This window comes from Ovis aries, chromosome 15, assembly GCF_016772045.2.
Source record: "Ovis aries strain OAR_USU_Benz2616 breed Rambouillet chromosome 15, ARS-UI_Ramb_v3.0, whole genome shotgun sequence".
Taxonomy (NCBI): Eukaryota; Metazoa; Chordata; class Mammalia; order Artiodactyla; family Bovidae; genus Ovis; species Ovis aries.
In genome coordinates this window covers 78,274,560-78,335,524 of record NC_056068.1, presented here as the reverse complement: position 1 = coordinate 78,335,524, position 60,965 = coordinate 78,274,560, and the positions used below count along the sequence as shown (strand labels likewise).

Sequence of the window (60,965 nt, the reverse complement as noted above, 5' to 3'; positions counted from 1 at the left end):
TAGTTTATCTGAGCTTAGTGTCCTCTGAATTTGGGAATAGTAATATCCACCTCATTTAGGTTAAATGGTATATTTTTAATGCAGCACCTATGACATATTTTTACTGGAATAATAAACTTAAATAAAAAATTATATGCAATGGTGGTGATTAATTTGCAATTTTATCATGACTATTGAAACTGTTCCAATTTTGCTGCAATAAAGCACTTTAGTGTTTTCATTGTTGTTTTGATCGTTGGCTCTGTATCAGTGATTGAGTACTTTCATGCCATGTGGGTCTCCATGGAACTGTAAAGATCATTCTGCTGTTTTCTTCCTTTCTTTAAATTATTCCTACAACTGTTCACTAGAGTCTAGGCCAGATATCCCGGAGGATAGGTAGGCACACAGGCAATCATTTTTAAATCTCTCAGAAGATTTAAGAGAAATGATCTGAATAACTCACATGCTGCTAATACTTTCTCAGGAAACATCACAAACAGCACAAAGCATAAATTCTCCCTACTCAAAGAAAAGTCAGAGAAATTTGAGAGGAGGAAATCCAATTCTTCATTAACATGAGTGGACAGAAATTGTTGATTTTGATTATCACCTTGACATTGGTAATTTCCCTTGTTTCTTAGACTCTGACTATGAATACTTTTATGGACATTGACAGGTGTTCTTTAACCACAAAAACTCCATTATTATTATTTTCTGTTGTTGTTAACTTGTTTCCCTGGAATACTGTGGTAGTGTCAGGGCAGCACCTATGAAGTGACTAGATGTCATACATCTATTTTATTTATGAGACCTGAAAGTCAGATGTGGATACTGTAAGTGCAGAGGGAGTTATATATATCTGAAAAAATCATGAGCAATCTAATCTATTAAAATCCAGTAAGATTAGAATTTCCAGATAAAATATAAGATGTTCAGTTGCATTTAAATTTCAGATCAATGACAAATACTTTTTAGTACCTGCCTCATATAACATTTGAATTTTCTATAAATATATCCAATGCGATATTTGAAAAAGACTTTAAGATATGTATTACCCATGAAACATTTTATAAACTGAAAATGATCTTAATATAAGGATATGTATATTCTTCTATATGAGAATCAATTCTCACACATGAACTTGGAGAGTTTTTAGTTGTTTGTTTTCCCTAACGGTTGCTTACTTTTTTTTTTTTTCAGGAATGACTTTACTAACTGAGTAAACTAGTAAATGAATAGAATACTGTTTTAAGAGTTAAGGAGAAAGCCATGAACCCCAAGTAGTTCCTAACGCTTATCACCAGGTTTGAAGATTGAAATATCAGTTATATCTTTGCATACTTTTTTTATCCTGTGTGCTCTAATGGTTAGCCCTAAATAGAAGCATATAAATGTTGCATCAGAATGGTCAAAAATAACCAAAGATATCCTTTGCAAAATAAGAAGAACGGGCGGAGTATTACTATCTCTTTAAGATTCTTATAGCAATTCTTTTTGATAAGTACCCAGAAGTTGTAAATTGGACCATATGAGGAATTGCTAATCAACAGATATCAAATTTCAGTAATGGAAGATGAATAAGTTCTAGAGAGGAGCAGCATTGTGCCTATAATTAAGAATGCTAGTCTATTCAACCTTAAATCTTTTAATGGAACAGATCTTATGTTATATATTCTTAAGGAGAAAAGTAAAATTAAAAATGAATGGGTAGGGTAAAATAATCTGGAAATTTAGAAGAAAATAATAAAAGACACTGAAAACGAAGATGCAGTCAATAAACACTAGACTAATCCTTAACAGAACTGAAGACTTAAAAATGGTGAGATTGGTAGCAGATGTCTGAATTCCTTTGCTAATTCAGTGTGTCTCACATTCTACAAGAAAACCCATGATGGCAGGCCAGGCAACACTTGGTTCTTCTCTGTGAAAGAGGAAAGGGCCTGAAAGCCGAATGGGGCACAATAGAGAAACAGCAGACAGTGTCATCTAAGGAAAAGCAATGGAGCTGGCTCCACAAGCCCAGCATCACGTTCCATCCTTAAACCCATTTTTGGATCAGACTAGTTTCTTGATTTAACAAGACAGAAACTCTGTAGTATCCTAATAAGGAAGTAAAATCTAGGAAGAAATGTTTATATTCTAGGTTGCTCTTAGTTCAACTGGTATTTTTGAATATCAGCAGGTACACAGAGGACAAGAGAAAAAAATATAGGGCTGAGTGTATGCTGAGTGAGGTGATGTAAGTAGAAAGGCTGTACAGAGCTGAATGTCAAATGCATTGAATATGAGGCTGAAGCTTATTCTTCAATTATTCTAAAAATAATCTCAGATTACAAATTTGACTACTCAAAAAGTATTAAAGACTGTTATTTGTCTATCAGCCAAACTGAGAGAATCATGACATGGAGGTCAAAATGATACAGTCGTCAATGACAGTATTAATTGAAGCTTGACCTAAGGAAGTAGGAGTGCATAGAATGGCAAAATATTATTGGCACTGGCAAATAATAGAATGTGGAACTTTGAAAGAGAAATTTAGAGGATGGGTACAATATTTGTGATTTAAAATGCTCCCTTTAAAATTTTTGTTTGCCATTTAAAAAGTGTATGTAGCCAGCAACACACTAAATTTCAGCAGAAATACAGGAGCTGGTATAATTTGGAAGCATGATTCCAGGAAATCTCACCCTAGGCATTGCCTGTGCCAACTAATGGCAATCCTAGGAAATACAACTTTTAAAAACTGTAACCATTTCTCCTTTCTTGCTCAAACAGATGACTCTCCAAACTCTACCATGGCTCATGAAAATTTCACCCGAGTTATTGAATTTATTCTCATAGGAGTCTCAGAACGCCCAGACCTCCAGATCCCTCTCTTCTTTGTCTTCCTGGTCATCTATGGACTGACCGTGACAGGGAACCTAAGCATCATCACCCTCACCAGCGTGGACTCTCAGCTTCAGACCCCCATGTATTTCTTCCTCCGGCACTTGGCTATCATCAATCTTGGCAATTCAACTGTCATTGCTCCTAAAATGCTGGTCAATTTCTTAGTAAAGAAACACACCACCTCCTTCTATGAATGTGCCACCCAACTAGGCATGTTCTTGGTTTTCATTGTAGCTGAAATTTTCATTTTAGCTGTGATGGCCTATGACCGCTATGTGGCCATTTGTAACCCCCTGCTCTACATGGCGGTGGTGTCTCGGAGGACCTGCTTTCTGCTAGTTTCCCTCACGTACCTCTATAGCCTTTCCACAGCTATTGTGGCTTCATCTTCTGTATTCTCTATGTCTTATTGCTCTTCCAATGTAATCAATCATTTTTACTGTGATATTGTCCCTCTGATAGCACTGTCTTGCTCTGATACTTCCTTTCCAGAAACAGTAGTATTTGTGTCTGCATCTACAAATTTGGTGTTTTCCATAATTACCGTTGTAGCATCTTATTTCAACATTGTTCTGTCCATTCTAAGGATACGTTCATCAGAAGGAAGAAAAAGAGCCTTCTCCACATGTACCTCACATATGACAGCAGTGTCAGTCTTCTACGGAACTCTGCTTTTCATGTATTTGCAGCCTCAGACTAACCATTCTATGGGTGTTGATAAAATGGCTTCAGTGTTTTATACGCTGGTGATTCCCATGCTGAATCCTATGATCTACAGCCTGAGGAACAAGGACGTGAAGGCTGCCTTGAAGAGATTTCTGACAAATTCATGCGGTTCTTTTAAACTGATGTAATTTTTAACTCTAAGGTAAATGAGGAGATGGTTAAGAAAGGCGCATTGTGTGAAGGAGACTCTGAACAGCATTAGAAGCTAACGGAATGGGTGTTTTCCCCATTTTATTTATTTTGAGGCAAGGCTCTAGTCTGCATTATACAAATAGAAATCTTAAAAATAACCGTTGTTTTTTTTTCTGATCTAAAGAAAAAAAGTTAGAATTTGAGACAATAGTCTCAGAAATTTAGGCAATGAATTGCAGAAAGGAAACAGTGTATGAAAATGAGATCCCCATTCTTTGTAAAAGCTGTCCAGTTCACTTATCCTGAGCCAAGTTCATTTATCCTACTGAGCCACGTAGGTTACTGGAGGATTTCACTTGTCCCGGACACCCCCCCCAAAAAAAAAAAAACACACTCCAAAAAATGAACTAATATTTATGAAATCGCCCATGAGGCAGAGTTTGTAGTTTGCCACAAACCTTGTTAATTTCCTATTCTAATTAAAAAAGAAGAAACAAATCAACCCTCTTAAGAAGAAGATAGCAATATTCACATGTCTTCACAGCACAATATAACCATGTTCAAGACAGATTCTAAGTTCCTGACAGAGTAATATAGTCAATAGAAGAAAATTAAAGTAATCCTTGAAGTAACAGCAGAGAGTGGCTCTCAGTTCTCTTGCTCCCTTCTCAGCCTTCAGATCTTCAGAGCATTAGTCTGCACCTTCGTTTGAGACTTTGTCAACTTCACGGCCTCTTCTACCCACTTCATCTCCTGCATTCCAATCTGTTTTGTACTTGTGGAATTTTTCTGGTGGGAGATAACTTTTTGCTCTTCCTAGTGATTGCCTGGAAAATCCCATGGACAGAGGAGCCTGGTAGGCTGCAGTCCATGGGATCACTAAGAGTCGGACACGACTGAGCGACTTCACTTTTACTTTTCACTTTCATACATTGGAGAAGGAAATGGCAACCCACTCCAGTGTTCTTGCCTGGAGAATCCCAGGGAAGGGGCAGCCTGGTGGGCTGCCGTCTATGGGGTCACACAGAGTCAGACACGACTGAAGTGTCTTAGCAGCAGCAGCAGCAGTGATAGCAAAAATCTCTTTGGTAATACAGTAAGATATTGGGTCATAGAACAAAACAGAAATATCAAAATATAAAAGATCAGGGAGAAAATATACAAAAATTGTTTTATCTAGCACATGTAAAAATTCAAAAAATCAAGAAAGATTAAATTTCAGTGGGCAAAATTTAGACGTAAGATGTAGATTTGAACACAGACTGGTTCCAAATAGGGAAAGCAGTACATCAAGGCTGTACATTGTCACCCTGCTTATTTAACTTATATGCAGAGTACATCATGAGAAATGCTGGGCTGGAAGAAGCACAAGCTGTAATCAAGTTTGCCAGGAGAAATATCAATAACCTCAGATATGCAGATGACACCACCCTTATGGCAGAAAGTGAAGAAGAGCTAAAGAGCCTCTTGATGAAAGTGAAAGAGGAGAGCGAAAGAGTTGACTTAAAACTCAACATTCAGAAAACTAAGGTCATGGCATCCGGTCCCATCATTTCATGGCAAATAGATGGGAAAGAATGGAAACAGAGACAGACTATTTTTTGGGCTCCAAAATCACTGCAAATGGTGACTGCAGCTATAAAATTAAAATACGCTTGCTCCTTGGATTGAACCCAGGTCTCCCACATTGCAGGCAGATTCTTTACTGTCTGAGCCACCAGGGAATAGAATTATTTTATCCCAATGTTCATTTATATATAAGTGTGTGTATTAATTTTTACATCAAATATTGGTAAGAATATGGTGAAAATGAAATTCTCATGCACAGCTTTTGCTAATGTAAAATGCTACAGTAAGTTTTTTATCTTGCAGTTTCTTATAAAGTTAAATATACAGTGACCTATGTCCTAGTTATTCTAAGATCCCTAACTAGGAGAAAGTAATGTATATATACTCATACATACACTTATATAGGACTCTTTATGCTGGACATTTTAATAGAACAAACACAATATCCATCAATATTTGAAGAGTTGTGGTACTCAAATGCAGTGGGATATCATATAGTTATAAAATCACACATGGATAAATTTCAAAATCACTATGCTGAGTGAAAGATACCAGACTGAGATTGTTGTGTGATTCACTTACATGAAATTTAAAAGCAGGATAATAAGTTCAGGGATAGAAAACAGAGTAGTAGTTGCTAGAGTTGTGAGAGTGTTTGTAGAGTTAAATGAGGGAAATTTCCATTATTCCTGGAGAGGTGAGGGGTGGAGGGGTTATAAAGCATTAGAGAAGTTTCTGTGGTGCTGAAAATATTCTATATCTTGATTTAGGTATTAGGAACAAATGACACATTTTCCAAAACTTACCCATCTATGCAATTTAGAATCATCTTTAGCTGTTTATGATTTTTCCTCAATTCTAATACATAAGGATGAGGGTATAGGTAAAATGTTATGAGAGGGCATGTACGGTCTTATATTAAAGTTTACCTTCCATGGGGTTGTACTGAACACTATCCAAGTTCAGGAAGCACTATAGTTTAAACACACACTGCATTTCAATGATTGTTATAGATTTGTCATATTAAAGGTCAGGGTATGTATACCACTCACTTAAAGATGAGGCTTTAATTTCATCATGGCTTTGGTCAAATTACATAATTTATCTGAGCTTGGTTTTCCTCTGTTTATTGTTATATATTTTCACACCAGTGCCAACTACCTATTTTTTTACTGGAATTATAAATTTAAAAAATTCTATACAATGATGATGATTCATTTACAATTACATCATGAGGTTTGGAGCTGTTTCAGTTTTGCTGAGTTAAAGCCCATACAGTAGCATTTTCACTGCTACTACAATCATTGAGTCTGTGTAAATGAATGAACACATAAAACAGGCTGTAAGTCTCAACGGAGCTGTACAGATCATTTATGCTGTTTCTTCCTTTCCTTAAATTGCCCCTTACACTTTTTCACTAGGGGATATGCAGAATATCTTGGATAATTAGCAGAAACAATTTTTCAATCTCTCAGATGATTTAAACAAAAATGTCTTAATAAATACCATACTACTTCCTCAAGGAACATCAGAAAGATAGAAGAAAAGCGTAAATTCTCGTTACTCAGGAAAAAGTCAGAGGAACTTGAGAGCAGAAAACTGCAATTATTCTTTAAATGTGAATAGATAAACATTGCTGTTGATTTTCATGATCTCCTAATGTTGGTAATTCACCTTGATTCATAGATTCTGACTAAAGACACTTTTATGGTCGCTGACAGATCATTCTTTATGTCACAGAAATTTCATTATTTCTTTTTTTAACTGGTTTCTCTGGAATAGTATGGTATTAAGGTGTTAAAATCCCATGAATTGACAACATGTTCTATGTCTGTTTCAACTTGTGAAAGTTGAAAGCTGCATTTGGATATTATAGTTGCAGAAAGAGTGCACAGATCATCACCAATCTAACTATTAGAATCCAGTAAGGCTAGAATTTGCAAATAAAATACAAGATATTCAGCTGCATTTAAATTTCAGATCAGTAACAAATACTTTTTAGTATCTGCCTCATGCAACATTTGGCATTTTTGTTAATGTAACCAATTTAATATTTTAAAAAGGATATTTAAAAATGTTGTGTCACCCATTAAATATTTTATAATTTGAAAATAATTTAATTTAAAGATATGCATATTCTTATATATAACATCAACTCCCATGCACAAACTTGGAGATTTTTTTATTCATTTGTTTTCTCTCAGTTTAGCTCCATTCAGTTCAGTCGCTCAGTAGTGTCTGACTCTTGTTTTCTCTACCAGTTGCTAACTTGCTAACTACATGGTCCATTTTTGTCTTGTTCTATTTCTTTTTTAAAGAAACACTTTACAAATTGAGCAAGTAGACTGGTAAATATTGGATGATTTTTTAAGAGTTTTGGAGAAAGACTTTAAGCCCAAATAATTCCTAACTGCCGTCAGCAGTTCTGAAGATTCAGAACGCAGTCATGCCTGCATGCATTCTGTATCTTGTCTGCTGTCATGAACACATGCATGCTCAGTTGTGTCTGACTCTTTGGGACCCTGTGAACTGTAGCCCCCTATGGGATTTTCCAGGCCAGAATACTGGAGTGGATTGTTATTTCTTCATCCAGGGTATCTTTCTGACCCTACAGGAATAGAAACTGCATCTATAAACAGACATATCCTTTCCAAAAAAATAAAAACACCAACTTGGCAGGGTATCAAATCAGTCTAGTCGCTCAGTCATGTCTGACTATGTGCGACCCCATGAACTGCAGCACGCCAGGGCTCCCTGTCCATACCAAATCCCGAAGTCCACCCAAACCTATGTCCATTGAGTCAGTGATGCCATCCAACCATCTCATCCTCTGTCGTCCCCTTTGCCTCCTGCCCTCAATCCCTCCCATCATCAGGGTCTTTTCAAATGAGTCAGCTCTTTGCAGCAGGTGGCAAAAGTATTGGAGTTTCAGCTTCAACATCAGTCCTTCCAATGAACACCCAGGACTGATCTCCTTTAGGATGGACTGATTGGAAGTCCTTGCAGTTCAAGGGACTCTCAAGAGTCTTCTCCAACACCACAATTCAAAAGCATCAATTCTTCTGCACTCAGCTTTCTTCAGAGTCCAATTCTCACATCCATACATGACTACTGGAAAACCCATAACCTTGACTAGATGGACCTTTGTTGACAAAGTAATGTCTCTGCTCTTTAATATACTGTCTAGGTTGGTTATAACTTTCCTTCCATGGAGTAAGTGTCTTTTAATTTCATGGCTGCAGTCACCATCTGCAGTGATTTTGGAGCCCCCCAAATAAAGGCTGAAACTGTTTCCACTGTTCCTCATCCATTTGCCATGAAGTAATGGGACCGGATGACATGATCTTAGTTTTTCGGATGTTAAGCTTTAAGCCAACTTTTTCACTCTCCTCTTTCACTTTCATCAAGAGGCTTTTAGTTCCTCTTCACTTTCTGCCATAAGGGTGGTGTTATCTGCATATCTGAGGTTATTGATATTTCTCCTGGCAATCTTGATTCCACCTTGTGTTTCTTCCAGTCCAGCGTTTCTCATGATGTACTCTGCATATAAGTTAAATAAGCAAGGTGACAATATACAGCCTTGACGTACTCCTTTTCCTATTTGGAATCAGTCTGTTGTTCCATGTCCAGTTCTAACTGTTGATTCCTGACCTGCATACAGATTTCTCAAGAGGCAGGTTAGGTGGTCTGGTATTCCCATCTCTTTCAGAATTTTCCACAGTTTATTGTGACCCACACAGTCAAAGGTTTTGGCTTGGTCAATGAAGCAGAAGTAGATGTTTTGCTGGAACTCTCTTGCTTTGTCGATCATCCAGCAGATGTTGGAAATTTGATCTCTGGTTCCTCTGCCTTTTCTAAAACCAGCTTTAGCATCTGGAAGTTTACAGTTCACGTATTGCTAAAGCCTGGCTTGGAGAATTTTAAGCATCACTTTACCAGCGTGTGAGATGAGTGCAATTGTATGATAGTTTGAGCATTCTTTGGCATTGCCTTTCTTTGAGATTAGAATGAAAACTGACCTTTTCCAGTCCTGTGGTCACTGCTGAGTTTTCCAAATATGCTAGCATATTGATTGCAGCTCTTTCATAGCATCATCTTTTAGGATTTGAAATAGCTCAACTGGAATTCCATCACCTCCACTACCTTTGTTCATAGTGATGTTTCCTAAGGCCCACTTGACTTCACATCCAGGATGTCTGGCTCTAGGGGAATGATCACACCATCGTGATTATCTGGGTTGTGAAGATCTGTTTCGTACAGTTCTTCTGTGTATTCTTGCCACCTCTTCTTAATATCTTCTGCTTCTGTTAGGTCCATACCATTTCTGTCCTTTATTGAGCCCATTTTTGCATGAAATGTTCCCTTGGAATCTCTAGTGTTCTTGAAGAGATTTCTAGTCTTTCCCATTCTATTGTTTTCCTCTATGTCTTTGCATTGATCACTGAAAAAAAGCTTTGTTATCTCTTCTTGCTAGTCTTTGGAATTCTGCATTCAAATTGGTATATCTCTCCTTTTCTCCTTTGCTTTTCACTTCCCTTCTTTTCAGAGCTATTTGTAAGGTCTCCCCATACAGCCATTTTGCTTTTTTAAATTTCTTTTTCTTTGGGATGGTCTTGATTCCTGTCTCCTGTACAATGTCACGAACCTCCATCCATAGTTCATCAGGTACTGTCTATCAGATCTAGTCCCTTAAAGCTATTTCTCACTTCCACTGTATAGTCATAAGGGATTTCATTAGGCCGTATCTGAATGGTCTAGTGGTTTTCTCCACTTTCTTCAATTTCAGTCTGAATTTGGAATTAAGGAGTTTTCATGATCTGAGCTACAGTCAGCTCCTGGTCTTGTTTTTGCCTACTGTATAGAGCTTCTCCATCTTTGGCTGCAAAGAATATAATCAATATGATTTCAGTGTTGGCCATCTGGTGATGTCCATGTGTAGAGTCTTCTTTTGTGTTGTTGGAAGATGGTGTTTGCTATGACCAGTGTGTTCTCTTGGCAAAATTCTATTAGCCTTTGCCCTGCTTCATTCTGTACTCCAAGGCCAAATTTGCCTGTTACACCAGGTGTTTCTTTTTTTTTTCTTCTTCTTTTTTTTTCTTTTTATTATTTTTTTTAATTTTAAAATCTTTAATTCTTACATGCATTCCCAAACATGAACCCCCCTCCCACCTCCCTCCCCATAACATCTTTCTGGGTCATCCCCATGCACCAGCCCCAAGCATGCTGCATCCTGCGTCAGACATAGACTGGCGATTCAATTCACATGATAGTATACATGTTAGAATGGCATTCTCCCAAATCATCCCACCCTCTCCCTCTCCCTCTGAGTCCAAAAGTCCGTTATACACATCTGTGTCTCTTTCCCTGTCTTGCATACAGGGTCGTCATTGCCATCTTCCTAAATTCCATATATATGTGTTAGTATACTGTATTGGTGTTTTTCTTTCTGGCTTACTTCACTCTGTATAATCGGCTCCAGTTTCATCCATCTCATCAGAACTGATTCAAATGAATTCTTTTTAATGGCTGAGTAATACTCCATTGTGTATATGTACCACAGCTTTCTTATCCATTCATCTGCTGATGGACATCTAGGTTGTTTCCATGTCCTGGCTATTATAAACAGTGCTGCAATGAACATTGGGGTACATGTGTCTCTTTCAATTCTGGTTTCCTCGGTGTGTATGCCCAGAAGTGGGATTGCTGGGTCATAAGGTAGTTCTATTTGCAATTTTTTAAGGAATCTCCATACTGTTCTCCATAGTGGCTGTACTAGTTTGCATTCCCACCAACAGTGTAGGAGGGTTCCCTTTTCTCCACACCCTCTCCAGCATTTATTGCTTGCAGATTTTTGGATGGCAGCCATTCTGGCTGGTGTGAAGTGGTACCTCATTGTGGTTTTGATTTGCATTTCTCTAATAATGAGTGATGTTGAGCATCTTTTCATGTGTTTGTTAGCCATCCGTATGTCTTCTTTGGAGAAATGTCTATTTAGTTCTTTGGCCCATTTTTTGATTGGGTCGTTTATTTTTCTGGAGTTGAGCTGCAGAAGTTGCTTGTATATTTTTGAGATTAGTTGTTTGTCAGTTGCTTCATTTGCTATTATTTTCTCCCATTCAGAAGGCTGTCTTTTCACCTTGCTTATATTTTCCTTTGTTGTGCAGAAGCTTTTAATTTTAATTAGATCCCATTTGTTTATTTTTGCTTTTATTTCCAGAATTCTGGGAGGTGGATCATAGAGGATCCTGCTGTGATTTATGTCTGAGAGTGTTTTGCCTATGTTCTCCTCTAGGAGTTTTATGGTTTCTGATCTTACATTTAGATCTTTAATCCATTTTGAGTTTATTTTTGTGTGCGGTGTTAGAAAGAGATCTAGTTTCATTCTTTTACAAGTGGTTGACCAGTTTTCCCAGCACCACTTGTGAAAGAGATTGTCTTTACTCCATTGTATATTCTTGCCTCCTTTGTCAAAGATAAGGTGTCCATATGTGTGTGGATTTATCTCTGGGCTTTCTATTTTGTTCCATTGATCTATATGTCTGTCTTTGTGCCAGTACCATACTGTCTTGATGACTGTGGCTTTGTAGTAGAGCCTGAAGTCAGGCAAGTTGATTCCTCCAGTTCCATTCTTCTTTCTCAAGATTGCTTTGGCTATTCGAGGTTTTTTGTATTTCCATACAAATCTTGAAATGATTTGTTCTAGTTCTGTGAAAATGTGGCTGGTAGCTTGATAGGGATTGCATTGAATTTGTAAATTACTTTGGGTAGTATACTCATTTTCACTATATTGATTCTTCCAATCCATGAACATGGTATATTTCTCCATCTATTAGTGTCCTCTTTGATTTCTTTCATCAGTGTTTTATAGTTTTCTATATATAGGTCTTTAGTTTCTTTAGGTAGATATATTCCTAAGTATTTTATTCTTTTCGTTGCAATGGTGAATGGAATTGTTTCCTTAATTTCTTTTTCTTCTTTCTCATTATTCGTGTATAGGAATGCAAGGGATTTCTGTGTGTTGATTTTATATCCTGCAACTTTACTATATTCATTGATGATCTCTAGTAATTTTCTGGTGGAGTCTTTAGGGTTTTCCATGTAGAGGATCATGTCATCTGCAAACAGTGAGAGTTTTACTTCTTCTTTTCCAATTTGGATTCCTGTTTCTTGACTTCCTACTTTTGCATTCCAGTCCCCTATAATGAAAAGGACATCTTTTTGGGGTATTAGTTCTAGAAGGTCTTGTAGGTCTTCACAGAACTGTTCAACTTCAGCTTCAGCATTACTGTTCAGAGCATAGACTTGGATCACTGTGATATTGAATGGTTTGCCTTGGAAACAAACAGAGATCATTCTGTCGTTTTGAGACTGCATCCAAGTACTGCATTTCAGACTTTTGTTGACTATGATGGCTACTCCATTTCTTCAAGGGATTCCTACCCACAGTAGTAGATATATTGGTCATCTGAGTTAAATTCACCCATTCCAGTCCATCTTAGTTTGCTAATTCCTAGAATGTCAATGTTCACTCTTGCCATCTCCTGTTTGACCACTTCCAATTTGCCTTGATTCATGGATCTACCATTCCAGGCTCCTATGCAATATTGCTCTTTACAGCATCTAACCTTGCTTCTATCACCAGTCCCATCCACAACTGGATGGTGTTTTTGCTTTGGCTCCATCCCTTCATTCTTTCTGGAGTTATTTCTCCACTGATCTCCAGTAGCATATTGGGCACCTACGAACCTGAGGAGTTCATCTTTCAGTGTCCTATAATTTTGCCTTTTCATACTGTTCATGGGGTTCTCACGGCAAGAATAGTAAAGTTATTTGCCATTCCCTTCTCCAGTGGACCACATTCTGTCAGTCTTCTCCACCATTACCTTTCTGTCTTGGGTGGAAAATATTTTCAATAAATGCCCAGAAGTAGTATGTTGGGCCATACAGGGAGTTGCTAATCAACAGGTATAAAAAAAAGTCCATTAAGGAAGGTGAATAAAATCTAGAGATCTACTCTATACATTTAACTATAATTTACCATACTGTAGTGTTCACTCAAATTATATAATGGGGCAGATCTCATATTATGTATTTTATTACATAAAATCAAAATTTAAAAAGTAGACAAGGTCCATGGAATTTCATAAGCAAAAATACTAGAGTAGGTTGCCATTTCCTACTCCAAGGGATCTCCTCAATCCAGACATCAAACTCAAGTCTCCCACATGTGTAGGCAGATTCTTTACCACTGTGCTACCTGGGAAGCCCGAATCAACTATACTTCAATAAATTTTTTTTTCTTGAGAAAAAAAAGAGACATGAGAGACACAGAATCAACATCCTGTCATGCATTGTTACAGGACAAAAGAAAAACTAGAATCTCAAAAGACAGGGTTGTCCTCAGTGGAAAAGGATGCAGGTAGATTGAGAAACCTATTGGGAAGTTATGCTACAATTAAAAAAAAAAACTGGAAGCAGATGAAAAAATCTTGAAATAGATGAAAAACTATCATAGGATCATTAGGGCTCATTTCCTAAATATCCGCAAGTCTAACTTACCAAACATGCTGCAGACTTACATAGTAGCTTGCCCAAAGTAATATTTAAATGTCTCATAAACACTTAAAGTGTAATAAGTTCATAATATCACTTTCATCACTCCATCTTAAATCATAACCCCAAATATTTGAAAACCATATCTGACCCAGTCACCAAAAAAAACAAAAACAAAAACAAAAAACCCCACAAAAGAATTTTTTATTCCTAATCTCAATGTCATTCCCTCATCTCTTTCTCATAGAGCCCACACAAGGAATTATGTTGCTGATGCTTTCTTGTTTCTTCTCTCAGCTGTTAACATACCATTTTCTCTCTATTTCCATTTCTCTACTTTGGCTCATTATCTTCCACCAGGAATCCTATAGCAACTGCTTAACTCACTTTTAAATTTTTATTCATGATTTCTGCTGCTGCTACTGAGTTGCTTCAGTCATGTCCAACTCTGTGTGACCCCATAGACGGCAGCCCACCAGGCTCCCCCGTCCCTGGGATTCTCCAGGCAAGAACACTGGAGTGGATTGCCATTTCCTTCTCCAATGCAGGAAAGTGAAAAGTGAAAGTCAAGTCACTCAGTCGTGTCCGATTCTGTGCAACCCCATGGACTGCAGCCCACCAGGCTCCTCTGTCCATGGCATTCTCCAGGCAAGAACACTGGAGTGGGTTGCCATTGCCTTCTACCTCTTTTCAATTATGTAATTATTATCTTCATAACAGCAAGAGTTATATTTCTAAAGTTTAAAACTGGCCATGTTCCCTATCTACCTTCAAACTTATCAATGCTTTAGAATTCACTTAAAATAAAATCCAGCTATTTACTGTGACCTATATCATATGATTCTACTGTCCCCATTTCCTCATTATTATTTAGTCACACTGGCTCCATTAAGTTTTGCTATAAAAACAGACAGGAAAAAGAAAAGTTATTTTCTACCCCAAAACAGCATCTTCAGGAAATCGGAATCCTGGAACGTTCTTCCGGTGAGTCATTCAAAAGTTGGTTCTGCCTCACTGTTCAGTTTTAGTTCAAATGTCATGTCTCAAAAATGTCTTCTCTTAACATCTTGTGTGAAATAGTTCTGCCAGGTTATCCTAATGTATACTTTGTTACTTGTTATTGTTAAAATTAATATGCTCTACAGTTATCTTGTGATTATATTTTGTTACCAGCCCTTTCTCTCTTCCCTATTATTGGAATAGAATGTCCATGAGGTAAGGAACAAGTAATTCAACTGAAGCTTGGCTATTTCCCGACAAAAGTAGAAAATCAACAAATACCTGGTAATTAAGTAAGAAAATGACTCAAGGAACCAAAGAGAATGTTTGGTGTCAGAAACAAACTAGTATAAAACATTCAACAATATTAGAAGTAATTTTGGTCTTAGAGCTCTGATTCTTTTTCATTGTCACGTCTTTTCTTTTTCTTACTGTAGAATTTTTGTTTTAATTTTGTTTAGAAGAGAAATGTCAACAGTTCTGGTCTTTTAAAAGTCACATATTCATGATATATAGATTTAAAAAACACTTTATTGAATTATGATTGACATGCAAAAACTCTACATGTTTAATGTATGCAACTTGATGAGATTGGAGATATGTGTGTATCAGTGAAATAATCACCGCAATCTATACCATAAGCAGATTCACCGTCTACAAAAGTTTCTTCCTGCTCACTTTATTAATTATTATTAAAATATTACATATATATATGTTAATTGTTGCTAAAGGGTAAATCTTATGTTAATTGATCATGTAGCTTGGACCCTCTACAACTTCTCTCCAAGTCTTCGGATTAGAGACTATGAAGAGACTTCTTTTGTGTCAGATGCCCCCAACTAGATATCAATTGTTATTGAGAAAAAGCTCAACTTGGTGAGGTCAAATATCACCTTTCAAATATCTCTAGCAGAATATTCAGTTATATTATGATCTCATGTAGATCCTTTAGCAAATATATGTAATAAATTACCATAGAAGTTCTATAAAAGGATGTTTAATATTATTGCATTGATGAAAAAATATTAAAAATTTGATAAAATATCAGTAAAATGATGAACTAAAATTGAGGTCAGAAGTATTTCACAATTCAAAAAATAACATTATAAAATTGTATAAATAAAAAATAATGGTTAAAAATAAAAGCACATTGAAATAATATGAGGAATCACATCAACCTGTGGGCAAGAAGGAAAAGAGTTATGAAAGGGAGGAAAACACTTTCAAAGAGAAAAAATTTTTTAAAGCTGAAAAGAGAATGCTGCTGCTGCTGCTAAGTTGCTTCAGTCGTGTCCAACTCTGTGCGACCCCATAGACGGCAGCCTACCAGGTTCCCCTGTCCCTGGGATTCTCCTGGCAAGAACACTGGAGTGGGTTGCCACTTCCTTCTCCAATGCTTGAAAGTGAAAAGTGAAAGCGAAGTTGCTCAGTTGCGTCCAACTTGTAGTGACCCCATGGACTGCAACCCACCAGGCTCTTCCATCCATGGGATTTTTCAGGCAAGAGCACCGGAGTGGGATGCCATTGAAAAGAGAATAGTTGATGTAAAAAAAATATATCTGAGAACATGTCTCCATATATATTTTTTCTGGTAATAAAGTGAAAAATGAGCAAAGAGGTTAACAGAAATAGATGGGTCAAATTTGCAAGTTCAATATACACCGAATAAAAGCTATAGAAATACAGTATAAATGAAAAGGGGTAGAGCATTGGCTAAACTATATAAAGATAAAGCAAGAAATCTCAGATTAAGAAATTAAGAATAGATGCCAAATTATTTGTATGCTTAGTCGCTCAGTCATGTCTGACTCTGTGACCCCCATCAGGACTGTTGCCCACCAGGGTCTTCTGTCCATGGAATTTTCCAGGAAAGACTATTGGAACAGGTTTCCATTTCCTATTCCCAGGGATCTTCCCAACTCAGGGATAGAACCTCTGTCTCTTGCGTATCCTGCATTGGCAGGCAGATTTTTTACCATTAAGCCACTTGGGAAATCTTAACTTATTAGGTAACTTGCAATTACTCATGTCTTCCTCACACTCTGTGCAAGAGGCATCAGATTGGAATCTCTGCTCTACTTTTTAAGCTATTAAAACATTCATAATTTAATAAGATTATGAGAAAATAAATTTTCAAAATATACGTTACACTGGATAATCTGTTCAGTTTTCCATACCTGTTTCATCTCTTCAGTAAATGATTGCAAAGTTGGTTTACTAGACCTAGAACTTTGAGTTTAATAACTGAGACCAATAGGAAATCTCATCAATGGATTGCTTTTGACATCTAATAACAGTCCTGGAAAATAATTCCATAAAGTTTGTGACTACTTCTTTTTTTCTTCAAACAGATGACTTTCCAAACTGTTACATGGCTAATGGAAATTTCACTCAGGTCACTGAGTTTATTCTCACATGAGTCTCAGAATGTCCAGACCCCCAGATCCCTCTCTTCTTTGTCTTCCTGGTCATTTATGGACTGACCGTGACAGGGAACCTAAGCATCATCACCCTCACCAGCGTGGACTCTCACCTTCAGACCGCCATGTATTTCTTCCTCCAGCACTTGGCTATCATCAGTCTTGGCAATTCAACTGTCATTGCCCCTAAAATGCTGGTCAATTTCTTAGTAAAGAAACACACCACCTCCTACTATGAATGTGCCACCCAACTGGGAGGGTTCTTGGTTTTCATTGTAGCTGAGATGCTCATGTTAGCCATGATGGCCTATGACCGCTGTGTGGCCATTTGTCACCCCCTGCTCTACATGGCGGTGGTGTCTCGGCGGACCTGCTTTCGGCTAGTTTCCCTCACATACCTCTATAGCTTTTGCACATCAATCGTGACTTCATCGTCTGTATTCTCTATGACTTGTTGCTCTTCCAATGTAATGAATCACTTTTACTGTGATACCATCCCTCTGTTAGCATTGTCTTGCTCTGATACTTCAGTTCCAGAAGCAGTAATACATATATCTGCATCTACAAATTTGATGTTTTCCTTAATTACTGTTGTAGCATCTTATTTCAACATTTTTCTGTCCATTCTAAAGATACGTTCATCAGAAGGACAGAAAAGAGCCTTCTCCACATGTGCCTCACATATGACAGCAGTGTCAGTCTTCTATGGAATGCTACTTTTTATGTATTTGCAGCCTCAAAGTAACCATTCTATGGGTGCTGATAAAATGGCTTCAGTGTTCTATACACTGGTGATACCCAGGCTGAACCCCATGATCTACAGCCTGAGGCACAAGGACGTGAAAGCTGCATTGAAGAAATTTATTAGAAATCCATGCTGTTTTTTAAAATCAATATATTCATACATGACTACTGGAAAAACCGTAGCCTTGACTACACAGATCTTTGTCAGCAAAGCAATGTCTCTGCTTTTTAATACACTGTCTAGGTTTGCTGTGGTTTTTCTTTCAAGGAGCAAGCATCTTTATTTTTTTTTTTTAAGTTACTTTTTTTTATTTTTTAAATTTTAAAATCTTTAATTCTTACATGCATTCCCAAACATGAACCCCCCTCCCACCTCCCTCCCCATAACATCTTTCTGGTCATCCCCATGCACCAGCCCCAAGCATGCTGCATCCTGCGTCAGACATAGACTGGCGATTCAATTCACATGATAGTATACATGTTAGAATGGCATTCTCCCAAATCATCCCACCTCTCCTCTCCCTCTGAGTCCAAAAAGTCCGTTATACACATCTGTGTCTCTTTCCCTGTCTTGCATACAGGGTCGTCATTGCCATCTTCCTAAATTCCATATATATGTGTTAGTATACTGTATTGGTGTTTTTCTTTCTGGCTTACTTCACTCTGTATAATCGGCTCCAGTTTCATCCATCTCATCAGAACTGATTCAAATGAATTCTTTTTAACGGCTGAGTAATACTCCATTGTGTATATGTACCACAGCTTTCTTATCCATTCATCTGCTGATGGACATCTAGGTTGTTTCCATGTCCTGGCTATTATAAACAGTGCTGCGATGAACATTGGGGTACATGTGAGTGTTGGACCATAAAGAACACTGAACACCAAAGAATCCATGCTTTCAAACTGTGGTGCTGGAGAAAACTCTTGAGAGTCCCTTGGACTGCAAAGAGATCAAACCAGTCAATCCTAAAGAAAATCAACCCTGAATATTCACTGGAAGGACTGACGCTGAAGCTGAAGCTCCAATACTTTGGCCACCTGATGCGAAGAGCTGACTCATTGGAAAAGACCCTGATGCTGGGAAAGATTGAGGGCAGGAGGAGAAGGGAGTAACAGAGGACGAGATGCTTGGATGGCATCATCAACTCAATAGGCATGAGTTTGAGCAAACTCCAGGAGATCGTGAAGTATAGGAAAGGTTGGCGTGTTGTAGTTCATGGGGTCACAAAGAGTCGGACATGACTGAGCAACTGAACAACAATAATAACATTTTTATATCAATGGAATCATATAGTATGTGCACCTAGCGTAGTTATTTTGAGATTCATCTATGTTGTTGTACGTTTCAGTAGCTCATCTGTTTTTAATGTTGAATGGTATTCCATTGTGTGGATATCCACCAATTTGTTTATTGCTTTACCTGTTAATAGACATTTGAGTTGTTTCCAGTTCTTGGCTGTTACAAATAAAACTGCTGTGAACATTTAAAAAAAAAATAAAAAAAATAAAATCAATATATTTATTTTATAATTTCACCCCATCATGATTAATAAATTATTAGTCTAATAAAGCAGCAAATGGGGCTATTAAAAAAATTAAAAAAAAACAGAATAAGATCATTCTAGTTTTAAAACTCTGTAGATAAATGAAGATAGGATGCCATTGATTAGAGACAGCTGAGATTAGATGTCTGGTTTATAGGTTCTCAAGTAATCCTGGAAATTAAATAGGATTCTGTGTCTAGGAAATGGTGATTTAAAAAATAAACGGACTCTCCTGGTACTCTCAGATAAATACAGAAATGAAGCATATTCACTAACTTTACTAAGTGTTCAGTTATCTAGATTGAAAGAAATGTTTCCAGGAGTCAGGATGGATATATTAAGAAATAAGAAAACTAGAACAGAGCAATATTTATAAATGAAACAAACAAGCTGCTCTTTCTTATTATTTTGTTTCTTTTTCTTTTTATCCTGGATATGTATGGGTATAGTAGATAACTACATCTTAAAGAATTGTAATTAGAGATGGCTAAAATCCTTTTGACTCTTTTTAGCAAAATTATGCCAGTTATCTTTAAAGTAAAACTCCCTACTCTTTCTTAATATTGTTTGTTTGATAAAACATATAGTAGGAGTGAATTTATATTCTGAATGTCTACCAAAATATGACTATTTTATTCTATTAATATACTTCATATATTTTGAATTTGTTATAAATGTATATAATTTATACATCAATGTAAAAACATAGTAAATTTTTTAATATGCTCTCATTTTATTCATGAGCTTAGTGGATACCATTAAGATTTTCCTTTCTCCTTACTGAGTATAGTCCTCTTTATTGTGTTTAATACATGGACTTTATTGTGAGACAATGGACATTCAATGAACAATCTTTTTCAGAGTTCTTTATACCATTACAAAAACAATTTGTTTTCCAAAAATACTCTGTGGTGTTTTCTGATACTTTTTGATTGGTGAGCTTACACTAAAATCTGTTCTCCAACTCTGAATGGATAAGGGTGACCAGACCATATCACAGACTTATTAAGTCAGATCACAAAATAAAGATTACTAAAACCATATTTTAAGAAAAGTTGAAAGGAGTTGAGGTTACAAAAATATTCAGAGATAAGATGGTAAAGACTCACATTAACATATAAGCTTTCAAATACAATCCACACTTTATTTTTAATGCAATATAAAATGGGTTTTATGTCCAAATATCAGAAGTTTATGTTTTGAAAGAACTGAAAAGCAATTGAGAGGAAATGAAATCAGTAAAATAAGGGACATTTGGATATACTTTAGTTTTCACAAAGTGTTGATTTACAATATTAGTTTTAGGTGTAGTTGAACACTACATATGTGAAATTAAAAAAATAAATAAAACACGCTAATGACTAGAACAAAACAGAAATAGATTCATAGGAGCAAAGAGCAGACTAGTGGGGAAAGGGAAGAGGAGACAGATAAGATAGGGGCAGAGAAAGAGGCACAATCCACTGTGTGCAAAATTCCTGGAAATTTGGCGAACAGAGAGGACACATATGTAACGAGGGTTTTCAGATATCTGACAATTGGCAGCACAGGGCTGTGATGTCAGTAAGGGGTACAGTTAGCTGTCCTTCACGTGGGGTGACGGTGGGCACGTGGAGAACACAGTATTCAGGTAAAGATGGAGACACAGTCAGGCCAGCAGGGCCGAGGTGCTGGGATATGTGCGTTGGAACTGGAGTGGAGACACCTAAGCAGACACGGTGACTAGCCATCAGCCTGAATGCTGCTTGAGAGGCCAGTGACTTCGGAACAAACCTATTAAGGTGAGATTCCATACGGCCAGGTCAAGAGCAGCTACAAGGGAGTGACAAACACCTGGAGATCTGGATGGTGCAGACTGCCACTTCACACAGGATTGAAACACATCAAAATTCTGTCCAACTTGGTGAGAAAACTCACTGACTGTCTAGCGCTGTCCATCTCAAACCTGAGCCGTGCGGGTGGGGGAAGGGTTGAATACCCCAGACAAAGCTAAAAATGTGCACAAACATTTATACCATCCAGAGGCAGAGTTTGCAGTTTGACACAAACTTTGTTAATTTCCTGCAGAAATAAGTAACTAAAAGAACAAATAAACTCAGCCCTCTTAAGAAGAATATAGCAATATTTAGATACTGTCACAGCATCCTATCACAATCTCCAATTAGACTCCAAAGTTCTCTAACACAGCACAGTCCTCGAAGTGATAACAGAGTGGTTTCAAGTTTTCCTTCTCCCTTCTCAGTCTTCAGAGTGTTAGTCTGTGTACCTTGAGATGGGACTGTATCAGCTTTATGGCCTCTCCTACCCACTCCATCTCCTGCATCCCAATCTGTTCTGTACATGAGAAGCTGTCAGAGGGGAGATTTTCTGCCCTCCTTGCTGCTGCTGCTGCTGCTGCTGCTAAGTCACTCCAGTTGTGTCCGACTCTGTGCGACCCCATAGACCGCAGCCCACCAAGCTCCGCCGTCCCTGGGATTCTCCAGACAAGAACACTGGAGTGGGTTGCCATTTCCTTCTCCAATGCATGAAAGTGAAAAGCGAAAGTGAAGTCACTCAGTCCTGTCTGATTCTTCCAGACCCCATGGACTGCAGCCTACCAGGCTCCTCCATCCATGGGATTTTCCAGGCAAGAGTACTGGAGTGGGGTGCCATTGCCTTCTCTGTCCCTACTGGTGCATAATTCTGCTTTGAATCACTGTAGGATCTTGAGCCAAAGAACTAAACAGACACATCAAAATAATAAAACCTCTGTGTGTTTATTGGCCATCTGGATGTCTTCTTTGGACAAATCTCTGTTTAGGTCTTCTGCTCATTTTCTTGATTAGGTTGTTTGTTTTCCTAACATTGAGCTATATAAGCTGCTTATATATTTTGGAGATTAATACTTTGTCAGTTGTTTCATTTGCAACTATTTTGTCCCATTCTGAGGACTGTCTATTAATCTTGTTTATTGTTTTCTTTGCTGTGCAAAAACTTTTAAGTTTAATTAGATTCCATTTGTATATTTTTGTTTTTATTTCCATTACTCTAGTAGGTGGGTCAAAGAGGACCTTGCTGCAATTTATGTCAAAGAGTGTTCTGTCAGGATACAGGATGCTTGGGGCTGGTGCACTGGGATGACCCAGAGAGATGATATGGGGAGGGTGGTGGGAGGGGGGTTCAGGATTGGGAACTCATGTACACCCGTGGCAGATTCATGTCAATGTATGGCAAAACCAATACAGTATTGTAAAGTAAAATAAAATAAAAATTTTTAAAAAAAGGGAAAGAAAAGAATTTTATAGCTTCTGGTCTTACATTTAGTTTAGTTTTGTTTTTTAATTCACTTTGAGTTTATCTTTGTGTATGGTGGTAGGAACTGTTCTAATTTCATTCTTTAACACATAACTGTTCTATTTTCCCAGCACCACATACTGAGGAAACTATCTTTCCTCCATTGTATATCATAGCTTTCTTTGTCAAAAATGAGATGTCCATAGGTGTGCAGGTTTATCTCTGGACTTTCCATCTTATTCCATTGGTCTATATTTCTGTTTTTGTACCAACCCAAAAATGGGCAGAAGACCTAAGTAGACAATTCTTCAAAGAAGACACACAGAATAAACACATGAAAAAAAATGCTTAGCATTGCTTATTGCTAGAGAAATGTAAATCACCACAATGAGGTATCACCTCACACAGGTCACAAAGGTCATCATCAAAAAATCTACAAACAATAATGCTGGCGAGAATGTGGAAGAAAAGGGAACCCTATTGCACTGTTGGTGGGAATGTAAATTGATACAGCCACTATGGAGAACATTACGGAGATTCCTTAAAACACTAGGCATAAAACTACCATGTGACCCAGTGATCCCTCTACTGGGCATATACCCTGAGAAAACCATAATTGGAAAAGATACATGTACCCCAATGCTCATAGAGGCACTATTTACGATAGCTACGACTTTGAAGGAACTTAGATGTCCATTGACAGATGAATGGATAAAGAAAATGTCATACAAATATACAATGGAATATTACTCAGCCTCCAAGAAGAAGGGATTTAACTCCATTCTAGAGAGGTGGATGAAATTACAACCTGCTATATAGAGTGAAGTAAGTCATAAAGAGAAAAACAAATATTGCATATTAACATACACACACAAACACGCAGACACGCACGCACATATATATAGAGAGAGAGTGACTCTAGAGAAAATGGTATTGGTGAATCTATTTTCAGAAAAGGAATGGAAGCTCAGATATAGAGGATGGACTTGCGGATACAGTGGAGGAAAGGGAGAACTGGATGAATGCAGAAAGTAGCACTGACGTGTATACATCGTCCTGTGCAAAGCAGACAGCTGGTGAGGAGTTGCTGCGTAACACAGGGGCCCAGACTGGCACTCTGTCTTGACCTAGGGGGGTGGAATAGGTGGAGGGGAGGGAAACCTCAGCGGAATGTGATATATGTATAATTATAGCTGATTTGTTTTGCTCTATGGCAGATAATATCAAAACACTGTAGAGCAAATTTCCCTCAATATGAAATAAATTAAGAACACTTCTAGAAGAAAGTCTCCAAAAGTAGTTTCATCTAACACACTTATAAAAAGTCCAAAAAAATCAATGAAAACTTGATTAAAATGGACAAAATTAGGACACTTTATAATGTATATATGTATGAATGACCAGCAAATATGTTGACAAATGTCCAATATCATTAGTCAGTAAGTAAATGAAAATTAAACTCACAATGAGATTATTTCATCCCTATTTCCATTTATAAATTATTTTTTAAAAATCCTATCCAATGATGATGATTTGCTTGCAATTTTATCATAACTTCTGGAACAGTTGTAGTTTTACTATGATAAAGCACATCCATTTTTTTCATTGTTATGGTAATAGCTGTCTTGAAGTAAGTGTCTCCCTGGAACTGTATAGATAAATTATACTGTCTTCTTCCTTTCCTTAAATTGTTCCTTACAATTTTTCACTAGAGAATATGCAGGTTATCCTAGGTAATTTGAAGACATTACAGGCAATTAAAAAAAAAAAACCTCACATGTAATTTGGGGAGAATCATCTGAATAAATTTCATACTACTTCCTCAGGGAACATCACAAGGAGAGAGGGAACATATAAATTGCCCCTACCCAAAGACAAGCCAGAGTAATTTGAAAGCAGAAAATTGAATTCTTCATTAAAGGTGAGTAAATAGGAATTGTAGATATTGATTAACACCACAGTTTTTGGTAATTTCACTTAATTAACTATGGATACTCTTTCAGTCACTGACAGCTTATTCTTTACATCACAAAAATTTCATTATCTCTTTTGTTTACTGGTTTCCCTGGAAAAGCATGGCATTTTAGGACATTAAATCCTATGAATTGACTAGAGGTCATATATTCATTTGGTTTGTGAAAATGAAAAGTGGTAGTTGGATATTGCAAGTACAGAAGTAATTAGGAGTATCTGAAAATCACCAGCAAATTAATCTGTTAAAATTAGTAAAGTTAACATTTCCAGATAAAATATAGGATGTTCAGCTGAATTTAATTTTCAGAAAAATAATAACTACATTTTAATATCTGGCTCATTTGGAGAAGGAAATGGCAACCCACTCCAGTATTCTGTCCTGAAGAATCCCAGGGACGGGGGAGCCTGGTGGGCTGCCATCTGTGTGGTCACACAGAGCTGGACACGACTGAAGTGACAGCAGCAGCAGCATGTAAGATTTGACTTTTTTTCTACAAATATACCCAACACAGGTCTTCCTTGGTGGATCAGTGGTAAAGAATTCCCCTGCCAATGCAGGAGACTTAGATTCGATCCCTGGTCCGGGAAGATCCCCTGAAGAAGGAAATGGCAACCCACTCCAGTATTCTTTCCTGCAAAATGCCATGAATGTAGAAGCTTTGTGGCCTACAATCCAAGGGGTTGCCAGGGGCTGAATGTGACTTAGCAACTGAACAACAACAAAAACAAATACCCAGTGCAATCTTAGGAAAATAATATTTTAAGATATGTGTTACTCATGAATCATTTTATGAACTGAATAATTTTACTATAATATTCCTTATATATGTGAATAAACTCCCATGCTTGAGAGACATTTTAGTTGTTTCCCCTACTGACTGCTTATGCTTATGTTTGTTCATTTGTTTGTTTCTTTCCAGACAGATATTTACAAACTGAGTGAATAGACTGGCAAATGAATAGAATGACATTTTTAAGAGTTATGGAGAAAGCTATGAACCTCAAATAATTCCTAACTGTTATCACCAAGTCTGAAGATTGAAAAGTGTCATCCCATTGCATAATTTTGTACTCTGTGATTTAATTTCTAAGTCATGTCTGACTTTTGCAAACCCATGGACTGCAGCCCACCAGGCTCCTCTCCCCATGGGATTCTCCTCTAATGGTTAGCCCTAAATGAACGAATATAAAGTGTTTCATCAGGATATTAGAAAATGACCAGAGGTATCATTTCCCAAATTAGAATGGGTAGGGTTTCACTTTCTCTTAAACATTCTGATAGCAATTCCTTTTGATAAACACCTGGAAGTTGTAAGCTGGACCATATAGAGAGTTGCTAATCAACAAGTATACAGTTTCAGTTACATGAGAGGAATAAGATCTAGAGATCTGCTACACAGCATTGTGTCTGTAATTAGCAATACTGTTCTGTTCAGCCATATATCTCTTAATGGGGCAGATCTCAAGGTATGTATTCTTACCACATTGTTAAAATAAAAATTTAAAAGAACGGGCAAGGTGCAAGGATCTGGAAATGTAGAAGGGTGTAATAACTGATACTGAAAATGAAGACATGTCTAATAAACATAAGGATGATTCTTAGTAGAAATGAAGACTTCAAAGTGGTAAAACTGATTCTAGAAATCTGAATTCCATTGCTTAATCCAATGTGTCTCTCTATTAAAAAAAAAAAAAAGAAAACATGATAGCAAGCCATGTTACCCCTGGTTCTAATCTGTACGTGAAGAAGGAGACTGAAATCAGAGTGGGACTCAGTAGAGTAGAGAAAGAGCAGGCACCATCTAGAAAGAAGGCCTGGAACTGGCTCAGCAATCTCCAGCACTGTCTCTCCTTCTCAACTCCACTCCTTGGATCAGACTAGATTTCTGGTTTGATAAGTCAGAACCTCTGTAGTATCTTAAAGAGAAAAGAAAATCTGAGGGGAAAAAATGTTTTTTTTTTTTTTTCTAGATTGCTTGTCTTCGCTCAACTGGTATCTTTGAATATCAGCAGGGAAACAGAGGGACTAGGGTTGGGTGTGTGTCTGGTGAAACAATATGACTGAAAAAGAGATGCAGACCTGACTGTGGAATGCATTGAATGTGAGACCCAGGCTTTTCTCAATTATTCTAAAAGATATCTCAGATTGCATGTTTGATTAATCAGAAAGTTTTAATGACTCCTATTTGCTTATCAATAAATCTGAGAGAATGGTATCCTGAAGAAGAGAAGGATACAGCAGTCCAGGACAGTGTTAATGACAGCTTGACCTAAGGAAGTAGGATACGGGGTGCTTAAGATGGCAAAGAAATATGGAAATTAGCAAAAAATACCACACAGAGCTTTAAAAGAAACTTAGAGGAAAAATATAATGTTTGTGATTTAATCGATTGCTTTTCAACATTTACTTTTGCAATTTAAGAAGAGATATAACCAGCCTGTGTGTGCTCGGTCACTCACTCGTGCCCGACTTTTTGCGACTCCATGGACTGTAGCCCGCCAGCTCCTCTGTCCATGGGATTCTCCAGGCAAGAAGACTGGAGTGGGTAGCCATGCCCTCCTCCAGGGGATCTTCCTGACCCAGGGTTGAACCCATATCTCCTGCATCGGCAGACAGACTCTACTACTGCACCCCCTGGGAAGTTATAAACCATCAACACGCTTGAATTTAGCAGAAGTAAGGGAACTGATGGAGAAGGCAACGGCACCCCACTCCAGTACTCCTGCCTGGGAAATCCCATGGGCGGAGGAGCCTGGTGGGCTGCAGTCCACGGGGTCGCTGAGGGTTGGACACGACTGAGCGACTTCACTTTCACTTTTCACTTTCATGCATTGGAGAAGGAAATGGCAACCCACTCCAGTGTCCTTGCCTGGAGAATCCCAGGGGAGCCTGGTGGGCTACCGTCTATGGGGCCGCACAGAGTCGGACACGACTGAAGCGACTTAGCAGCTTAGCAGCAAGGGAACTGATGGACTTCGCTGGTGTGTCAAATGGTAAAGAATCTGTCAGCAGTGCAGAAGACTTGAGTTCTATCCGTGGGTTGGGAAGATCCCCTGGAGAAGGCAACAGCTACCCACTCCAGTATTCTGACCTGGCAAATTCCATGGACTGTAAGGCCCATGGGGTCACAAAGAGTCAGACACAACTGAGTGACTTTCACTTACTCAAGGGAATGGATATGTTTCAAAGTATGATTCCAGGAAATCTTACCCCAGAAATTGCCCTTGCCATATAACAACAGTCCTAGAAATTTTTAAAAACTGTAACCACTTCTCCTTTCTTTCCCAGATGACTTTCTACACTCTTACATGGCTAATGGAAATTTCACTCAGGTCACTGAATTTATTCTCACAGGAGTCTCAGAACGCCCAGACCTCCAGATCCCTCTCTTCTTTGTCTTCCTGGTCATCTATGGACTGACCGTGACAGGGAACCTAAGCATCATCACCCTCACCAGCATGGACTCTCACCTTCAGACCCCCATGTATTTCTTCCTCCGGCACTTGGCTATCATCAATCTTGGCAATTCAACTGTCATCGCCCCTAAAATGCTGGTCAACTTTTTAGTAAAGAAACACACCACCTCCTACTATGAATGTGCCACTCAACTGGGAGCGTTCTTGGTTTTCATTGTAGCTGAGGTGCTCATGTTAGCCGTGATGGCCTATGACCGCTATGTGGCCATTTGTAACCCCCTGCTCTACATGGCGGTGGTGTCTCGGTGGGTCTGTCTCCTGCTAGTTTCTCTCACATACCTCTATAGCTTTTCCACAGCTGTTGTGGCCTCATCTTCTGTATTCTCTGTGACTTATTGCTCTTGTAATATCATCAATCATTTTTATTGTGATATCGCCCCTCTACTAGCATTGTCTTGCTCTGATACTTCCTTTCCAGAAACATTTGTGTTTATATCTGCAGCTACAAATCTGGTGGTTTCCATAATTATAGTTCTTGTATCTTATTTTAACATAGTTTTGTCCATTCTCAAAATACGTTCATCAGAAGGAAGGAAAAAAGCCTTTTCCACCTGTGCATCACATATGATGGCAGTATCTGTCTTCTATGGCACAATGATATTTATGTATGTGCAGCCTCAAGCTAACCATTCTATGGATACTGATAAAGTGGCCTCCGTGTTTTATACTCTGGTGATTCCCATGCTGAACCCCATGATCTACAGCCTGAGGAACAAGGACGTGAAGGCTGCTTTAAAGAGATTTCTGACAAATTCATGCTGTTCTTTTAAGCCGATGTAATTTCAGAAATCTATAAGTAAATAAAGTTAAAACAAACTGCCATTGTGTCAGAAAAAGCAATGGTTAGATGATGGGTTAATAGGTATGCAGGCTACTCTGGGAATTAAAAGGTGCTAGAATTTGGGATGCACAGATTTCAAAAATAATCTGAAGCTCTTGGATGTATGGATTTAATACAGAAACAAAGCATTATTCACTTATTTTCTCAAGGATTATGCAAACATCTACATTGAAATAAATATTTCCAGGAGTCAAGAGAGATATGAATTTGAAAGTTTTAAATAAGTCCAAACAGAAGAAGGAACATAATAGCTGGGAGAAGTAAGTGGGTTTTTCTCATTCTTTGGCTTTCTTTTACTTTCTGTGCACGAAGCATATCCCTGCATCTGGAATTGCAGATGGCCTAAGTCCTTTTCACCACCAAGTAGCAAAAGTAAACTGACAAATTTATTTAAAGCAATCCCTAACTCTTAGTATGGTTTGAAGGAAAAGCTACACAGTCCTGATACGTTTGTATTTTGAACGATAACCAAAATGCAGTTGAAATTATTTTTATGGCAATGAACACAATTGATACAACTTATTAATGAAGAACACAAGGCATCATCGCTGATGGCTTTCACTCTGAGTACTACTGTATGATAATCCTATAAACAGAGTTTATAAGAATTTTCTCTTCTCTTTAAGTATCAGTTTTCTGCAGTATGTTTAATAAATGTACTGTGTTTTGATATAAATAAGCATTCAATGAATCATGTTTTGGGAAAGTCCCTTGCATCATTAAGAAGAAAATTAATTGTTTTTGTAATTTTTTGGTTTCTGATAGTTTTTGAGTGCATATCAAAATTTATCAGACAACTCACATATATGCACGTGACCAGACTATATCTCAGATTTATCAAATCAGAATGGACTTAACCAATATGAGGGTAAATTAATGGAGTACTATTTATATAGTGCATGTAACCAAGCTGGGCATTTCCAGTGAAGAACGGTAAGTCTTGTTTGATACTAATTTACTAACAATGTCTGGATTTCTAGACTAGCCATGTACCTGGTGCACAAATAGTATCCCTGAAAAAGGTTAGTTTCATTTGGATCCTCAAATAGAGAATATCAAAACCCTCAGTGTTTCATGATAAAATGTATCAGGTTAATTTTTTTAAATTATGTTGTACAAACTAACAGTGCTATGGGTATAACTTCATTTGAAAGGAAATCTCTGAATATCCTTTTTTAATTTCAGAAATTTCTTCTCAGCATCATTAGGTAAATGTTTCCCAATTGTGTCTCTTTTACACCTCTCTTCTGTGGACCAGAATAAATTTGTTTTGTCACTTATTTCTATTTATCATTTGACTTTAAAAAGACGTCATGTTTAAAATACAAAGAAATTACAGTGAGTTTGCTGTATCTGTACATGTGTAATACCACTATTAATACCCTTATGGCAGAAAGTGAAGAATTAAAGAGCCTCTTGATGAAAGTGAGAGAGGAGAGTGAAAAAGCTGGCTTAAAGCTCAGCATTCAGAAAACTAAGATCATGGCATCTGGTCCCATCACTTCATGGCAAATAGATGGGGAAACAGTGGAAACAGTGGCTGACTTTATTTTGGGGGCTCCAAAATCACTGCAGATGGTGATTGTAGCCATGAAATTAAAAGACGCTTATTCCTTTAAAGGAAAGTTATGACCAACCTAGATGGCATATTAAAAAGCAGAGACATTACACTGTCAACAAAAGTCCGTCTAGTCAAGGCTATAGTTTCTCCAGTAGTCATGTGTGGATGTGAGAGTTGGACTATAAAAAAAGATGAGCACCGAAGAATTGATGCTTTTGAACTGTGGTGTTGGAGAAGACTATTGAGAGTCTCTTGGACTGCAAGGAGATCCAACCAGTCCATTCTAAAGGAAATCAGCCCTGCATGTTCATTGGAAGGAGTGATGCTGAAGCTGAAACTCCAGTACTTCGGCCACCAGATGGGAAGAGCTAACTCATTTGAAAAGACCCTGATGCTGGGAGGGATTGGGGGCAGGAGGAGAAGGGGACGACAGAGGATGAGATAGACGTCATCACCAACTCAATGGACATGAGTTTGGGTAACTCTGGGAGTTGGTGATGACAACTCCTCCTCCTGATGGGGAGGCCTGGCGTGTTTGGGTTCATGGGGTCGCAGGGAATCAGACACAACTGAGCGACCGAACTGAACTATTAATACTATCCTTGTAAACAGAAATGTGTGATCTTATTGGAAAATGCTATTTGTTAAAGAAAATGAAAGAGCGTAGCTTCTAACCAGGCACTCAAAATTGATACTTTGGGATTTCCTTGGAAGTTCAGTAGTTGAGATTCCACACTTACAATGCAGGGGGTGCATGTTCAATCCCTGGTCTGAGAGTTAAGATCCCTTATGTCACACAACACAGCAAAAAAAAAAAAAAAAAAAAGGAAAAGAAAAGAACTGACATTGTTTCAGGTCAAACAGTGTGATGTGACAGGTGAAAGTAGCAACACGGATAAATAAGTCAGGTACCAACATGCATACAGTAAGACACGAGATCAAAAGAGAATGAGGAGAACACAGAATGCATGAAGACATAGTGTAATGAGCACTATGTTATACTGATGAAAGTGAAAGAGGAGAGTGAAAGAGTTGGCTTAAACCTCAACATTCAGAAAACAAAGATCATGGCATCTGGTCCCATCACTTCATGGCAAATAGATCGGGAAACAATGGCAGGCTTTATTTTTTGGGGGAGCTCCAAAATCACTGCAGATGATGACTGCAGACATGAAATTAAAAGACAATTACTTCTTGGAAGAAAAGTTATGACCAACCTAGACAGGATATTAAAAAGCAAGAGACATTACTTTGCCAACACAGGTCCATCTAGTCAAGGCTGTGGTTTCTCCAGTAGTCATGTATGGATGTGAGAGTTGGACTATGAAGAAAGCTGAGCGCTAAAGAATTGATGCTTTTAAACTGTGGTGTTAGAAAGACTCTTGAGAGGCCCTTGAGCTGCAAAGAGATCCAACCAGTCCATCCTAAAGGAAATCAGTTCTGAGTATTCATTGGAAGGACTGATGCTGAAGTTGAAACTCCAATACTTTGGCCACCTGATGTAAAGAGCTGACTCATTTGAAAAGACCCTCATGCTGGGAAATATTGAAGGCAGGAGAAGAAGGGGACAACAGAGGATGAGACGGTTGGATGGTGTCACTGACTCAATGGACATGGGTTTGAGTAAACTCTTGGAGTTGCTGATGGACGGGGAGGCCTGGCATGCTGCAGACCATGGGGTTTCAAAGAGTCAGACACGACTGAGCAACTGAACTGAGCTGAACCGATGTTATATGCATTCACAACCTACAGGGGAAACATTCTATAGGTTCAAAGCCTAAACATTCTTAGGAGAAGGGAATGGCAACCCACTCTAGTATTCCTGTCTGGAGAATCCCATGGACAGAAGAACCCAGTGGGCTACAGCCCATGGAGTTGCGAAGAGTTGGATAAGACTGAGCAACTAACATACATGAACGTTTTTAAGGACCGCATATAATTAGACAGATGTAAGGCAAGAGGAACATACTACAAGGACATGGAGTATGATGCAAGGAGACTGGTGGCAGTGACTTGAGCATATTAACCATTTGTCATTCAGTAGCACAGTCATGTCCGACTCTTCCGGACCCCATGGACTTCAGCATGCCAAGTTTCCTTGTCCTTCACAGTCTCCTGGATTTCGCTCAAACTCATGTCCAATGAGTCAGTGATGCTTATCCAGGCATCTCATCTTCTGTTGCTCTGTTCTCCTTCTGCTTTCAGTCATTTCCAGGATCAGAGTCTTTATTATATGAACCCTCGGTCAGTCAGTTCAGTCACTCAATCGTGTGCGATTCTTTGCGACCCCATGCATCCCAGCACCCCAGGCCTCCCTGTCCAACACCAACTCCTGGAGTTCACTCAAACTCATGTCCATTGAGTCAGTGATGCCATCCAGCCATTTCATCCTCTGTCGTCCCCTTCTCCTCCTGCCCTCAATCCCTCCCAGCATCAGAGTCTTTTCCAATGAGTCAACTCTTCGCATGAAGTGGCCAAATTACTGGAGTTTCAGCTTTAGCATCATTCCTTCCAATGATCACCCAGGACTGATCTCCCTTAGAATGGACTGATTGGATCTCCTTGCAGTCCAAGGGACTCTCAAGAGTCTTCTCCAACACCCCAGTTCAAAAGCATCAATTCTTCGGTGCTCAGCTTTTTTCACAGTCCAACTCTCACATCCATACATGACCACTGGAAAAACCATAGCCTTGACTAGATGGAACTTAGTTGGCAAAGTAACGTCTCTGCTTTTGAATATGCTGTCTAGGTTGATCATAACTTTTCTTCCAAGGATTAAGTGTCTTTTAATTTCATGGCTGCAGTCAACATCTGCAGTGATTTTGGAGCCCCAAAAAATAAAGTCTGACACTGTTTCCACTGTTTCCCCATCTATTTCCCATGAAGTGATGGGACCAGATTGCCATGATCTTAATTTTCTGAATGTCGAGCTTTAAGCCAACTTTTTCACTGTCCTCTTTCACTTTCATCAAGAGGCTTTTTAGTTCCTCTTCACTTTCTTCCATAAGGGTAGTGTCATCTGCATATCTGAAGTTATTGATAATTCTCCCAGCAATCTTGATTCCAGCTTGTGCTTCTTCCAGTCCAGTGTTTCTCATGATGTACTCTGCATATAAGTTAAATAAGCAGGGTGACAATATACACCCTGACATACTCCTTTTCCTATTTGGAACCAGTCTGTTGTTCCATGTCCAGTTCTAACTGTTGCTTCCTGACCAAACAGATATAAGCAAAAAGTTAGAAACTAACATATCCCGACTTAGAAGACTTTCCTACAGCCTAGTAGCTTCTGATATTTATATGACTTATTTGTGATAATAGAGACAAACCACAAAGACCTTTAACATATAACAATAATAAGGTTACAATCCATGAAAAAGCAAAGTTGAACCAACTCTTAGACAAGGAACAAAAGTCATCACAATCCCTAAAATAAGAAGACATAAGAAGAGATAATTTAAAATGTTATGTCATCTATTATGACCACACTTTGAAACAAAAAGTTCATTTCAGCTTGTGAAATAATTTATGTGGAAATACTTAATTAAATAAATAACAAAAATGGGAAGAATAATTTTTGATTGCTCTAAGTTTTTGAAGTATGCTATTTCTGACAGTGTGTTAAGTAGTTTATAGACATTATTTACTATTCAATAGTTACATTAAATCCATTTGTTTTTTTTTTAACTCAAACCAAACAGCATTTGAATTTGAAACAGATTTTCAGATAAGATAACTATGACTTTGAGAAGAGTAATTGCCAAAATCTTCCAGCTAATAAATGACAAAGTTAAGATTCAAAATGGAAATTTGACTCCAAAGCTCACACTTCCAAGAACTAAACACAATTGCATAGCATCAAATCATGTTTAGTTCATATTTTCACTACAAAAAATTCAACTAAATTTAAATATTTATAGTATATACATAATTGATCATACAAATTGTATAATGACTGGATAAATTGGGACTTAGCCAAGAGATGAAAAAATATCCTCTACATTGAATTTGATAATGTTATAACAGCTTTATTAAAGTATACATATGCAACATAAAATGCACCTATTGTGAGGAAATTCACCTCTTGTAAGTTAATTAGTATTCTTTTATTTGAGTAAATTTATAGTAATTATGCAACCATGTCATTATCCAGATTCAGTTCCAAAGTTGCAAGTTTATAAAGTATATATTTATAAATAGAGTTGTATATATGCAATCATGTTCCAGTTGTAAATATTTATGTTGTCACCACATAAACTTTCTTTCTGTTTATTTCCAGTTAATTTTCACTTCCATCCATATCTCCAGACAGCTTGTGATCTACATTCTGTCTCATATATTTGCCATTTTAGGAATTTTCACTAAAATAGAGTCTTAAAATGTGGAAACTTCTATGTCTGACTTCGTACACTAATAAAAGATTTTGTGTTTCATTCATGTTGTAGCATGTGTTAGAAATATTTTATTACTGAATAGCATTTGCTTATATGCATATACCATTTTTGTTTGTTCATTTATTGATTGGTAGACATTTGGATTATTCTATTTTTTGCTTATTAGGAATATTTTTGATATATTTGTGTAACAGTCTTATATTCATATTTTTATTTTTCTTAGATTAATATTTTGGAGCAGAATTGCTAGGGTGTTTGGAGAGTCTTATGTTAAATCTTTTATGAAAATACAAATAAAAGTTTTCCAAAGTTTTTATTCTAACAGACATATGAGTGTTTTAATGTCTTTACACTTGGTATTGACAGTCATTTTGATTAAAGTCATTCTAGTGTATTCGTAGCGAAATGGTGCTGTGGTCTTAATTTGCTTTTCCTTAATGGCTGATGATTTCAAGTTTGATACTGCTATTAAATAGGCAGCTGATATGCTAGTAAATTGGTTTTACCAACCAGTACTGTGACTTCACATTATCTACAACTTAAGTGTTTCCAAGAAAAGCCACTGAGATCACATTTGCTTTGAAATTCATCTCTAGAAATGGATTTTTTCAAGCTCTGCATCATATTAAATTAGCCCATATCTAGCAGCAAAGCTGTAGATCCTCATGACACCTACAAAATGACATTTCTAGATAGTTAGCCAATAGATTTTACTTATTCAAACTGCAATTTTATTTATTGCAGCCATATTTATAATTGATAGTGAAAACAACCATTTATCCTTTAATAGGTGAATGCATAAACAAATCATAATACAACCATGCAATGGAATACTATCCAGAAATAAAGGGGATTGAGATATCAAGGTACAAGCAGAGATGGGACATTTGTTCAAATATAGATTCATTTATAAATTTAATTAATGAAATAAAACAGGCATTGTATATTCATAGAATATTTAATATCTCCAATATACTATTTCTGCCTATGCAATTCCTATCCTAATCATTACCTATAGAATATAATCAAGCTGCTATTTTTTGAATATTTAATGCCTCATTGAAAGGACTGACGCTGAGGCTGAAGCTCCAATACTTTGGCCACCTGATGCGAAGAGCCAACTCATTGAAAAAGTCCTGGATTCTGGGAAAGAATTGAAGGCGGGAGCAGAAGCAGGAACAGAGAATGAGATGGTTGGATGGCATCAACGACTCAGTGGACATAAGTTTGAGCAAACACCTGAGGATGGTGAAGGACAGGGAAGCCTGGTGTGCTGCAGTCCATGGGGTAACAAAAAGTTGGATACAACTGAGTGAACAACCCTGTAGATATTTCATGAAATTTTTAGCTGTAGATATGCCGTTCTTCAAAAATGGACTTGGGTTAATATATCTTCAGTCAGCCTTCACCTCCAAACTGAGCACAGACTGTGCTTTTTTTGATGATCTCACTTACATTACGCTCCGAGGTAAAGTCCTTTGGGATAGAGATACTGACAAAAGCATGCAGTAATCTGTTACCCAGACTATTAGGAAAAGAAATTTGTGCAGCCTCTGCTCAGGTAGGTTAGAAGAATGCATTTCAAAATGGCGAGCTGTGAGTCACATTTATGGAATAACATTGCTATAATAGCTCAAGATAATAATTTTTAAAATTAAAGAGTATAATATTAATACAATGCGCTAGAGTAAAACAATTCAAAATACATTTTGTAACCTAAAGATACTGCTTTATCTGTATTTATATTAGTTTTGGCAAAAGTATCAAAAACATCTAGTTTTTCAAGTAAACAGTTAAATAATTAGAAGGAAGTGGAGAGATAACCTGGTCTGCTGCTGCTGCTGTTATCTCACTTCAGTCATGTCCGACTCTGTGCGACCCCATAGACAGCAGCTCACCAGGCTCCCCCATCCCTGGGATTCTCCAGGCAAGAACACTGGAGTGGGTTGCCATTGCCTTCTCTGATAACCTAGTCTAGTGCATTTTAAAATATATATTGTTGTTAGTTGTTCACTCACTAAGTGGTGAGTGACTCTTCGTGACCCTGTGGACTGCAGCATGCAAGGTCCCCCCTATCCTTCACTATCTCCTGGAGTTTGCTCAAATTCATGTCCACTGAGCTGGTGATGCTATCTAAACATCTCATCGTCTGGCATCCTCTTCTACTCCTGCCTTCAATCTTTCCCAGCATCAGGGCTTTTCCCAACAAGTCAGCTCTTCGCATCAGGTGGCCAAAATATTAGAGCTTTAGCTTCAGCATCAGTCCTTCCAATGAATATTCAGGGTTGATTTCCTTTAAGATTGACTGGTTCAACATATACGCATGAATAAATTGAACTCCAAAATATTCAAGTGGGTTTCCCAAGCTCATGTAACTAATTAAAGACAGAACCAAGTCTAGAAAGCAAAGTTGAATAAGCATGACGTATGCATATGTCTAGAATTTATAGAAATTATGCATGTGCTTAACTAGTTGCTCAGTGCCTAAGCTCCTAAGCTGAGTGCTGAAGGATTGATGCTTTTGATCTGTGGTGTTGGAGAAGACTCTTGTTGTCCCTTGGACTGCATGGAGATCCAACCAGTCCAACCTAAAGGAAATCAGTCCTGAATATTCATTGGAAGGACTGATGTTGAAGCTGAAACTCCAATACTTTGGCCACCTGATGCAAAAAACTGACTCATTTGAAAAGACACAATATTGTAAAGTAAAAAAAAAAGGAAAGAATAGAAAAGACCCTGATGCTGGGAAAGATTGAAGGCAGGAGGAAAAGGGGACAACAGAGGATGAGTTGGTTGGATGGCATCACCGACTGGATGGACATGAGTCTGAGTAAACTCTGGGTATTGGTGATGGACAGGGAGGCCTGTCGTGCTGCAGTCCATGGGGTCGCAGAGAGTTGGACATGACTGAGTGACTGAACTGAACTGAACTGAACCGTCTAGTTGCTTTTTTACACATTCTCTGCTTGAAACTTCCCTTGTCTTAAATCTTTCCATGGTAATTTTGACATGCATATCCAGGGAAATCTTCCCTTAACCGTTCCCTCCTCAAAGTCTTCCAGTTTTCAGGGCTCCTCTCATATGTGTTTCTGATGTACAGCACTGAACTCTTATAGGTTATTATACAGCACCTCACTATTCCAAATAGTCTTGATTGCTCTCTTCCTCTTTTTACTCCCTGATATCTGAAGTCTGACATTTATTGGATGTCCCCTCAAAACACAGAAAGATGTTCAATAATGTGGAGTCAGTAAAGATGTTTTAATGCATTCAAACTGCAAATTAATGACTTGTGTTGCTCTTATATATGTGTATACATTTATTATTTTTTAAAATATAAATTTATTTATTTTAATTGGAGGTTAATTACTTTATAATATTGTATTGGTTTTGCCATATATCAACATGTATCCACCACAGGTGTACACGTGTTCCCCATCCTGAACCCCCCTCCCTCCTCCCTCCCCGTACCATCCCTTTGGGTCGTCTCAGTCCACCAGCCCCAAGCATCCAGTATCATGCATCGAACTTGGACTGGTGATTCATTTCACATATGATATTATACATGTTTCCATGCCATTCTCCCAAATCATCTCACCCTTGCCCTCTCCCGCAGAGTCCAAAAGACTGTTCTATACATCTGTGTCTCCTTTGCTGTCTTGCATACAGGGTTATTGTTAGCATCTTTCTAAATTCCATATATGCATTAATATACTGTATTGGTGTGTTTCTTTCTGGCTTGCTTCACTCTGTATAATAGGCTGAGTTTCATCCACCTCATTAGAACTGATTCAAATGTATTAGTTTTTAAAAATAAAAATTACCGTTTAGAGTCTATGAGGAGCTTTGAAAAAAGCAGGCATATGATTGACCACATTGCAATCTATTTCAACACTATGCTTTCTACTTTGGGAGGATTATATCAGATAAATGTCATCATCATATGCTTAGAGATAGCCAGCAAAATGAAGACTATAAATTAAGAATAAGGAGACAAAATGGTTAAATGCAATTAGCATGATATGAATCTTTAATTAAGCCAGATAAGATTTAACTTCCCATTACCCTGGTGGCTCAGTGTGAAAGAATGTGCCTGCCAATGCAAGAGATCTGAGCTTGATTTATCTCTTGGTCAGGAAGCTCCTCTAGAGGCAGAAATGGCAATCCACTCCAGTATCCTTGACTGAGAAATCCATGAACAGAGGAGTCTGGTAGTCTGCAGTCCCTGGGGTCGCAAAGACTGGACACAACTGAGAGACTAACACTTTACCTAACATTTAGAAGAGACTTCACTAAAAAAATAATTTTAAAAAATAACAGAAACAAAAGCACTGAGAACAAGGCTGTCAAACATAAAGTATGGAAACTATCAAGGACAGAGTTATGGAAACATTTGGTTTTATAGATGTGAGAGAATATATAAATGGAGTATGTCTGAACTGATTTTACAACACAAATATGAACTATGTTAACTAAACTTGGGAAGCAACTTCAAAGAAGAGGTGATAATTAAATGGTCCTTAAAAGTAAATAGTTTTCCCTTTATGTATTTTTCTTGTAGGGAAGTGTACTAGGAATGGCAGACAGTGGAAGAGAAACAAAGCCAGTCATGTTTTTATTGACAAAGAGACCAGTGGGCTTCCCTTATTGCTTGGGAGAGTTGAATGGAATCAGAACAATAAGACTATTCAGGGACACAATTATGAAGGGTCATATATATTTTAAAATATAATTCATACCTTATTTTTGATATACAGCAAAATGATATCTATGTATAAATGTCAAAGTTTTGTGTTTTGGAAGTGGAGAAAGAGGACTGAGAGGAGGAGACCAGAAAAATAAAGAACATGTCAACAGGGCTTTTTTGTTCTTTTTCCTTTCTGATCTAGTCTGCTGTCTTTTCTTTCAGACTCTAAGTAGTATTTGGAAATTAATAATTCTCAACATATATTCTTGAATGAGGGAATGAGTGAACTGAAATAGGCTCCTAAAGAAGCAGCATTTAGACATGAAAAGCCCTGAAAGTGAAGTTGCTGAGTCGTGTCCAACTCTTTGTGACTCCATGGACTGTAGCCCACCAGGCCTCTCGGTCCACGGGATTTTCTAGGCCAGAATACTGGAGTGGGTGGCCGTTCCCTTCTCCAGGAGATCTTCCCGACCCAGGGGTTGAACCCAGGTCTCCTACATTGTAGGCAGATGCTTAACCGTTTGAGCCACCAGGGAAGTCCTTTAGACATAATCAAGACAAATGTTAAGGATAGGAGGTGCACAGTCTTGGCTATAGATCAGAATGGGAGGTGTAACCTAGACCTATTTATCGATAAGTTGTTTATCTGTGTTTGTGAAAATGGTGATGGTGGGGGATGGGCTATAGTTTTTGATATTGTGCTTGTAATGGCCTCTATATAATGAACTCAAGTTTTAGAGTCTTGGCCAGTATAATTTGGACAAAATAAAATAGAACAGATTACATTACAACTCAATAGACCATGAAAGGTAAGTGATGCCAGGTAATCAGAGTAGTATTCTGGATGTATTTATTAGTCTACACCATCATGTAAAAGGTATTTATTTCTGTGATTTGTAGTCAAAAAGTTTGAGTCTGAAAGCTAGTTGTCTAGAAAAGTGGCTTGGTCTGGGCAGTTCTATGAACAAAAACATTGTCTTTTTCTCTTTCTTTTTTTTTATTTATTCAAAATTTACATTTGTTTTTTAAATGCAAATTATTTTCATCTCTTTTGATCATGTAAATTCTTTAGAGATAAAAATGTGCAATATTATAGCAAAAAATCTGGAAATAATTTGCTTCTTTAATAGAACTAATAAGATATAGTGATAGCATAAGAAGATGTGGACTGAAGTCAGAAACTCACAGATTTGAAAAACAATTAATCATATTCAGACCAGCCTGCCAATTTTGTTTGGGATGCTTGTTTTGATCTCCTTTTCCTCATATGCAGAGTGAGTATAATGATATGATATTAGGTTTAAAGTTTTGGTAAAACAAATGAAGTAAATGAACTCCTCATTGTAGCTTCCACACTTACCTATTTTCAGTATTTGCATTATTAACATAACTAAGAAGATAGTCTATAATTGATAGTGACCTTTTAGTGATAAATTATTAAAGGAAAACAGAAAATGCAGAACTATGTTTCTGCCTGCCCTGGAATAATATGGAGTTCTGTCTGTACAGGTACAATGACAGATACATCAAAGACAAGTACCACAGTAGAATATTTCCTTTATGCTATTAATGCTAACAGTTTCTCAATAAAAGAAAAATAGCTATGGACTTCCAGTGGTTAAGACTTTGCCTTTCAGTGCAGGGGTACGGGTCCCCAGATGGCACTAGTGGTAAGGAATCTGCTTGCCAATGCAGGAGACTCAAGAGAAGCGGGTTCTGTCCCTGGGCTGGGAAGATCCCCTGGAGGAGGGAATAGCAACCCCCTCCAGTATTCTCGCTGGGAGAATCACATGGATAGAGGAGACTGGCAAGCTGCACACAGTCCACTGGATCACAAAGATTCGGACATGACTGAGAGTCTGAGCAATAACTGGATAAAATAAAATAGAACAGATTAATTAAGATATCACTTGACTCAAGGCCAAAAAACAGACAAACAAACAAACACACAAACATAAAGCAGAAGCAATACTGTAATGAATTCACCAAAGACTTTAAAGAATGGCCGAACATTTTAATAAGTCGGATTAAAGTTGCAGATAGCTTAATGTTCAGGAACTTTCAACAGAAACCAGGCTGTTCCACAGCTCCCTTCTTTGTATAAATAATGAATCCGAGACAGGAGAGCTATGCCTTTCCCACGTTTATCTGTTTCTACTCTCTATCCCATTCCCAGAATCCCTGTATGCTAACTACATGTTAGCATTAAATCTCCTTACAAGATATCAAAGCATAAAAGTACCACTTATATAACGGTAACTTGAATTTAACTCTTGTTTTCTACTTCCTCATGCAGACCTCTGGAAGAGATATGTCACAGATCAACTGCACTCAGGTAAAGGAGTTTATTCTTGTGGGCCTCACAGATCAAGAGGAGTTGCAGATGCCCCTCTTTGTGCTGTTCTTATCCATCTACCTCTTCACAGTAGCAGGCAACCTGGGTCTGATCCTAGTCATCAGAACAGACTCAAGACTCCACACGCCAATGTACTTCTTCCTTAGTAACCTGGCCTTTGTTGATTTCTGTTATGCTTCTGTCGTTACACCCAAAATGCTTGGAAATTTCTTGTACAAGCAGAATGTTATCTCTTTCAACTCATGTGCTGTCCAGTTAGGCTGCTTCCTCACCTTCATGGTATCTGAGTGTTTGCTACTGGCTTCCATGGCCTATGATCGATACGTGGCCATTTGTAACCCCCTCCTCTATATGGCCTCAATGTCCCGAGGAATCTGTATTCAGCTCGTAGCTGTCCCCTACAGCTACAGCTTTTTGATGGCACTGTTTCACACCATCTTCACTTTTCGTCTCTCCTATTGCCACTCGAATACCATCAACCATTTCTACTGCGATGACATGCCTCTTCTCAGGCTCACTTGCTCAGATACACGTTCCAAACAGCTGTGGATTTTGGCCTGTGCTGGTGTTACTTTCATCTCCTCTGTTCTGATTGTCTTTATCTCCTACATGTGTATTATTTCTACCATCCTGAGAATGAGAGCTCAGCTATGGCAGTCACCATATTCTACGGGACCCTCATCTTTATGTACTTACAGCCAAGTTCTCAGCATTCTCTTGACACAGATAAGATGGCCTCTGTCTTCTATACGGTGATCATTCCCATGTTGAACCCTTTAATCTACAGCCTCAGAAATAAGGATGTTAAAAATGCCCTGAAAAAAATCATCACCGGTAAAAACCAGACTTCTGTGTTCACATTTAAAAATGATTCGATGGTAGGATGATTTGGGAGAATGGCATTGAAACATGTATAATATCATATATGAAATGAATCGCCAGTCCAGGTTCGATGCATGATACTGGATGCTTGGGGCTGGTGCACTGGGACAACCCAAAGGGATGGTATGGGGAGGGAGGAGAGAGGGGGGTTCAGGATGGGGAACACATGTATACCTGTGGCGGATTCATGTTGATGTATGGCAAAACCAATACAATACTGTAAAGTAAAAAAAAAAAAAGTTTATTCAAAAAAATCAATGTGGACTTTAATGGTGCATTTTTTTTTCTTTAGTTGACTATGAAAAACTAGTCAAATGACTTGACCTTATTTGGTGTTCAGTAAAGATTTACAAACTAAAATAAATTCATTCTCTGAATTCTTTGTAATTAAACTTGACTTAGAATCATAATTTATATGTAGAAAGTATCATAGGAACTTACATGCCATCTCTCAAATTTTATATATGCATATATATATTTAGACATAAAAGTATATTTATACATTTATAAAAATTCATTTCATGTGATATTAACATAACTAGGTATAAGCCAAAAGTAGACAAAACTGAGTTCCCTTCAATACCCAGTTTAAAATTATAAGAATGATTTAATAATGTATCTTAGAGTGCTTTTGTAATATATTCCCAATTAAATGCTAAGAGACAACTGTAAATCAGTGATTTCAATCAGAATTGATTTTTATCCTAGGGGCTATTTGGCAATGTCTGGAAATATTACTGATTTTCACCATGACAAGGTGGTGTAAACGAATATCCTTGCTATGTAGACAATCAAGGGTGTGGGTGTGTTTGTTAGTCACTCAGTCGTGTCTGACTCTTTGTGACCCCATGGGCCATAACCTGCCAGGCTTCTCCGTCCATGGGATTCTCCAGGCAAGAATATTAGAGTGGATTGCCATCTCCCTCTCCAAGGCTATAGATGCTGCTACATAAACTGCAGTGGGCATGAAAAATTCGTCACACACAAAACAGTTATACAGTCCTAAACACTAAGTTTCAATGCTGAGAAAGTCTGCCCTCAGAAATTGTTTTCCAAGAACTGTAGACTTCATCCTGGTCAGACTGGAGAATGGTGTTACTAAAGCTTCCTACATTCATGACCACTCGTGTCTGACTCCCTGTGGCCCCATGGACGGTAGCCCATCGTGTTCCTCTGTCCATGGAATTTTCCAGGCAAGAGTACTGGAGTGGGTTGCCATTTCCTCCTCTTGTGTCTTCTGCCTTAGCAGGCAGATGCTTTACCTCTAGCCACTTGAAGAGTCTCCTATAGACTTGCTGATTTTCCCTTTATTTTTTTTCCATCAAGGGCCATTAAATCCCCAGCTGAATTATGCTTTTCTGCTCACATCTGTCACTCCCTATTTCCTAAATCTTGAGGTGACTGTGGTGCTTGTTCATGAATTTATAATTGCTAAATTTACTGTGTTTTCCTGTTATTATCATTAAAAACCCATCTTTGTTTGCTAACTGCTAAGTCACTTCAGCCGTGTCCGACTCTGTGCAACCCCATAGAGGGCAGCCCACCAGACTCCACTGTCCCTCGGATTCTCCAGGCAAGAACACTGGAGTGTGTTGCCATTTCCTTCTCCAGTGCATGAAAGTGAAAAGTAACAGTGAAGTCGCTCAGTTGTGTCCGACCCTCAGGGACCCCATGGACTGCAGCCTACCAGGCTCCTCTGTCCATGGGATTTTCCAGGCAAGAGTACTGGAGTGGGGTGCCATCTTTGTTTACTGTAGTCCTATTTTTCTATGACTTTAACATACAATTTCAACTCTCTTATAGTTACTATTTGCATGGAATCATTTTCTATCATTTTACCTTAAAAATATATTTATAATTTTATTTTTGGCTACACTGGGTCTTCATTGCTGTGAGCTGGTTTTCTCTAGCTTTGGTGACTGGTGCTACTCTCTAGCTACAGTATCCAGGCTTCTCACTATGGTGAGTTCTCTTGGTACAGAGTTCTGGCTCTTGAGCGCTGTCTCAGTGCTGCAATGCACAGACATAGTTGCCTTGAGGCATATGGAATCTTCCTGGACCGGCGATTGAACCCATGTCCTCTGCATTGGCAGTGGCAAAAACGGAGTAAAAATTGTGTCTCTTTTACATCACTGACTCGATGAACGTGAATCTGAGTGAACTCCGGGAGTTGGTGATGGACAGGGAGGCCTGGCGTGCTGCGATTCATGGGGTCGCAAAGAGTCAGACACGACTGAGCGACTGAACTGAACTAAACTGAACTAGACAGCTAGTAGGTGGATTTCACCTTTTTTAAGTAACTAAATATATATGCCTTTTGATTGGTGTAATTAGTACCTTTCTACTTAATGACATCTGGAGGGCTTGTTAGAACACATATTGCTGGATCAAACTGCCAGAGTTTAAGAGTCAGTAGCTCTGATACAGAGCAAGAAAAGAAAAAAAAAAAAGGCATTTTCAACAGCTACTTATAGTTTCCAAGTGTTGAATGAGGTTACTGAGAGGATGTGACGTTTGGCTGACTCTTGAGCTGGACCTGGACAATCGGCAGGTCCTCACTACCGATCCCTGCCTCCATGCCTTTGGAGTGCACTTTTCTGCCTGTTGCTTCCACGGTAGGAGCCACTGTAAAGGTTGCAGCCTGGACAGTCTAAGGTGTTGAAACCATCTGGATGGTAGGCGTGCTGCTGCTGCTGAGTTGCTTCAGCCATGTCCGACTCTGAGCGACCCCATAGACGGCAGCCCACCAGGCTCCGCCATCCCTGGGATTCTCCAGGCAAGAATACTGGAGTGGGTTGCCATTTCCTTCTCCAATGCAGGAAAGTGAAAAGTGAAAGTGAAGTTGCTCAGTTGTTGTCCAACTCTTAGTGATCCCATGGACTGCAGCCTATCAGGCTCCTCTGTCCATGGGATTTTCCAGGCAAGAGTACTGGAGTGGGTTGCCATTGTCTTCTCCATGGTAGGCGTGAGTGAACCCGTAAGTCTACTACATGAACTTTTAGGAGTCCAGGGGGCCTTTGCAGAGATTTGCTCATCTTATAGCCACCCAAGCCAAGACTCATAGGTATATCCCCTTGCTATTTAAAGTTGCCATTGACCAATTTGGGATGATCTGCTTCTTTCTTTTGTTTCCCCACCCTTCATGTATGCTTGTCTAGTTTCAGATCTCACCTGGGAAACTCTCATGTTTGCAAACCGATACCAAGTTGTCTTGATGTTGCTTGTCCAGGGCTCCGCTTTGATAGCCATTGCCTCAAATGATCTCTTTATCGTATCTATATTCAGCTTCTGGTGGCTTTTCTTGCTTAGGAGTAAGTACCTGCATTTCTTTATTGGAGAACTGCATCAGGTTTCCTGAAGCTGTTATGCTTGCGGGCCAGGTAAGACAGAAGCAACTGGAAATTTACATCCCACAGGGACTACCCCTTAGCAATGATTTATATGAGCACAGGAGTATACAGGTGGCCCTTGGACACTGCAAGTTTGAATTGCACAGGTCTACCTACACATGAATAATTGTCCACTAGTAAATATTATGGTACTACAAGGTCTCTAATTGTTTGAATCCAATGATGGGGGGAGGAATCATTGATACAGTAGGCCAATGATAAGTTATACACAGATTAATCCATACATTTATGGGTTATGGGTTGTTCAGTGTCAGCTGTTTATATTCAAGCTCTTTTGCCCACTCAGATCAACTAAAGCTACCTCTCTCCAGAACTCTTCCGTGGAATCTAACCAAATTTCCTGTCATGGGGACTTTGATACTATATCCTTGCTTGGCTTACTTCTTTACTAGGTGCCACTCCCATTCAATCCAATAGCTATTCGTGGGAAAAATTCTTAACAAATCACATTTACACCAATCATTGATTCAGTGTCTCATTTTGGGGGAACCCAAATTAAGATGGTATTATAATTTTTTGCAATATATTATTTGTGTAATTTTCCAGAAAGAAAAGTCCTCTTCATAGTCATAAATCAGTTCAATTCAGTCACTCAGTCATGTCCGACTCTTTGCGACCCCATGAATTGCAGCACGCCAGGCCTCCCTGTCCATCACCAACTCCTGGAGTTCACTCAGATTCACGTCCATTGAGTCAGTGATGCCATCCAGCCATCTCATCCTCTGTCGTCCCCTTCTCCTCCTGCCCCAAATCCCTCCCAGATCAGAGTCTTTTCCAATGAGTCAACTCTTCGCATGAGGTGGCCAAAGTACTGGAGTTTCAGCTTTAGCATCATTCCTTCCAAAGAACACCCAGGACTGATCTCCTTCAGAATGGACTGGTTGGATTTCCTTGCAGTCCAAGGGACTCTCAAGAGGCTTCTCCAACACCACAGTTCAAAAGCATCAATTCTTTGGCTTTCAGCCTTCTTCACATTCCAACTCTCACATCCATACATGACCACAGGGAAAACCATAGCCTTGACTAGATGGACCGTTGTTGGCAAAGTAACGTCTCTGCTTTTGAATATGCTATTTAGGCTGGTCATAATTTTTCTTCCAAGGCATAAGCATCTTTTAATTTCATGGCTGCAGTCACTATCTGCAATGATTTTGGAGCCCCCAATAAATGAAGTCTGGCACTGTTTCCACTGTCTCCCCATCTATTTCCCATGAAGTGATGGGACCAGATGCCATATTGAAACATTAAAATTGTTTAACATTCATCAACTTTTCTCAGCCTACTTAATAGGAAGTGCTTCTAGCACCTCTTCTTATCACAAAAAGGGCTCAGAAGTTTAAAAACAAAACTTTGAAAAAGTAAAAGTCTGAAGAATTATTTAGGCTATGTTGTCAAATCTAGTTTGCTCTCAGCCATGAAATTCTGGGTCCTTTTTCTTCTGGGGCCTTCCCTGGTAGCTCAGATGGTAAATAATTTTTGTGGAATACAGGAGACACAGGTTCAATCCCTGGGTCAGGAAGATGCCCTGAAGAATGGCAACCCACTCTAGTATTCTTGTCTGGAGAATCCCATGGATAGAGGAGCTTGGCAGGCTATAGTCAATGGGTTCTCAAAGAGTCAGACATGACTGAGTGCCTTCATTTTCTTTATTTTCTTCTGGAAAAAGAAAGTTAATTGAATGGATGTGGATATCAGGAAGCATGAATTTGACTCCTGATAGAACCACTAACTTTATTTCCTGTTTAAGATGTGAGCTTTCTCATTGGTAGATGATTGGGTTGTGTTAGAGACATGAGTATATTTTTTGTAGAATTATTTTGGTTAGAGTTTTTTTTAAATATTATTAATAATAATATCATGTGTGCATGGGTGCTAAGTCATGTCAGACCCTTTGTGACCCTGTGGACTGTAACCCACCAGGTTCCTCTGTCCTTGGGATTCTCAAGCCAAGAATACTGGAGTGGGTTGTCATGCCCTCCTCCAGGGGATCCTCCCCACACAGAGATCAAACCTTCATCTCTACATCTCCTGCATTGGCAGGTGGGTTCTTTACCACTAGCACCACATGGGAAGCTCCAATAAACAATAACTAAAATTAGTCTGGTGGAGTGGGGTGGTAGAACCGAAGCTCTGACCAATTGTTCCTCTTAACGCATTTTCCAGCTATCTTCCTTCTGGCCACTTAGAAACAACTGGAGTCAGTGCCACAAGACCAAGTTGCTTTCATAGCACTCTCTGAAAGCTGCGAGACTGAGAATGGTCTATGGTCCCATGCTGCTTGGGAGTTCTTTGAGTTCCAACCTTTTCATAAGCATCATAGGAATTCTATTTTGACAAGGGAAATCTCTCACAAGTGCTATTTGTGAGCTGTCCTAAATTTCCCCCAGGGGTGGCTCAGACGGTAAAGCATCTGTCTGCAATGCAGGAGACCCGAGTTCAATCCCTGGGTTGGGAAGATCCCCTGGAGAAGGAAATGGCAATCCAATCCAGGACTATTGCCTGGAAAATCCCATGGACAGAGGAGCCTGGTAGGCTACAGTCCATGGGGTCGCAAAGAGTTGGACACGACTGAGTGACTTCACTTCACTTCACAATATTAACGTCCAGCTGTTCTTCCAATTATAAGTTTTTTCAATGTAGTCTCATTCATGAGGGTGTAAATTCTACCAGGACTTCTACCAGTCTGAAAATGGCAAAACCTGAATTTGAAAAAGAAGCTTTAATTGTTTTTTCTCTTATTTGTTGGTTTTTGGCCACATGGCTTGTGAGATTTTAGTTCCCTGAACAAGGATTGAACTCAGGTGCTCAGCAGTGAGAAGCCAGAGCCCTAACCACTGGATCACCAGGGAATATCTAAGAAAGCTTATCTCTTGAAAATTTTGAGCCCTAGGTAACTAGCATTGCTTGGAAAACAGTTGTGATTTTCAAACTGTTAAGTATAACTTTTCTTTAGTAATGCTGTTAAGGAAAACATGAAATTGCTGTGTGGGTCTGATTTAAAATGTGTTATTGAAATGAGGCTAATTTTATTGATGTGTTTGTGGATTCAAGGTTTCAATGATCATCATTTGTCATAATTTTTGTCATAATCTATTCCACAAGTTTCTAAATAACTGTAGTAATTCATTTGCTTTATTTACAGAGGTTCAATCCCCAAGTGCTCACAGATCCGTCTCTTGTGACACCTGAGAAAGGAATGCAAGATAAATGAGTCCCAATGGTACTTTCTCATGGAGATGGCATGAAATCTTTCTTCAGGTTCTCCCAGGCTTTCAAATGAAAATCTTGGGAGAGGGAAAAAAAAAAAAAAAAACAACTCACAAATCTCCCAAACTCTCTCTCTACAAGGGAAAATCCCATTGTTGAGGACTATTTTCCAGGGAACAGCTACCAGGAGCACGGTCTAAATTGCATGTTTATTTGTAAGGCTCCTGCCTCAACAGCATGCTTATCTCATTTGCAAGCTTATTTGTCAAGTTTTTCTTCAGCAGTGAAAAACCTGGCCCCAATATTTAAAAGCCATTTAATTACTTGTTCAACACCAATATACATGTACATCCTTTCAGAACTAACTTGGACCACTGTGAGAAACAGATTTCTAAACCAGAATGCAAAGTTTATATTCAGTTCCTTTTTTCTGTAATTTTACAATGACTAACCAAAGAACCATTTTCCAAAGTTACTCATGACAATAAATCTCCCATCTTAAGTGTGATTATGTCATACATTCATAATACAATTAAATACATTTGCATGTAATTTTTTCCTGGCATTGTCTGACAATCTCACTAACTTTTCTATTCATATGTGTATATATATATATATAAAATTTAGTCTTTGCAATATGCAGTTCTATGAATTTATGATAATTGCAGAGAGTTAAATAACAACCCCCTTGGTAACATGAAGAACAGTTCCTTCACCTTAAAAATTCCCTTAATGTATCTCCTAGTCAAATACTCTCCCCTCCCCAAAACTTTGATCAACTCAACTGAACTCTTTCTCCTAAAGTTTAAGAAATGGAAAGATAAACCTTTCCCTGGGAGGAGCCCTTGATGATATATATATCATGGATATATCATGGATAAACTACATGGATATATATATATATATATATATATATATATATATATATATATAACCAATGCTGAAATAGCTTTATAAAAACTCAATCCTAACAAGTTGTGGTTAATAACTCCTCTTTTTGGTCACTTGAACTCAGCTAATGTATTTCATGCAGGGATTTATACAAAAGATTTCTACTTAGTTAATTTTCCAACATCCCTATACCAAGTAGAAGTCAAGCCATTTTACAGTTAAACATAAATGAGATCAGAACATTTTTCCAACTGCATTAACCATGTTTGTCATTTAAAATAAAATATGTAATTTACTAAGCATAATTCATGTAGTCCTGATCGATGCTGACAAATCATGATCATGTCAAGCTGTGAAATGCAAGGATTTGCTACTTTTCCTCTTCACTGAACCATGTATGTTAACGCATTATGTACAAACAGTGTTAGATACTAACACTACCACTCCCCTGCAGCCATTATATTTAAGACCGTAGTTATTTCATAGAAAACTACATGGTAAAATTTATATTCAAAATCACTATACAAAGCAGACAAATCCCTCACTGTATCCTCACAAACCATATGCAGGATAGTTTGGTTATCTATCATTAATCCAGAATCCATAGGGATGCAAACTCCGCCTTGCTTTGGGCCTCACAGTTTACATCAAAAGTTTTACTGATCCTCTCATTTATGTCATTTAGGTTCACTATGTGTAACTGAAGTTGTGTTTTTCACCTCCTGTCCGAAACCTTTGCAAGATATAATTAAAGTGTCTGGTGAATTCTCAGTTAATTGCTGGATGCCCTAGATTATGGAGAAGGCCAGAAAGAAAAACAGCAATCCTTGGAAGAAAAGTTATGAGCAACCTAGATAGTATATTCAAAAGCAGAGACATTATTTTGCCGACTAAGGTCCGTCTAGTCAAGGCTATGGTTTTCCAGAAGTCATGTATGGATGTGAGAATTGGACTGAGTGCTGAAGAATTGATGCTTTTGAACTGTGGTGTTGGAGAAGCCTCTTGAGAGTCCCTTGGAGTGCAGGGAGATCCAACCAGTCCATTCTGAAGGAGATCAACCCTGGGATTTCTTTGGAAGGAATGATGCTAAAGCTGAAACCAGTACTTTGACCACCTCATGCGAAGAGTTAACTCATTAGAAAAGACTGATGCTGGGAGGGATTGAGGGCAGAAGAAGAAGCAGACGACCAAGGATGAGATGGCTGGATGGCATCACTGACTCGATGGATGTGAGTCTGAGTGACCTCCGGGAGTTGGTGATGGACAGGGAGGCCTGGTGTGCTGCGATTCATGGGGTCGCAAAGAGTCAGACATGACTGAGCGACTGAACTGCACTGATGTTAGGAATTCAAGAGACATAGAAGTCATGGTACCTAACCTTTCCATCCACCTTGTTGGACGTGAAAGTGAAAGCTAAGTAGCTCAGTCGTGTCTGACTCTTTGCGACCCCGTGGACTGTAGCCCACCAGGCTCCTCCGTCCATGGGGTTCTGCAGGCAAGAATACTGGAGTGGGTTGCCATTTCCTTCTCCAGAGTATCTTCCCAACCCAGGAATTGAACCTACGTCTCCTGCATTGCAGGCAGACCCTTTAACCTCTGAGCCACCAGGGAAGCCCCCAAGAAAGGATGGACAAGAAAGGATCATACAAATCGATAAATTAAGGAACAATATCAGATAGAATATAAACCTGTGCCAAATGTCTAGGGATAAAGAGTTTCTTCTCTTGTCACCAGAACAGAAAAAAAGGCAGAGAACCCTAAGCCTCAGAGTAACCAGGGGAGGCTTCTTAAATGAGGAAAGAATGAACCTGTGGAGAAGAGAAGGAAGGTCTAATAGATCCTCGATTTTTGTAAGCTTCCAGTTTCACCAATTCCATGATCATATTTCATTTCTTTCATAAGCTACAGCCAAACACAAGGATTTTTTGCCTCTGCAGTGACAAGTGGAGAACCATGGGGCCGTGTGGAGATGCAGATGAAAGCAGGCTCGCTTCTAACTGAGTGGCTCTCGTGTCTTCCCCTGGGTGCAGGGCTCAGATGGATGACAGAGAAGCACAGGCCATGGAACTTCCAGGCTGCTCTCAGATAGAATCAGGATTCTACGGCATTTAAAGATGGGGAGATTTAGTGTGAGGCACAGAGGGGTGATTGATGGAGAGTCTGGCTGGACTAAAGGTGAAAGCTTGTATAAGAAAGCTACAGAGAACCTGGTTTGCCAGAAGGGTGGTAGTTTAATACTAAAGATCATTGAAGTCAGGCACAATGCAAAAATTCAGGGGTAATTGTTAGGACTTCCCAGGTGGCTCAGTGACAAAGAGTCTGCCCTCAATGCAGGAGACACAGGTTCAATCCACGGGTCGGGAAGATCCCCTGGAGAAAGAAATGGCAACCCACTCCAGTATTCTTGCCTGGCAAATCCCATGGACAGAGGAGTTGCAAAAGAGTCAGTTACAACTAAGCAACTCAAAAACAACAAAATTATTTTTATTGGGCAGACTAGTGACATGCACAAAGGTGTCTTGTAGAAATACTTGAATGGAAGTGGCACACTGAAAGAATTGGAGGGAAGAGAAAACTAGAGTCGGGCAGATGAGTTAAGATGCAGATGGTATGAGAGGACAGAAACAGCAGAGACAGAAAAGAATGGGCAAATCAGCAAGATTTTGCAGGTAATAGGCTTGGTAGTGAATGGACCAAGACCGAAGGAGATGATGAAAATGGAGGACGAGGAGGAGAGAGGGTGATGGTTTGAGGAGGACCCCTCAGCTTTGCAATACTGAAAAATGGTTTTCCACCTTCACAAGTGCTGGATGATGTTTCATGGGCAACATACTCCATGATCTCATAAAAAATTTTTTTATTTAAAAAATTGTGGTGAAATGTTCATAACATACAACTTACCATCTTAACTATCTCTTGAGTGTACAGTTCAGTAGTGTTGAGTACATTCACATTGGTGTGCAAGTAATCTCCAGAATTCTCATCTTGCAAATCTGAAACCCATTAAACAACTCCCCGTCTCTCTCACCAGCTCCTGTCAACCACTCCTCTACTTTCCATCCCTCTGAGTTTAACTATTCTCATACACTATCTGTTTTTGTGATTGGCTTATTTCACTTAGCTTATTTCACTTAGCGTAATGTCCCCAAGGTTCATTCATGTAGTAGGTGTCAGAATTCTCTTCCTTTGTAAGGCTGAATATAACATTCTATGTATGTTTTCTTTATCCATTCATTTGTCTACTAATGGACAGTAGGGGTAACCTTCTACGCTTGAACTATGGTAAATAACGCTGCTACTAACAAAGTGTGCTCTATTCTTTTGAATATACCAAAGAGTGGAATTATTGCATCATCTGGTAATTTTATATTCAGCTTTTGAGGCATTTCCATACTATTTTCCATAGCAGTTGTACCATTTACACTTCCTCCAACAGTGCAAAGGATTCCAATTTCTCCACATCTTTGCCAACACTTATTTCTTCAATTCTTTGTTTTTACTCATTTTTAATAGTAGCTGTCTTAATTGATAGAAATTGGCTCATGGTTGGATATTAAGGATGTGTTATTTCTTTCAGTAGCTATAATTCTCTCTGCCATTTAGGAAAGCATTTTGGACTACACAGGCTTACGAGTGACCCTGAAAGGGTGAGAGCGCTGGAAAAAGAAAGTGAAAATGTCAGTTGCTCAGTCACGTCTGACTCATTGTGATCCCATGGAGAGTGTTGAGTAGGCTCTAATTTGTAGAGGAACTCATTCCCACACTTTGGTATATCCACTTACAAGCATCAACTTATCTGTGATACTCTTAACTTATTGCAACATAGCAGTCAGTTTGAATTGAATTTTCAGTTCATAATGGTTTCATCTTACACACCCACTGCAAACAACACACTCCCCCCTGAATTGGCATTGCAAAAAGGAAAGCAAAAAGCAAAAAGACAACAGAAAGCTCATCACAGAACAACATTTTATATTGTCCCAAGTGGTTCAATCAGTGACACTTATTGGAAACAATGTCCCTCTTCATCTACAGAAACTCTGCGGCCCAAGGTTTGGAAACCAGGCCAGAGCATCTATCATTCCTCTCTCATGTAGGTATTTAGTGATTATATCTTGAGAGTGATTCCTACTTGTCCTAGTTAGTCACACAGTAGCATCCAGAGAAGAAAAGTTATAGCCATGATGTTTTATTTTTTCCTGAGGTTTCATTTATGTAAATGTTTGCTTATTTTAAAGAAAATGTGTATGTGTTTTCCAGCAAGGAATTGATGTCTGTAGACAACTTAAATAGTATTCCAAGTACTCACTGGATCTTCAGGCCCCCCAAGGGCCACGGAAAGCTGAGGATGCCAAATTCTGGCCTCCTTGACTAGGGTGGGAATGATCACTGTTCATCTCCAAGGCAAACCACTCAATATCACGGTAATCTAAGTCTATGCCCCAACCAGCAACGCTGAAGAAGCTGAAGTTGAATGGTTCTATGAAGACCTACAGGACGTTTTAGAACTAACACCTGAAAAAGATGTCGTTTTCATTATAGGGGACTGGAATGCAAAAGTAGGAAGTCAAGAAACACCTGGAGTAGCAGGCGAGTTTGGCCTTGGAATGTGGAATGAAGCAGGGCAAAGACTAATTGAATTTTGCCAAGAAAATGCACTGGTCATAGCAAACATCCTCTTCCAACAACACAAGAGAAGACTCTACACATGGACGTCACCAGATGGTCAACAGTAAAATCAGATTGATTATATTCTTTGCAGCCAAAGATGGAGAAGCTCTATACAGTCAACAAAAACAAGACCAGGAGCTGACTGTGGCTCAGATCATGCCTTATGACTATACAGTGGAAATGAAATAGATTTAAGGGTCTAGATCTGATGGATAGAGTGCCTGATGAACTTGGAATGAGGTTCATGACATTGTACAGGAGACAGGGATCAAGACCATCCCCATGGAAAAGAAATCCAAAAAAGCAAAATGGCTGTCTAAGAAGGCCTTACAAATAGCTGTGAAAAGAAGAGAAGTAAAAAGAAAAGGAGAAAAGGAAAGATATAAGCATCTGAATGCAGAGTTTCAAAGAATAGCAAGAAGACATAAGAAAGCCTTCTTCAGTGATTAATGCAAAGAAATAGAGGAAAAGAACAGAATGGGAAAGACTAGAGATCCCTTCAAGAAAATTAGAGATACCAAGGGAACATTTCCTGCAAAGATGGGCTCGATAAAGGAAAGAAATGGTATGGACCTAAGAGAAGCAGAAGATATTAAGAAGAGGTGGCAAGAATACACGGAAGAACTGTGCAAAATAGATCTTCACGACCCAGATAATCATGATGGTGTGATCACTAATCTAGAGCCAGACATCCTGGAATGTGAAGTCAAGTGGGCCTTAGAAAGCATCACTATGAACAAAGCTAGCGATGGTGATGGAATTCTAGTTGAGCTATTTCAAATCCTGAAAGATGATGCTGTGAAAGTACTGCACTCAATATGCCAGCAAATTTGGAAAACTCAGCAGTGACCACAGGTCTGGAAAAGGTCAGTTTTCATTCCAATCCCAAAGAAAGGCAATGCCAAAGAATGCTCAAACAATTGCACTAATCTCAAATGCTAGTAAAATAATGCTCAAAATTCTCCAAGCCAGGCTTCAGCAATATGTGAACCGCGAACTTCCAGATGTTCAAGCTGGTTTTAGAAAAGGCAGAGGAACCAGAGATCAAATTGCCAACATCCGCTGGATCATGGAAAAAGCAAGAGCGTTCCAGAAAAACATCTATTTCTGCTTGATTGACTATGTTGAAGCCTTTGACTGTGTGAATCACAATAAACTGTGGAAAATTCTGAAAGAGATGGGAATACTAGACCACCTGACCTGCCTCTTGAGAAATCTGTATGCAGGTCAAGAAGCACCAATTAGAACTGGACATGGAACAACAGACTGGTTCCAAACAGGAAAAGGAGTACGTCAAGGCTGTATATTGTCACCCTGCTTATTTAACTTCTATGCAGAGTACATCACGAGAAACGCTGGGCTGGAAGAAACACAAGCTGGAATCAAGATTGCTGGGAGAAATATCAGTGACCTCAGATATGCAGATGACACCACCCTTATGGCAGAAAGTGAAGAGGAACTAAAAAACCTCTTGATGAAAGTGAAAGAGGAGAGTGAAAAAGTTGGCTTAAAGCTCAACATTCAGAAAACGAAGATCATGGCATCCGGTCCCATCACTTCATGGCAAATAGATGGGGAAAGAGTGGAAACAGTGTCAGACTTTATTTTTTTGGGCTCCAAAATCACTGCAGATGGTGATTGCAGCCATGAAATTAAAAGACGCTTACTCCTTGGAAGAAAAGTTATGACCAACCTAGATAGCATATTCGAAAGCAGAGACACTACTTTGCCGACTAAGGTCCATCTAGTCAAGGCTATGGTTTTTCCTGTGGTCATGTATGGATGTGAGAGTTGGGCTGTGAAGAAGGCTGAACTCTGAAGAATTGATGCTTTTGAACTGTGGTGTTGGAGAAGACTCTTGAGAGTCCCTTGGACTGCAGGGAGATCCAACCAGTCCATTCTGAAGGAGATTAGCCCTGGGATTTCTTTGGAAGGAATGATGCTAAAGCTAAATCTCCAGTACTTTGGCCACCTCATGTGAACAGTTGACTCATTGGAAAAGACTCTGATGCTGGTAGGGTTTGGGGCAGGAGGAGAAGGGGACGACAGAGGATGAGATGGCTGGATGGCATCACTGACTCGAAGCATGTGAATCTGAGTGAACTGTTGGAGTTGGTGATGGACAGGGAGGCCTGGCGTGTTGTGACTCATGGAGTCAGAAAGAGTCGGACACGACTGAGCAACTGAACTGAACTGAATGCATATATATGGAATTTAGAAAGATGGTAACTATAACCCTGTATGCGAGACAGCAAAAGAGACATAGATGTATAGAAAAGTCTTTTGGACTCTGTGGGAGAGGGCGAGGGTGGGATGATTTGGGAGAATGGCATTGAAATATTTATATTATCATATGTGAAACAAACTGCCAGTCCAAGTTCGATGCATGATACAGGATGCTTGGGGCTGGTGCACTGGGATGACCCAGAGGGATGGTACGGGGCAGAAGGAGGGAGGGGGGTTCAGGATGGGGAACACATGTACACCTGAGGTGGATTCATGTCTATGTATGGCAAAATCAATGCAGTATTGTAAAGTAATAGCCTCCAATTAAAATAAATAAATTTATACTGAAAAAAATTATGGAGAAGGCAACAGAAATTGCTCTATATTGGAAAAATAAACATAATTCCACAGTTCCTTTCTCCGTCATCATCCCCTCCCACAAACCCAACAAAAACTGTTTCAATGTAGAGAATTATTGTTTCCATAAACATGCTATCTTTGTCCATTCAAGCTATCATAACAAAGTTCTATAAAAATCAGTGGTTTCTAACAATAGAAAGTTATTTTCTCATAATTTGGGGGGCTGGTAAGTCCAAGTCAAGGTCCTGATCAGTTTGGTTCTTTGTGTGAACCTTCTTGCTGCATTGTATGTGGCTGCTATCTAACTGTGCTCACCTCACATGGCCTATTCTGGGTGTGTGTGTGTGTGTGTATCAGAGAGTGTCATGTTTATGTGTATTTATGTGTAAAGAGTGAGGGAATAAACTAGTGTTTCTCCTTATAAGGCATGGATTTATCATGAGGATCCCATTCTCATTATCGCTTCTAACCCTAACTACCTAAGGACCATCTGCAAATACCATCACATTGGGTTTGGGCCCTTGATCTATGAATTTTGGGAGGATACAATTCAGTTTACAGCAGACACATTGTTTCCAAGTAAATTTTAAAACCATCTTCTATCTGTACACCCTTGTTGTAGACACAGAAGAGCTAAGAAAGCTCTCTGGGAGAGTGTTCTTTAGACTAGGTCACCAAGGAAATCACGTAATGATGGCGAGAGACAACCTAAAGAGAAAATGAGCACGTCATGAACATTTCAAAGAATAGGACAATGATTTTCAGAAATAGATTCTTGGAGGAGTTGTATATTTATTTCTTTGAAAGATATGTAGTTAGAAAATTCACAAGGTAATTTTTATCTTTCTTCCAAGGATAGATTTAAATTCTTCTATTGAACAACAACAACCACATAACAATTAAAGCAACAAATAAATAAGAGTAATTCAAAAACTAGAAAATCTTAGGGAATGACATCAAATGCAAAACTGTACACCTGAAGTTCCTCAAAACAGAATAATAATGCTAATTGATCTCCAGCCTGCCTTGGGATCCCTTTGGGGTGTGGGTTCTAAGCTTGCTGATTATTTTACTTGCCTCCTACTCTAAGTAAGAAAGAACCCTTGGGATATGTCAGTGACAAAACCTTGCAGTTTCCTGCTGCCCAGACCTATTTGGAGAAGAAATAGGAACACAGTCTGCCCAGGTATAGTTTAGAAGAGTATATTTAAAAATTGGGTTACAAATGACAGTTTTAAAATGAATTAGAATAGAATAAATTTTAGAATAAAATATTTTGGATGACATTTTGGAAACAAGGGAAAGAATATCTCCTCTAATCTTATTTCAGTTGTGCATGTGGTATTATATAAAATGCGTATTTAGTAGTTTGGGATTAAAAAAATATTTGAAATCTCAAATATTTTGAGATTCAAATATTCAAAAAAAATTGAATAGAGATAGAATCTATTCAAACATTTAGACAAGTTAGGCACTTAACTGATTAGATTGTGAACTATGTCAAGACTCCTTTCCATTTTAGCAAATCTAGTCATTTTACCCAAAATGAGAGATAAGCACATTAAATTAAATCTTCATTGTGACCCTTAACATATTTGATACAAATAAAGGTATGAATTATGAACAGGGGCATAAATTGAAATAGCATGACAAAATTAATATTTAATTCATTATCACCAAGCATGTAGAAGGGGCTATATTAAGAAATGAATAAATAATTCATGACTTCCACCCATGGAGTAGACAGTCTATCAAAAGAAGAAATATAGAAGCAGATGGAAATCATAAATTATATGTAAATAAATTATGTATAAAATGTTTCCACAACATAAAAATGAAAACTGGTAAGTAACAGAGGAACTAGAATTTAAAGAATTCTCTTCTCAGGAAAGGTTGAGTTTTGATAGGCTTTGAAGAATAAATAGGATTTTTTTCTTCCAACTCATTAATTACCATTCACCTGGTAGACGTAAGTATGGGATAAGACACACAGGAAGTAGGGAAAAATGGAAAGGCATACTGTAATTGAGGATAGCAGAATAACTCTGTGTGATGATTGCAGCATAAGTGACAGGTGAGGATATAAAGTCTGAATATAAAAATCATGAGTTAGATCATAAAAGACCATATATAATATACTTTCAAATATATTGTCAAATATATGCATGCGCTACCTTTAAGATAAGATAAAATGGCATGCTGAAGCATGTGTAGTTGCTAAACAATGAACTCTTAGCTGCTGTCTTGGAACTAGTAAATCAAACTTCCAATAAAGTACTTGCTTGATTATTTTAAAGTGGGATTCATTTATTTGTGGGACCACTAACTAGGCTTTTAAACACTCTGATGACTTTCTTCACGTATTGATCAACACCATCAAAAATTATCTTCTTCCCATAGAAAGTTGTAGAAACATCCACACATGTACACTTAAAAATTATTTTTGATTTTGATAAAATAGGCACCACATTAAATTAGGAAATTAAGGAACAAACTGAATTTATGACATACTAAAATTAATGTATTTTGAGGGCGACAGAGCATTCAAATAAAGATCTCCCAATTTCATTCAGGGTTCTTTCTGCTGTGCCTTGCTTGGCATAAGTCTCAATGGAATGGCATTTTTCAACATTTATCTGTTAGAAAATCAGTTGTTCATTACTGAGGCTCTATTGTATTTTTTTCTCATAGATGGAATAGAATAAGTGAAATAAAATATAAATTTTACATTGACTTCTTAATTTTTATTGGAGCATATTTTTTTATTGATTTACAATATTGTAATTTCTGCTGAACAGCAAAGTGACTCAGTTGTACATATACATCTATCCAATCTTTTGCAGGTACTTTTCCATTTCGGAATATTGGGTGGATTTTATATACTCACATCGCTTATGCTGCAATCAACACAGTTGGGTACCCTGCATTATAAGGTAGATGCTTGTCAGTTCTCTAATAGAGAGTGGGCTCCCGCATCAGAAGAACACTAGTTTGAAAGCCCTGTGCTACAGACAGGCTGTCTGAGCTTACTTCAGTTGCTTTACCTCTCAATGTTTCTTTCCTGTCTAAAAGATGGGAATATCAGAACCAGAGTAGGACTTCCCTCGTGGTCCAGTGGTTAGGAATCCACCTGCCAATGCAGGGGACATGAGTTTGATACCTGGTCCAGGAAGATCCCACAATGCCACGGGGCA

General features: G+C 38.5%; 3 protein-coding genes and 1 pseudogene across 3 annotated transcripts; all 4 read left to right on the top strand.

The window, feature by feature from the left end:
- Positions 1–2,777: 2,777 nt before the first annotated feature.
- On the top strand, positions 2,778–3,725 carry LOC101112513 (olfactory receptor 8J3-like). Its single transcript, XM_004016785.3, has one exon. The coding sequence runs from the start codon at positions 2,778–2,780 to the stop codon at positions 3,723–3,725; it is 948 nt and encodes a 315-aa protein (XP_004016834.3).
- A 13,496-nt stretch (positions 3,726–17,221) lies between these two features.
- LOC101112763 (olfactory receptor 8J3-like) lies at positions 17,222–18,160 on the top strand (annotated as a pseudogene).
- A 9,957-nt stretch (positions 18,161–28,117) lies between these two features.
- LOC101113011 (olfactory receptor 8J1-like) lies at positions 28,118–29,065 on the top strand. Its single transcript, XM_042232807.1, has one exon. It carries the CDS (start codon positions 28,118–28,120, stop codon positions 29,063–29,065), a length of 948 nt encoding a protein of 315 aa, XP_042088741.1.
- A 13,014-nt stretch (positions 29,066–42,079) lies between these two features.
- On the top strand, positions 42,080–46,856 carry LOC101113273 (olfactory receptor 8U1). The gene is given in 3 exon segments (XM_042232629.1): positions 42,080–42,767; positions 42,770–43,002; positions 46,809–46,856. Coding segments are annotated over 3 exon segments (969 nt in total).
- The last annotated feature ends 14,109 nt before the right edge of the window (positions 46,857–60,965 follow it).

Excerpts from the sequence above, each read along its gene's own strand:
- LOC101112513 (XM_004016785.3), top strand. The coding sequence starts at position 2,778 with ATGGCTCATGAAAATTTCACCCGAGTTATTGAATTTATTCTCATAGGA.
- LOC101113011 (XM_042232807.1), top strand. The coding sequence starts at position 28,118 with ATGGCTAATGGAAATTTCACTCAGGTCACTGAATTTATTCTCACAGGA.